The sequence below is a fragment of the Olea europaea genome, chromosome 6 (genome assembly GCF_002742605.1).
Source record: "Olea europaea var. sylvestris chromosome 6, O_europaea_v1, whole genome shotgun sequence".
Classification (NCBI taxonomy): Eukaryota; Viridiplantae; Streptophyta; class Magnoliopsida; order Lamiales; family Oleaceae; genus Olea; species Olea europaea.
Genome location: NC_036242.1, coordinates 23785470 through 23857558, shown reverse-complemented (window position 1 = coordinate 23857558; position 72089 = coordinate 23785470). Strand labels below are relative to the sequence as shown.

At 34.3% G+C, this 72089-nt stretch overlaps 3 protein-coding genes and 1 pseudogene across 3 annotated transcripts; all 4 read left to right on the top strand.

The window, feature by feature from the left end:
• Positions 1-17220: 17220 nt before the first annotated feature.
• Positions 17221-18206, top strand: LOC111396541 (annotated as a pseudogene).
• Positions 18207-28352: 10146 nt separating this feature from the next.
• Positions 28353-39767, top strand: LOC111396209 (F-box/kelch-repeat protein SKIP11-like). The gene is made up of 2 exons (XM_023022562.1): positions 28353-28656; positions 38059-39767. The coding sequence occupies exon 2, from the start codon at positions 38327-38329 to the stop codon at positions 39317-39319; it is 993 nt and encodes a 330-aa protein (XP_022878330.1). The 5' UTR covers positions 28353-28656; positions 38059-38326; the 3' UTR covers positions 39320-39767.
• Positions 39768-51962: 12195 nt separating this feature from the next.
• LOC111395291 lies at positions 51963-52857 on the top strand. Its single transcript, XM_023021273.1, has 2 exons — positions 51963-52077; positions 52283-52857. The coding sequence occupies exons 1-2, from the start codon at positions 51963-51965 to the stop codon at positions 52855-52857; spliced, it is 690 nt and encodes a 229-aa protein (XP_022877041.1).
• Positions 52858-55231: 2374 nt separating this feature from the next.
• On the top strand, positions 55232-55829 carry LOC111395290. Its single transcript, XM_023021272.1, has 2 exons — positions 55232-55292; positions 55384-55829. Exons 1-2 carry the CDS (start codon positions 55232-55234, stop codon positions 55827-55829), a joined length of 507 nt encoding a protein of 168 aa, XP_022877040.1.
• Positions 55830-72089: the final 16260 nt, after the last annotated feature.

Sequence of the window (72089 nt, the reverse complement as noted above, 5' to 3'; positions counted from 1 at the left end):
AAGGTGATTGTTTACACAAACCACTCGGCCCTCAAGTATTTTCTAGCAAAGAAAGATGCAAAGACTCGGTTCATTAGATGGGTTATTCTTCTACAAGAGTTTGACTTGGAAATCCATGATAAAAAGATGATTGAAAATGTTGTTGTCGATCATCTGTCTAGGCTTGAGCAAGCTAAGGAAATGGTAGATAATGGAGAGATAAATGAGGTATTCTCAGATGAACAACTATTGCAAATCATTCATCTTTTACAGGCCACTCATGCACCATGGTATGCGAACCATGTAAATTTTCTTGCTAGTGGCAACACTCACCTGAATATTTCTTACCAGTGAAGGAAGAGGCTCTTGGCTGACATCAAGCATTATTTTTGGGATGATCCCTTGTTGTTCAAACGGGCTCGGATCAAATTATTTTGAGATGTGTGCCCGAAGATGAAATGGAGCACATCCTTGAGCAATGTCATTTATCTTCCAATGGTAGTTATTTTGGTGCTGTAAAAACGCATCAAAGGTACTTCAATCTGATTTCTATTGATGCATATTATTCAAAGATGCTCATACTCTAGTCTCCAAGTGTGATAGATGTCAACGTAGTGGTAATATCTCCAATTGAAATGACGTCTTTGAATTCTATATTGAAGGTGGAGATTTTTAATGTGTGGGGCATTGATTTTATGGGACCTTTCCCTTCTTCATTCTCAAATCAATACATATTGGTGGTGGTTGATTATTTGTTAAAGTGGGTAGACGCGGTGGCTTTGCCCACTAATGATGCTCAGGTGGTAGTAAATTTTTTAAAGAAAAATATTTTCTCTCATTATGGCAACCCTGAGCTATCATTAGTGATGGAGGTAAACAGGGAGTGCCTCTAGAAAAGATTGATCCAAGAAATTGGATGATGCATTATAGGCTTACCGCACCATTTTCAAACCACCCATTGGTATCTCTCCCCATCACCTCTTGCTTGGGAAAGCTTGCCACCTCCGATAGAACTTGAGCATCGAGCTTATTAGGCAACAAAAGTTTTGAACTTTGATGTCAAATTTCCCAATGAAAAAAGATTACTTCAATTGAATGAATTTAATGAACTCTGCCTTGATTCTTATGAGAATACTGTAATTACCAACAAAAGACAAAGAAATGGCATGACAAACATATTGTAAACTGTGTGTTATTTATTGGGCGACAGTTCTTCTTTATAATTCTCGACTCCAATTGTTCCTCAGAAAGCTCCGCTCAAGATGGTCGGGTCCTTTCATTGTCGTTAAAATCTTTCCACATGGGATGGTCGATCTTCATCATGAAGAAAAGGGGAACTTTAAGGTTAACGAGCAACGATTGAAACTATAATTTGGGGGTGATTTTTCAAAAGAGAAGACCTCCATTTCTCTTGCCAATCTGGAGGGAACAAGCCCCATAGTCGAGGTAACAACTATAAACAAGCTCTTGTCGAAAGGCAACCCAACTTTCGTACCCTATACCTTTTTGAAGTTACTTGTGATTAATACTTTTGGCATTGCATTTTCGATTTAATACCATTCTTTTGTAGTTTACGATTTTTGAAATCCCAGCCAACCATGGATTTGAACAAGTTTCGGGGTGCATTATACTAAGCCATGACCCAAAAAGCCATCGTTAGCATCTTTCAACAAACATTTAATCGAGGAAGCGTCAATCCTCTTTCCTTATTTTATATTGTTCTTGTACACATTGAGGACAATGTCACTACAACAAAAATTGCTTTTCGCAAAGTTCAAAAACCTTTTGCAGTGTTTTACCGTATGCTGCAAACCTCGATATTGCCGCAAGTGAAGGATACGACAATGTTTTTTTCGTGTTGCGAAAAACTTTTTTGCAGCGTTTTTTTTTTTTTGCGTTGCTGAAAATCTTTTCGCAACATTTTTTTAGCGTTGCGAATAACCTTTTTGCAACGTTTTTTTTGAGTTACGAATAACTTTTTTGCAACATTTTTTTGTATTGTGAATAACCTTTTTGCAACGTTTTTTGAACGTTGCCAATAATCTTTTTGCAACGCTTTTTAACCGTTACTAATACTTATATCCATATTTTTTGCAACATTTTTTCACATTGCTATAGATCATTTTATATATTTTTTTCTCAATCTTTATTTTTTATTTGTACAGCAATTTACATAAGTCAACAACAAATTATGATAAAGATAACAATATCAAATAACTTTGATAATCATTATTAATTGAACTCCAAAATGTAACAGTAATCGTACAAAATTCAAATCCGAAATTCTAAAGTACCTAAAAATCTAATACATTTAAAAATAAAAAAACTACAAATTCAACAGTGAGTAAAACAGCCTCATCGGCCTTCATAATTTTCTTTTTAGCAATCTTCCACACGTGCTTAGCCTTAACAACCACCGGCTAATTTTTCGGCAGAACTCCATTATCTTAAACCTTAAAGTGCCTGAACTATATAACATCAATCACAAGCACTTTTTCCTCATTGACAGAACTGTTTTTAAGGCATCGAAGAAATTGAGCAATTAATCAAATGGCAAGCCTAAGAATGTAAAATATAAAATTATGCATCTACGAAGACCAAAGAAGCAAGTACATTAATTTTTTTTTAAACTATATTTCCTCTAAACAATGCAACTAATTAATTCCCCAAAAAGAAAAGAAAATGTTTTTAATTATTACTCTTCCATGGATCCAACTTTTAACTATAAGCAAATGAGATTTAGTACCTATTTTAGAAATATGATAAATAACACTTAAATGGACAAAACCTATTGAACAATGACTTAAATGTAACAAAAAAGTTCCCATTAATCATGTTAAAAACTCATATCGACGGAAAAGCATCTTATCAACATTAGCTCTAATAAGGCAAGAACATTTAGTTAGTAAATACACATTTGACAACTTGTTATGCCCATTCAACCACACTCTTTCTCAAGCAAATAAAAAACATTACCACTTGGGTATTTTATAACTTTAAGAGAGCACATCAACCCACTCTCCAAAAAATGCTTAAATAGACCGGAAAAGCCCAAAAGGTTCCAGTATGTGCACACGCTATCATCTTGTTTCTTTAACTCAGTGAAAACATGCAAAAGCAAAGTGAGAAGAATGATTCTACTGGCTTTCAGGGAAATACTTTTACTACATCTATACAGATTTTATTTCCCTCATCAATTTATAAAACATTTTGGGATTATTAAACCATATATACAATGAAAAATAAAACAGGGGATGTCATAATCAACTTTGCTCATTTTTTAAAACCATAATCAACTCTCGGTCACATTATTGCCCATTTTTTCAGATAAAGTATCAAAAAATTCTATTAGTTTCATTCTCACACGATAAACATATTACCTGTTATTTACCTCCAGAAACTGATTAAAAATATTAGGCACCAATTTTCCAGCATCAAGGAACACAGAAGTTCAAAATCTTACATGTACTTTCAGCAAAACTTTGTGAACTACAAATGAGTGAACATGTAAATTTTGTGGTTTTCATCTGTCAGTTTTAGCATAAAATATATTTTATTTCTTCTATATTTAAATTTCATGTTCTTTTTCATATGATTTTGGTAGCTACAATTGTTTATCGGGATTTTCAGAGAGCATCAGATTCAACAGAAGTTTCTTCCTGATTTCTTGGTCGTGAGTCACCTCCAGACGAAAAAATGCTTGTTCTTTAACACCCTTTACACCAAAGATTAAGGGCTAAGCGCTATAAGCAATGACCGGTTCAGCAATTGATCTGAATTCTAGAATTCCAACACAAGTTGACGCAAGCAAGGGCGTAAATACCATATGATTCCTCGATGATATGCACACAACATCATAAATCTTGGTGTCGAGCCCTTTGGGGAATCTAGATGCTGCTCATCCGCTACCTAGAACTACTACTCTAGGGTTTTCACTAGGCTTTGTGGCTTGTAGGATAGGATATTGTGGACTTTCTGTAAGTGTTATGCCCTAGATCCAATCGATTTAGGTTGTAAACGCTTTTAATATATTTAATGCATTTGATTTTGGCGAGATCTATTATTTATTTAAATTAATTTTGTAATAAATAATATTAAATAATAGAATCCGAAGATCCAATTTTAGGTAATCTGTTGATCACAAGGAGTTGTGATTGTGAGATACAAATTACATATAATTGGATCTTGAATAAACCATGGTCGTAAGTAATAACGAGATACGGATATCGTTAATACAGTTAGACCATCACGTGTGGCATTTCTTACTTGTGAAGTAAGTAGCTGATCTCACGAGCTAAAGTGTGGTGACACTTAAATGAACACGTGGATGTTTTGTTATAGAACAAAACATTGGAGACCCGCTAATCGATTCCACATGGATAACTATCTGAGTGTCAGTGGCTAATCTCTAACGTTCGGTAGTGGAATTGGTCCTTTGACTTGAGATCGTCATGATACCTTATATGAGGACAGTCGTACTTTGGCGGTATTGGATGTTGCTCTGAAAGGGGCCGCTAATACGACATCGTTCGGGTACGTCAAGAATCGTATGAAGGTTGTGATTGATCAATAAAGGATTCGTCACTCTTAGATAGTAGGAAATTATGATCTGCGTTTCATTCAATTAAGTCGATGATGAAATCCTTGGCCAATGTGTACTCATAAGTCGAAAAGGAGTTTTCGATTTATATTGACTTAATAGTGGAATGAAAGATATGATCAATGATCGAGATTGACACAATTCCATATCTCGTAATTGATCGGATCGTATTGACGAAGGGATAATAGTTCCACGGTAAACGAACGAATTTTGTTTTGTCATACCACGTGACATTTTCCGTCACATGTATTGCCCTGACACATTGCTAGATGTCAATCAGGGACGGCGAATGTGAATTGACGATAAATTAAAAAGGTGTATTAATTTATCAATTTTAATTAGATCAAAATAATATTTCACGACGTTAGGCATCGTGGTCGGGAACCTAATGGGTCGCACACAAAAGAGAATTGGAAGACTGCAAATTTTCAGTTGATTAATTTAACAATCGTTGGATAAATTAATTAATTGAATTTGTTATTTATAATCCCGAATTAATTAATTAGATTAATTAATTCACGGACCGGGTTTGATTAATTGGATTAATTAAATATTGGACCGGACCGGACAGGGCCGGGTCCGTTTGGGTTTATATATATACACAGCTAGGGTTTGAGGTCCATAAGGTATTCATTATTCTTGCTAGCACAAGAAATAAACCCTAGCAGTTGCAGTCTACTCTCTGTGTGGATTTCATTGGAGGCTGGACAATTGGACAGTTGTGGGAGGCAGATTCAAGCTGCTGGAAAGGAATAACGCGAAGGAGTTTGCAAATCACAAGTAAATGTATATTTCTTATCACAGTTTTTATCTAAATACAAAGCTGAATCCTGATTGGGATTGAAACTTGTTAAATTCCGCTGTGCATGTTTAAGTAAATTCCCAACACTTTCTTGCTCTGACTCAGATTCCTTCACAGCTACTTGTGCATGAGCAAAATTATGTTGTGGAGTCAACCCCATTCCCCTGCTTCCAGAACTGATATGATCTACCTTTTTAATGCTATATAGATTGCTGCAGATAGTAAGATTTTCACTGAAAGGTGAATAGCACTGATGTGTAGATTCTCTATGGCAAAGTTGATGCCTCTCCATCACATTAATGCCAACAGTTCGCAAGGATTGCCTGTTTCTATTAAACCATAATCAACTCTCGGTCGCATTACCGACCATTTTTTCTCTAATACCTAATCTTATTTCTAATCCCCAATTCATGGTATAGAATCTACAGAATTAAATAATTATTTTTACTCTTTGAACCTGGAAAGTACATAAATATTGGTATAGTTGAATACACATATAAAGAAACAATTTTGGAGTGAAAATATAATGATATAGTTGACACAAATTGCAATGATCCAATCAGAAACAAAAATAAAGTGTATTGATCCAATTGACAAAAATTAAAGTGCAGTGACACAACCACCCATCCATTTAGAATAATTCAGTTACATATAAAGATATATAAGTAATTGCTTCTTACTGATTTTCTCTAACTTTTTAGAGAAATTTTTTACTTGTTAAGGTTGGGTTGGGTTGGAAACGGGCCTTGTCAAGAAAAGTAAAGGAGAAAAAAAAAAGAATGTTGACGGGGGGGAAAAATTGAATCCACCCATAAAATGTTTCGCTTTTTGCAACATTTATTAAACGTTGTGAAAGATAAAGCCTTTTGCAACGTTGCAAAAGTTAGAATTTTCGTAAAACACTTATTAAAATGTTGCAATAGACCTATTTAGCAAACACTTAACTACCAAATGATGTCTTTTATGTGTTACAATTGACCATTTTTGGTGTAGTTTGTGTAATTTAAGTTTGGGGGTGTTGATGAGATATTGTGCTTATATACTTTGCTTATTGGTGTTGATATTGTCGTGTTGGATAGCCTTGTCGAATTTTGATGATTTGATGTGATGTTTAAAATTGTTATTAATTTATAAGTTATGACCACCATGCTATTTGTCTCAGTTTTAAAAATTTGCTTGTCCATGTGAGATCTTATATCACTTTGAGCACAACAGTCACGATTAGTTGTTGTCTAGATGTGGAAATGGTTGATTGATGGGGAAAAAAAATTTGAATTGGAAGAGCTAGTTTGTGAGTTAAACATAAACTTCTATTTTATTTTCTATCACTTCACCATTTTTTCATTTAAGTTTGAGGGTGGTCAAGCTAGTGAAGAGTATTATCTAGATGTTTATTAATTCCATGTATGTTGAAGATATTTGTGTGGAGTGTCTTTTGTCAAGTATAAGTTAGGTAATGACCATATGTTAGGGATCTAAACCTCATTTTTGTTGTGGTTAAAGAAAAGATATTACGCTTTTTAAATTTTGGACCTCACTTTGTAGCCGTTTTGACTCGAGTTATTAAATCCGTTGGAATATATCAAAACCTAGTGTCCTTTGGCCTAAACAACAGGGGAGTGATCAACCAAAAGCTCGCTACAAGGTTCAAGAAGAAAGCTTAAGGGAGTGAGGTAAAACATGAGATTTGACCAAAAAAAGTTGTTATGGTGCAAGTGTATTTAATATTTGAGTTTAGATAACTTGTGGATTTGAATTACATAGCATAATCTTGAATGTAGAAGCACTAATTAGTGGAGAATCATCACATGACTAGGTGTCAAGGACTGTAGCTTTACTTAGCTCCTTAACACTATTGCAGTCGCAGTTTGCCCAACTTCGGTCGCACATTGTAAATATTAGTTCAACTTTGAGTTGTAATTTTCTTTTCATTGTAATAGTTATTTCAATTGTAAAATAACTCTGATATTAGAAAACGTTTATTATGATTTCTCATCTTTTAAATGTCTACTCCTGCTACTTAGATTTTTTTTTCGAATGCTATTATAGGGGGTATTAGTCATTCAAAAATCTTTCAAGCTCACTACTGCTCACCCCCTGAGGGACTGTTGTTATGCTTCAACCTATGAGATAAGCTACGTGCTAGCCAACTAAGCAAGAAAAAAAGGAAAAGGCCACACAAGGTCAGATCTCTGCTTCAACATCGCCTCTATAACATATGCCCACCAAGACAATTAGGCCATGCTCTTAGAAGCCTAACATGGTATATTATGGTAATGTCTAAAACCTAGATAAGTTAAAAAAATAAATTTTAATTTCATTATGCTCTTTCTAGATGGAAGGAAATCAGTCAGAACTTCCTATAACCAGTTCTTAATAGAGTTTTGACTAGCACGTGTAGGATGTGTGGTGTTAAAGAAGTTTTTTTCTTAGTGCGGAAATAAAATAGCAAATCAATACTTGAACACCAGATATAACGTGATAAATCTCGAGAAATATCCCCGGGTCCCATACCACGGGTAAATCAATCTATTAAATTAAACAATAAAAAATACAACAGACTCAGTTTTGTAACAACTCTCTCGTTTTCTTCTTCTTTTGACTCGTATAAGTGGTATCAAATCCCCTGGTCTTGACTTTATGACTACTTATTCTACTTGGTCACAACCACCACTGGAATTATGAATCACAATTCTTAACTCACGTCAAACAACTTGATCTTTGAAGTAGATTGAATATTCACGCTCTAATTTGTTTCTTGAAGAACAACGTTTTGCTTTGAGATTATTCAACATCACATGTCGTAGGGTGAACTCCCTCGATTATGTCAGAAATTGTTGTAGCTAGTTCACAATGGGATCCTAGCTTCTTAAAACTCCACTTTGAATTAATCAATAAAGCATTGCGTCCTATGTGATTTCATGAATTTGGCATATCCACAGCTTGCAAAAGCAGGGTCAGAAAAATTATTCAAAACTTCACATTCCAATCTAAAGTAATTACCATATTTATAGGTAAAGCAATTATCAAAAAATAAAGATTACTTCTTATCTAAAATATAATTATCATAACAATTTTATCTTAGAAGATATTTATTATCACAAAAAATTATCTTATTATAAAAAATAAACAATTACCATAAAAGATTAAACTGATCATAAAAGATATCCTAGATCGATTTGTTAGAAGTCTAATATAAGGAAAAACATAAATTTAATTTAACAAATTCATATATTTTCCTTCTAAACAGATCTTATAATATCTAGAATGGAATAAAATTTATAACATATTAGTTGTATATTTATTACAAAAAAATTAGATCCTGCTATATAAGGAAAAATAGTAAAATTCACAACTCAAATATTCTCAGCGAATATGATTTTCCTTCTGTATCAGTCAGGATTGACTACTTGTTAAGACTTGTATTCTGTTTCACGTTTTTCACAATTTTTTTTTTTTAATGTGTGACAATTAAAAATCAACAAGTATATTAAGCAAGCCAATAAATAACATTTGTAAAAATATGACACATTTTTGCAATCATTTCCCCCTTTAACTTTCCTTAATTTCAAAAATTTATCTTAGGATTTTAATGTCTTGTATGTGTGATGACCATGATCAAACAATGCACAACTCCCTCTTAGTTGAATCTCGTAATGCTCCCTCTAACTCAAGCATCTTAATACTCATATTTTTGTTATAAATACTTCATCATCACGAAAAATTAAAATATATTACTCCCCCATTTTTGAAATTAACATCTCAATATCAATAAAAAAAAATATGGCAAAACCAACACTTTATATTTTTCCAAGATGAAGTTTCCACTTTTTTAAAAAAAATTTGCGCCCAATTTTCTTCTGTTAGCAGTGGATATTGAATTTTAGTTTGGATTGGTCTCATCAAGTCCATAAGTATCAATTTAAGACGGTGAGAGGTAGCAAGAAACTGATCTTGTTTATATATAGTTCTAGTTTATTTACATTTCTGGCATGATCTATACACACCTTCAAATTTTTGTTTTTTATTTTTTGTGAGCTTAGGAACTCCTCTTACTGTGTTGAGTTTAGTAAGTCTGACAATATCTCCATAGTCTAGGTAACCCAATAGTTTGTGCCATAGGTTTGTAAAGTCAGCTTATGAAACATGACATAGAGACTTCAGATTCAAGCAAATAACATTTATTGCTAGACCTACCACAATGTAGGACATAACTACCATCATTTTTCAATACTTTACATGTACTTCTAATAAACATTACCATGATTTCATCATCACAGAATTAACCTACACTAATCAAATAAGATTTTTAGTCAGCAACAAACAATACATCATTCAAAATATGTGACCTATCCAGAGCCGGTCCTGAGGCGAGGTGGATGAGGCCTACGCCTCAGACCAGAACTGGAAGGGGGCCTCAGTTCGCCCTTTTTTTTGGCAATTAAATGAAAAAACTGGAAGGAGAAATCATTTTCCTCTCCCCACAATCACAGACATACTGTGGCGGAGCCATAATTTATAGGTTGGGAGGGAGGACAGTGAATGTTCAATAGCCGTCGGGAGTTCCAGAATTGCAGTTGCAATTTGTAGAGATGGAAGAGGAAGAAACGGGGAAGACGACTGAAATTAGAACGACATTTTTGGCCCTTTTGTTTGGTGATGGGCCTCTTTTTTTTTTTAACGATATTTGGCCCAAATCAAAGTTTTTACACTTTAACGCTTCAATTATCTTTGATTGCTGGAGATTTCTGTTTAAGAACTCATATTTGGCTTTTATTGAACAAAAACTCATTCGTGAAAATTCCACAGCAATTTTAATTCGGTAAACTTCTCATCTTTCTTGATTCAATTGCAGTGATTTCTTATTTCGCCCCCTTTCGTTTATAATATTGGATTTTCCTGTTTCTTGATTTTTGTCGTTTATGAAATCAGAATAGTGTTTTTTTTTTTAATCTTGATGCATGCGTTTGTGTGTATTTATGTTTCTTATTGCTTTAATCAAGGAGATAATTACACATGCTATTATATATTTCCTGTAAAGATTAATGCGCACACAAGAAAGAGCTTTCCCAGAGTTCTTTTCTTTATATTTCTGTGAAATATTGGTAAAGTTGGTGTTTTAGGTGGCCCTTTTTATTTTATTTTTTTTATTCTTACCCGTTTTTCTTTATAGAACTAGATATTCACAAATTACCTTTGCCTCTATCCCTTGTTCTTTAAACGGATGGGGTGGGTGGGGTGGATTGGTGATCAGAGTCTTTTATGGTAAATACAGTTTTTCTTTATTCGGAAATAATTTTTCTATCCATGAGAAAGTGAAGATTACATGAATCATATTCTGATCTGTTTTAGCGGTAAAAGAGGAAAACTGTAAGTTTTGGGTTTCTAGGTTTTGCCGTTTTGGACTTAATGGAAATTATAGTTTTTAAGAGGAACTTATGGGAGTTTCTACTGATTTATATACTTAATTGCTTATTTTAACTGGACAGAGAGTGTAGACAGAAAAAAATTGCTAGTAGGATGAAGGGGTTGAACAGTTCTTGCCATTTTAAATGGGTTTTTAATGTGCTTGGATTTTAATCAGTATTTTGTTTGTTGTTTTATTGTTTAGTTTTAAGTTAACGATCGGTTGCATAATACACCTTTGAATTTTGTATTTACGTTGACTTTGAGGGGCATAATTTACAAAGTTCGCTTCAGGCCCCGAAAATAACAGTACCGGCTCTGGACCTATCTATTACAGTCGCACCAACACCTTCTATTTTACTTTAGACACCATCCCCAAAAGTAACAAGTCCATCTACATGACCTTAAAATTTGTCATTATAGAATGGTTACAAGTCATGTGTCTTGAACAATCATTGTTAAAATACCAAGAGTTGGGTGCAATAGATTTTTAAGCTATATTAACAATGTAGTAACTAAGATAATTTTTTCTCCAAACTTGCTTTATTTTAGCATTAGGATTTTGCTTTAAAGTGCCAGTTGGCAAGTTGACTCTTTTTATGTGATTTTTTTTTCGTGTGATAAACAATAAAGTGAATCATGTCCTTATCGACCACAAAAAATACATTCAAAAATTTATTGTGACTTGCCTATCAGATTGTAAGAGCAAAGCTTTTCCTGATGGCATGATTTGAATCAAGTACTTAGAGGTGGTTAGAACTTGAGGTGGAGAGTCAGCCATTGATATGGTCATTTTGTCAGCAGTTCTGTCGGGTACTTTAGCTGCAGTTTTAGGCGTCTGACCTACAGATTTATCATATTCAACTGCTTTGACAGACTTCAATTGGGTGGATTTTTTCTCTTTCCCTTTCCCTTCATGACTTATGCCTTCTTTGATGTATGAGGCTCCTTAATAGTTGAGAACTTTATTTTTAAGCGGGTCCAATGGTCAACTGTCAAATTCTCTCCTTGGTGTGTTCCAGCTCATCAAATCACTCCAAGATTTGACTTGATTTTATATTAGCATTTCAAATACGCCTCTTTTTCAAAGGTTAAACCCTAACCTTAAGGGTCCTCCACCACCCCTACCCTGGAGCATCGTGAGGGAGGTAAATCGTAGGTTATGCCTCCAATGGTACAGGATGGAAGGCTGCGTATACACTTGTACTTATCCAAGAGCCAAATCTATATTTCAGGATTCGAATCCTTGACGCAGCAGCCTCAAGCAAAGTTGGATTTCTCCACCCTCCTCTTTTACCACTTGGAGATGTGCCCTGGGGGCAAATACGCCTCTTTTTCGATTGCAATAACAGCCATCCCTTCTTCAGTGAACTCCATCATTGTCAGAAGTGTAACATTCTTTTCTTGTTTGGTTTCTAGGTTTATTTTCAATATTTTGCATTCTGAACATAGGTTGCTTGGTCTTGCTATGTCAATATTTAGTGAGTATGTCTTGTAGCCAACATTTTCAGCGAGTTAGCATTAGCGAAAGGTTGACAATGAATGAGGTTACCTAGTTATCGTCTATTTAGTCCTCTTTGACTTAGTCTGATTCTTTTTCTTTATCCCCGCCTCATACTATGTTCATAGCCTTTTTAGACAGGGAATTTTTTAATGTGTTTGCACATTTAGCAGCGCTATGTCCAAATCTTTCGCATTGATGGCATTGTATACAATTTTGATTTCTTTCCACGGATGCAGTTAGTTTTGGGCACTAATATAAACGTCTAATTAGATCGGGAAATTATTCAAATTACCTACGACATCGGGTTTTGAAGACCCATATTCTACCAAACTGAACTAAGAGCGCCACAAGTTGTTGAAGAACTTTTTCTTTAGTTGTCGTTGAGGTTGAGGTCTTAAACTTCTTCCTTTTTGATTACTCTTTAGGAAATTTTTAAATTTTTTGGTTAGCATAGCCATGTGTTCATCACTATCACTTTCTCTATCCTTTTTTGCCTCCTCAACATCTTTGACTTTAAAGGCAACTTTGGATCCTTTTTTCTTCTTACTTCTATGGAGATGTAACTATATATCATTAAGGAGCCAACCAACTCTTCCACTTTTACACTTTCGATGTTTTTACTCTCCTCAATGGTAGTCACTTTGGAATGGAGTCTATCAAGTAGTGATCTAAGATTTTTCTTCACTACTTTGCTTTCAAATTACTTTTTTCCAAAGCATATGCTGAGTTGATAATATCGCTTAGCTTTGCTTAAAAGTCCTTGAATCATTCATCATCTCTCATAATCAATTGTTAAATTCAAGGGGCAACATCAAGAGTTTTGAAGAGTTCAAAATGAAAGTTTATTCACGTGCTACTTGTAATATGTCTAATGCTTCCTTGCTACTCTGCATGTAGAAATTAAACGAAACAAAGAGAAAATTGCATTTTAAGGCTTTTGAATTCCAACTAGTATTATTAAAATCTACAGTAACCTACTCTTTTCGCCTTTTTCTCTCTTCTATTTCATTTTCAATCACAGTCGGTACTTTATATCCATAGACAATAGAGTGCCAAGCTTTTTCATCAAGGGATTGAACACAAACCTACATCCTAATTTTCAAGCATGAGTAATTAGTCCTGTACATGATAGGAGGTCTAAAGGATGCTCCGTTCATAACTAGGCTTTTCTCGATCTAACCTCTTAAAAGTGAACCCGCTTTGACACCATGTGTAAATATAAAAACCTAGATAAATTAAGAAATGAATCATAATTTCGATATTCTATTTTTGGATGGAAATTAGTTAGTCAGACTTCCTATAACCAGTTTTTAACATAATCGTGTGTGGTACATGTAGAATGAGCTGTACCCAAGTAGTTTTAACAAAAATAAAACAGCAAATAAGTACTTGACCATCAGATATAATTTAGTAAACCTCGAAGGGAAACATCCACAAGCCCATGCCATAGGTAAATCAGTCTACTATATTAAACAATAAAAAATACAACAGTCTCAATTATGTAATTTCACAAAATTAACAAAAATACAAACAAAAGAAATCTAAGAAAAACTTATTTTCTTCTTCTTTTGACTTGTTGTAGAAGTGAAGTCAAACCCTCCGATATTGACTTTATCACCACTTCATTGTTGTACTCGGCCTCAACCACCACTTTGATTAAGAATCACAATTCTTAACTCACACCAAGCAGCTTAATCTTTGAACTGGATTGAGCATTCAAGCTCTAGTTTGTTTTTTTTCAAATACAGTTGAAGAACAACATTTCGCTTTGAGATTATTCAATATCACGTCATCGGGTGAACTCACTAGATTATGTCGGAACTCATTGTTGCTAGATCGCAATGGGATTCTAGTTTTATAAGCTCTGCTTTGACTTAATCAAGAAAATGTTTAGTGTGATTTCTTGAATTTGGCAGAGTCGCGGCTTGTACGAGCAAGGATGAAAAAATTACTCAAAGTTTCACATTCTAATCTTGATTAATTACCTTATTTATGGGTAAAGCAATTATCAAAAAATAAGAATTAGTCCTTATCTAAAATTCTACAATAATTAGATAACGACCTTATCATAAAAGATTAATCTTAATGCAGAAGATATCTTAGATTTGTAAAATTTTAATCTTATCATGAAAGATACGCTAAAAGATATCTTAAATTTGTTAAAATCTAAAATAAGGAAAAGATAAATTTAATTTAACAAACTTATAGATTTTCCTTCTAAACAAAACTAAAAATATCTAGGATAGAATACAATCTATTATACACGAGCTATATATTTATAACAAGAAACCAGATTTGTTGTTTAAGAATAAATAATAAAATTTGCAGCTCAAATATTCTAGATGGATATGCTTTTCCTTCCCAGACAATTAGGATTGCCTGTCCGTTAAGATCTGTATCATGTTTCACGTTTTTGACAACATATTTTTCAATGTATGACAATTAAAAATCAACAAGTCTATTAAACAAGCCAATAAATAACATTTGTAAAAATATGACACATATTTTTCCAACAATAATTATTCGAGGTGAGGCATACATCTTTGCTGCAGCACAATTTCAAGTTGAATGTCATCTATTGTGTGTTTCTTGTAATGGCCTTGCCTTGGCCAAATCACATGATATACTGATTGATTGATGTGATAGTTTGACATAAGTGATGCTCAGTCTGATAACCTTTCAGACTATGTTAAGGCTATGGAGACCACATGTCTATAACGTATATGGATTGACATAATAGATAACTATGGATTGAAACAATTGAATTTGACCAGTGAATCATTAGGATGAGAGCACATCAATATCTAATGGACCTCAACTAATCTTTGTTGACTATAAATACTCGCAACTACTGACATACAAAGGTAATCTTAAATTGAACCTTGAATCCTAACCAAAGACCGTTAATTCTCTCTTCAACCTGACACCCACATTTTCATTCATTGTGTATCTCCCGTACCCAAATACCCTTTCAGTTTCTAACTTGAATGTTGGAGTGTCTGCGATTGCACCTTGTTGGAGCCATGGTCACATGTAATCTAGTGTCGTTGTTCAAGTGTACATATAACACACGCTTGGATAAGAAAAGGGTCAGGATCTGTTGGCTAATTAATCCCGCCGATAGGACATTTTGTTATCGACAATTTAAATTCTACACACACCAATTCATCTACTTGTGATAATAAATTTTAATTTAAATGATATATTTCACAATTTATTATTCAATAACCATGCAACTCAATTAAATTTGGACTTCTATCACTTATACTATGTTGTCCTGAGCTTCAACCTTCTTTAGTTTACCCCTGTTTGATGTCCATTATTTCATCAAAATGAGTTTTGTAAAGTGAAACATCGGAGAATCTATGATTAAAAGTAGGAAAAAGATTTAAATTTACTTACAAAATATTTTATTGTGAGAATATTTGATTAAAAATGAGTTTGAGAGATAATAAATTTTAAAATGATGGGAATGAAACAAGGACAATCACATAGATCTTTTAATAAGGTTTGAGTTATATTGATATACAATGATTTGGAGTTAGTTGAAATCGAAGAAAATTTTTTATACAAGATTTATTAAATAATTAAAGATACAATTGATCATTTTAGTAGATATGTACCTTATATACGAAGAAAACAAACAACATAGATAATTAATTCACTACATACTTTACCGTCATAAATTATTGTAGATAAGTAATATATTTGATGTCTGTATCTAGAAAAAAAATATTGTTGTTCTCTAACTTATGTGATGTTTTTCCGCTTCTATTATTATTATTATTATTTGATTGTGTATTTAGCTCGTATTTTACTTCAAATATGTTAATGATTTAGAATTATTTCTTAGATATATTTGCTTCATAGTTTATAACATAAAGTTATTTGATTTCTCGACGCATCTTGAGTAGTGCAATACTGTCCATAATTTTCTTGAGTGATTATATACACACGCAAACACCCCCATCTTAGGCTCTCAAGTCTAACTAGTATTTATGAATATTATCTTAATTACCGCTCATTTATGTATGATAGATTACACATGTATATAAACTATGCGTAGTCGAGGAATCTTGTCAACAATAATTCAGAGTTTGCTAGACACAACGTGTTTGATCTGGGCCAAAATATATATTTTTTGAGTTAATCGTACATATTCATGCTGATCATGCATGCAAACTGGTCAGCAATGGCATACATGTATAAATAAACTAGTCAACAATGACATAATTGTATGGTCTCTAGAATTCACTTAAATAAGTTTTAATCGAAAAACTAAATCTTCCTTAGCAGTTAAATTTATATAAATAAACACGTTTTGTTTCTATATAATTGTATCTCATTTGGATCTTCATGCTACCCTCATTAAAATTTTACATAGGTCACAACTTTGATGAAAATTTAAATCCAACTTTAAATATATATAGTCTGATAAAAAATAAAATTAAACCAATTAATTTATTCATTCAATCGACATGAGATAATAAGATAACATGGACTTGCGTGCTTAGACTCGCACAAAGAGGCCCCAAAGTTGGCTAATAAACAACCAAGTATCTCTTAGCCCACCTGAATCCCTAACCCCAGTTTGGCAGTTTGGGGAACATATAGAGAAGGACAGTGTACCCCTCTTTCTCTCTCTCTCTCACACACACAATTGTTGAACTACTTGGATTAAAACCTTAAGTTATTAAATATGAATACACAATTAATATCATTTAAATGTTATTTTCGACATGTCTTTTCACGAGACTGTACTTGTTTTTCCATTAAAGCTTTAGATGTGATCAATTTATTCAAATGGGCAGCGACAAGGTTTAAATTCGGAATTTTATTTCAGATTAAACTAAAAGTTTAAACTATTAGATAAAATCACACACTCTCTCTCTTCAAGAGTATATTTAAAAACAATAACCATAACCATGGCCTTGTGCTTTCTCCCATGCACTTGTCTTCATCACCTCCAACACTTGTTCATTAGTGTTGCATTTCATTTTACCTGTCCTCCATTCCTCCCTTATCTCTCTGTCCATAACTTGTCTTAAACAGTCACTTTTCTCTCCTAATTTAAATCCACTTTACCCCCTCCCTTCAGTTTTCTTTCACACGCAATCAAGATCACAAGTTCCCTGACAAATAATCTTAGTTTTCATCATCACTTTTACTTCCTAACAATGTCTAGCAGAAGATCCCGGATGAGGCAGCAGGAGTTTCCAGGATAAGTGAAGATCAGATTGCCGATCTTGTGTCCAAATTGCAACAACTTATTCCTGAGATCCGCAATAGGCGTTCAGACAAGGTTGCTTACAATTTCTTGTTCTTTCTTTATAATATACATCTGTGTGCACGTGAGCGCGCGTATACTACATACCAAACATATATTTAAATAAAATGCAATGGTGCGTATAGTTTTTTTTTCTATCCTCGTATCTTGTTCATTATAGTGCTAGTTCTACGTATTACTAAATCTCAAACATACACTAAACCTGAGTGTGAGAGCACATAAAATTTCTCTCGATCCTAATTATCTAACTAGTTTTGTTTAACAATGACAGGTTTCAGCCTCAAAGGTGTTGCAAGAGACTTGTAACTACATAAAGAATTTACATAGAGAGGTGGATGACCTAAGTGATAGATTATCACAGCTTTTGGAATCAATAGACAGTGACAGTGCTCAAGCAGCCATAATTAGGAGTTTATTAATGTGAACTTGGAGCTTAGATGCTAGCTACTTTCTGCTTTGTTACTGTCTAGGGACTTGGGAAGTTTGATTAATTAATTGAAGCTCCATTGTATCCCCTATGTATTAATATTCCATAGACTTGCCTTTGCTAAGTCAAATATATAAATATAATGAGCGATTGAAGATGTTATCTAGGATGTGTCAGTGTATATTCAGTTCCGAACTTGTGATATGCCAAATTTGGAATATTTTCTATTTGTATTGATTAAAGCGAATTAAAATCTGGATTTTATTATAGTCAAAATCAATAATTAATTCAACTATATATTTCATAAGATCCCATACTATTCAATCACATAGTTCATTAATTGCCTTTTATCAAAATCTGCTAAAAATCTTATGTTAATCCACACCAAACAAGAACTAAGCTGCACCTCTCCTTTCTCTCCCTAACCACCCACACTACTAATCGTATGTACACACTCATATATGCATATATTAACAAATGGGTTGTTTGTAAAAGTTTTAGCAGATTTTAATAAAAATTGATTAAATATGTGGTATAAAAGTTGTGTGTCACATGAAATATATGATTAAAATTGAATGAAATGAGAATATACAGAGAATTTAAGGACAAGTCTCGCTAGCTTTTTTGGTGTGGATTAACATAAGATTTTTAGCAAATTTTGATAAAAGACGAATTATGTGATTGAATAGTATGGGATCTTATGAAATATATAGTTGAATATACAGAGACTTTAAGGATAAGTCTTGCCACAATCTTTTTTAATAAAATAATTTAGCATTAAATTAGAACATATTCAAATTAGAAGTTCAAGATTCAGTACTACCTACATAAGCATATGAAGGTTATATTAATACATGCATGCACTCTTTAACATCCACTGTCCCATATCGTAATTATTTAATGCAAGAGAGCTCAAAATATGAAAGGATCTTACATCAAAGTTTACATAAGGGATTACATAATGTTCACATGTCATTCTATCATTTGTTAGTTTAAATCATAGTTAACTTTTTCATCCAATCTTTTCTCTTCACATTATTTTCGGTAACCGCTTATGTACCTTTTTTATGTACAAGTAGCAAAATTCAATAGGAAATGTACTACACAACATCAACATTTGACTCAATGCACTAACATGTGACTTGGCATCGAATTTATTTCCAAGTAAAAATTCGTATATGTAACTACTTACATCTTTTTAATTGTGTATGTTATGGTTTTAGCTATAATAGCCCGATATGTTTACCTTATCTGTCTCATCATAATAGCTCGAAAAGAACTATATAGATGACGTTTAATTATTAATTACTTTGCTTATCTAGCTTCTATGACACTTGAAGAGAATAGTTTTAAGTTTTTAATTGCTATGGAAAATTTAATAAAAAATTTAGCACTCAATGATAGGAAAATTGCGGTTAATAGGATATTTATATGATTCACAGCAGTATTTATGTGAATGCAACATGAGTTAAAATTGGGCAACTTGAAGCCTTGAACAAAGAAAAACTCCCAAAAATTCCTATTTATTTATTATTTAGTATTTATATTTGAAACTTATCTGTTTGTTGGAAACTTTTAAAAAATGTATATAGTTTCTATAAATCCGTTTTAAATGTTTGATAGGTATTATTTTTAATTATAAAATAATTATTTGATTGATTCAAAATTAAAATAATATTAAAATAAGAACACACATCTTTACGCTTTTTTTAAGCTAGCTCGCCTTGCCTATACACATTTGCCTTTTACAACATTGATAAAAAATTAATGCCTTTAATTAAGGCTTACAACCCTTATTTCAAGCAAAATAATAATGACTAATATCTAGATAATAATTAGATTCTAGATAATGATTAAAATTTAGAAAATGATAAATATTAAAAAAATCAAAATCCCATGTTCATCTTCATCATCTTCCTTAGATTGATGTAATCGAAGGTTGTATGATATTTTCATCCAATTTTTCATGACAAGGACAATCCATTTGATAAATTCAACCAAAGTAAGAACGGATAAAGAATCCCATCTCAATTTGTTGATTTATGACTTGAAATCTAGCATAAACACAATTGCTTAAGTCAAATTGCATATTAATTTTGAAGGAGCAAGTTTTCTTCTACATTTGGGCTAGTATTGTTGGACCACATTTTGGATATCTCAACATTGGGCACCTCATCGATTTCGATCGAAGGACCGTTTTAGCCATCATCATCCCAATTCAAAGGTTTTTCCATATTCAAATTAAAAAGGACAAAAAGAGTTTTGTCCCAAAACAGTGTTTTTGTCATTGAATTCTACGAACACCAACTCGTCTCTATCAAGAATGTGGTTGTGCAAGGATACCAATTGACGTAACATGAAATGTGAAATAAGTAATGGACAAAAGGAATGACCTAAAAACATGTTATTTCACAAAGAATACCTCAAATTTAGAAATCAAATATTCGTAGATTGTTCGTAAAGAATACCGAATTTTTGATCTTGATCGCAAAATCATTGATTATAATGAATATTTACGATTGACAAATTTGAAGAATCCAATAATAAGAAAAAATTTCTCACTGAACTTTAGTTCGTCAAGAGCTTAATACCTTTAATTAAGGTTTACAACTATTATTTAAAGAAAAATAAGGATAACAACTAAAATCTAAATAATAACTAAAATCTAGATAATGACAAAAATTAAAAAATTCTAATTGAATTTGAATACTGAATTTATTTCCTAAACAAATACTAACTAAACGGTTATTAAATTAAAAATCACATAAAATAAATTGAAACCAGTTACACATTCAATTTTCATCATTATTGACAACTAGCATTAGGCATGAAATAAGTGACAAACAAAAGATACGATCTAAAACCTCGTTCACTTGTAAAGAATATACCTAATTTAGGAATTAAATATTCGTCATTTTTTTGCAAAGAATACCAAATTCTTGACCTTGGCCGCAAAATCATTGATTCTAATAAATTTTTTTATTTAGGATCGACAAATTGAATGAAATTCAATACTGGGAAAAAATTTTCTCACCTAATTTTATTTCATCAAAATCTTATCTCTTTAGTTAAAACGTACAACCCTTATTTAAAGTAAAATAGTTATAATGACCAAATCTGGATATTTACAAAAAAATAAAAGTTTTAATCCAAACAAATACCAACTAAGAGATAATTATATATAAAAAAAAAATCCCCCTTACATGGAAATGAAATATAAAAAATAGATAAAATTGTATAAATTAAACTGAAATAAGTCACACATTTGACAGGTAGGATGGATTTTGACATGAAATCATCTACAAGAAAATGCCTTCCAAGGGTAAAAGGGTATAAAGGGTAGCAATTAGAAAATGGCAAAAAGAATTATTATGGAGGTTTGTCGATGGTGGTTCATTGTGGTGCGCAGTCCAAAGCAATTAGCAATAGTGGTAGAACCGTGAATACGGGAAAGGTGACGGGCAAATGGGTCCTTAAGAGAAAAAGGTCAGACACCTAATATCGGATAGCAATACTCGGGGCAGAAATTTTCGACAGAAATAGCCCCAATCCTCCGAAATAGTTTATTTTCTTAGGTTTATTTGTGTAACTTTCCTCATAATAATAGCTTGGTGGCCCGTTGGACCCAATCTCAATGGGTTTTGATCCAATATTGATTATATGGAACGATTCACAGTTACTCTTCATTTTTATTTTAATTATTTTACAATAAATTTTGTAACATGTTACATTTTGTAAATTGTGCTACCAACTTTTCATCACCCCTTGTAATAACATTATGTTACATATTTTGTTGCATAGTTCCATCGTTATTGCAACCACGCATTACCACCACCACTTATAACATGTTACACTATTCATCACTTGTAACATTAATATTTATACACTGTCCCATCACTTGTATATTTATTATTACACTACTATCACTATCAATCACTGTAATCACTACCAATACAACTAGATTCATACCCCGTCTCGATGTCTTCATTATAATCATCACAACCAATCAAATTTGTCGTTGTTGCCTTCCCTTCCGTTCCCTGACCACAACCTTCACCTTCACATTTTACTAATGAAGTTCACGCAACCCCCAACCACCATGGTTGGAATAGAGCCTCCAAATCATTGTCACCACCTCCAAAATCATAACTCACCACCACCACCACCACCACCAATATATCTACACTATCATTGCGCTACCGTTACATCATCGACCACGACCATGTAGATATTAAAATCATATCTCAACCAATGTACCTTCAACATTGTGCCACAACCCAATCTACGCACCATCATTTTACATATAGCGAACTCTTAATAGCCACAACACCTTTGTCCTGACCCATTTTCACATCTCTAGCTAAAATAATCATGAATTCATAACTGAAGAGGAAAAGGGGTGTAACCCAATAAGTGGATTTTGAAGCTTGAAACTCAAACTTTGATTTGGGTGTATTGGAACTGATGTGGTGATGATAAAATTGAAGACTAGAACTTCAAAGTACTCAAAATGAGAATTTTTTACTTTGCTAGGTTAGGGAGTTTGTGCAAGGCTTGGTTGGATTAAGGCCGATTTCAAAGTAAGCCTCTATTTGGTTTAGTTAAAAAATTGATAAAAATTTAAGTCAAAGTCAATGATTAATTTATTCACATATTTGTAGGGCTTAATATTTTTTTATTAATATTTCAATACACATTTCATCAACTTTGATAAAAATATACTAAAATTTGGATTTTTAACAAAATCAAACATTGGTTAAATGTGAAATTAAAAAGAATAAATAGCATTTGTGAATATAAAACTTATTGAGGTGTAGGGTGTAACTACCTCTTCATTATATTTTATCACTTTTGATTTCCTTTAGTTACTGCATTTTTACTAATGTTGTCCCTTAATATTTTTCATGCATCACAATACAAAAATAAAAAATATTAGGAAACGATCATATTTTCAATTAAAATATCAAAGTAATTAACTATAAAACATATATCAATGTTTGTTATATATTTAATTAATCAGACTAAACAAAATCAAAATAAAAGCTACGTAACAAAATATATCAATTGTCGAGCAATGGGTCCACTCTAACATGTGATACACAGACACTATTATTGAATTCTTAATCACAACACAGTATGACAGCGTTAAGCTACCATAGGTGTCTTATCAGCCTTGGACTCAATTATTTTTGTTTGGACACTCTAGCAGAGAGCTGCCCCGTTTGATAGCAAATTTTCATCAAAAAAATCAATTTTTTTTGCTCTATTTCAATCGTTATTTTGATTTTTTCACTCATAAATATGACCTGTTTTTTTTCTAACGATTAAAAAATCAATTCTCAAAATTACTATCAAATAGATAATTACAGTTTAAACACGTAATTACACTAATCGTCTTAGGACATTCATTTCTGGAATGATTCATGTATAAGCAAAGGTCATTTCAAGAGAAAGTTTTGGAAAGGTGATGCACCACAAAGAAATGTCTAGTGTTCATCATTCCACGTAGTGGAAGACTTCCATAATTTATGCAATTTTTAATAAAGTGATTCTTTCACTGCTTTTTCATATTCTTTAATTAATTGAGAACCGGATTCTGTAGGCATATTTTGATAATTATGGGTTGCCATGATATATGATTATCTTCCTTTGGAACTCTCCTTTATTCTTCGCTTGGGTTGGAGAATCAAGGAAAAAAAGAAAAAAAGAAAAAAAAAAGGAAACTGAAATAAAGAGTTAGGCCCCGTTTGGGAGCGATTTTGAAAATTGATTTTTTGACCGTTAGGAGAAAAGTGAGGGCCACCCGTGAGAGAAGAAGTCAAACTTTACGATTGTAATAGTAAAATAACTATAAAAATTCAAATTTTTGGGGGTAAAAAGTCACTCCCAAACAACCTCTTAATAAAGCCAATTCCAACATCTCATTCTGACAAGATGATGGTGGTCGAGCAGTGAGGGTTTGAATGGGACGGTAGTGTTTGGTTTTTAATTTGTTGTGTAGATCAACGAAGGTGCCAACAACGATGCATATTGGTAATGGTGGCAAGTAGTGGTCATTTGGAATTGGACACGGGGTTTAGTTCAAATTTTGAATCAAATATACAATTGGAAAGTAAGTGTATTTCAAATTTTCTCTATGCCACCAAGTAATTTTCTACGAAACTGAAATGTAATTATTCTACAAAAATGGTATCACGGCTCATATAATTCAAACAAGTTAATTCGATTAAGATTAAAAAATGAGCATATGAATTTTAAAATTGATATGCTAAAATGAGCCACCATCTTACAAAGGTATATCAAATGACAGATTTGACGTCGACTAATTATAAAATATAAATGAATATATAAAACTTTGGGCTAGTATTTCTAATAAAATTAATACTTCAAGATGAAACATCTAGTCTTAGTATCGAGAATTATTGTAAACATAATCCTGTAACGCAACGAATGATTTTTTGTCATCATCAAAAGAATACGACTCTTGTGTTTTATTTTCAGAGTTAATTGTATTAAACTTATATTCTGGTAATTAAGTAAGCCAAGTCATTCTTTAGCAAGTTGGTGTACATGACATTAAATTTAAACAAAAGTAAATTAAAAAGATTAATTCTTTTAATTTAGCCTAAAAGAGAAATAAAGCCGGCACAGGCGGACAATCTAACACCTGTAATCCCACTTAATTAACTTTGATTAAAAGAGGCAGCCTTTAATTAATTAATTAGTTAGAAAGAGATTAGATTATATGATTAATTATATTAAAGATAAAATTGCCACGCTTGTTTATGATGAAAGTGCAACATCACCCAGACGTGTGAACAGGTTAGAAATAGAAATGTAAGTACCAAAAAAATGAAAGGTATGAACGTTTTGCACAATAACATTGAAAAGTAAGAAAGTTATGTTTTAATTACCCTAAGTTTTAATAGAAATGAAATAATGAGTATTCGTGCTAATTTTATGCTAAATATCGGTGATATGACATATCAATTCATTAGTGGATAACAAATTTAATTCATATATTGAGGCTCACAATAAATTTATTTATCAATGAATTAATACACCATGTCATCCAAACCTAACATAAAATGAGTATCGATACTCGTTAGATCATATCTAAAACTTTAATACAAAATGAAATGGTAATTTTCAACTTCTTATCGCTCATCAATATTTTTCAATTTTCTTTTTATAGTAGGATATTTGTAAAAAAATTCATGTATAAATCCTACATCGATTATAGATGATATAAATTACCAACATATAATGTTTGTATTACACATCTTAATAAAGTCAACATTTGACATTGAAATTTAGAATTTTAATAAAACTATTGAATTTCGACATTTGTCTAATTGCAAACGAGATTCACTATTGATGAACAATGAATTTGATAATTTCAATTATCGATATCACTCCCCAATTCTATCTACCCGATAAAAGAGTGAGAAAAAATCTCAAATATTCTTACAATCTTTTTGTTAATTCTAAGTTAACATTTTTAAATAAAAGTAGAAATTGCTGAACAATTTTGAAAGTTAATAAGATTAGTCGTAATAATAAATAAAGTGAAATTATCTACACTTAGATATTAATTGGCTTATGATTCGTTTATTAAGGAAATAGCTAATAGATAAATAAATCAATCATAATTCTTTTTTTTTTCCCTCCATTTTCTATTTATCAATGATTTTTCATTCCCTTGCACTTCGCCGCATCTACTCGACCTTTCAACTAAAATGGCATTTCAAACTTCCTATTTATTGACTTCACGAGGATTTCACTTGTCGTTTAATTTTCAGTTAAACACACAGACACTTACCTTTTTCTTTTAAAATTAAATTCTTTTTAGTAATCATGAATTGTTTCTTTACGTAATTAATGTCGTACATCACAACTGCAATTGATTTCCTACTACTAATATGTTTTATTGTTTTTAGGAGTTTATTTTCTTTTTAGTTTTCTTGTAATAGGATTTTATATTTTATTTAATTAGGACTATGGTTTCTTTATTGAGTAGAATATGAGTTTTAATTATATTAGAATTTTATTAGTTTTCTAGTTTCCTTATTTCAATTTCCTAATACTATTAGAAGTAGGTGATAATTTGCCTATAAATATAGGAGGTATTGTACAATTTGCTTATCAACAATCATCATCATCATCATCATCATCATCAATCATTATTCAGTTAATACAAAATAAGTTATTCCTAGATATTTCTTATTCTAATTCTTATTATCACTTCCGCATCAAAATTGGTATCAGAGCAAGGACTTGCCTTAATTTGATGACCGATGACGGTTCGAGTGGCAAGCAAACCACCGACAATGAATGGAGGTTTTAAAAATTGAACGACGACTAGATGGGAAGAAGCTCTTTGCAATATCACGCAGATACTAACTGCGATGATTATTGAGAATCACTGTGAGTTCAGTGCAGAACAATTGGATAAGCGTGAGACTCTTTGCAAAATTACACAGATGCTGACTACGTTGACTATTGAGAAGAATCGAGAGCCCATGGAAGAACAACCCGATAGACAAGATGATTGGCTGAAAGAAGACAACCCATATTCTGGCGATGACGAAGGAGACACTAATTCAACGAGAGGAACCCCCAGGGTTGCAGCGGACATCAACACGCACACTAAATTAGGTCTAGACTTCGATCCAGGCTTGTAAGAGAGACTCTGGCTCGTTGTTGATCACCATCGATGACAATAGCTGGGACCAAGGCTTGATGGGCTAGGTGTGAGGTGTACGAATCACGACGTTTGCAAACTCGTGCCACTACGAATTTACGAGAGCGAATCGAAGGAAGAGAAATCGAATCATACTTCGTTAATTAAGGAAGGTTACGTAGGAACTATCTATGAAGAAAATAGGATGAGCATGGTAGAAGCAAAATTGTCTTCAAACAATGAAATTGAAGAAAATAACATTTATCGAGCACATCAAGAGATTGAAATTTCTTATCAGTATTGATAGAAATTTTTGAGTATTTTCCTCCAGATTGATAGATTTTCTTTTCCTTACAAAAGCAAAACTCGAGAACGAGTTTTCTCTAAGTGGAAGGGATTAATGTAGACATCACAACTATAGTTGATTTCCTGCTACTAATATGTTTTGTCTTTTTTACGAGTTTATTTTCTATTTAGTTTCTTGTAATAGGATTTTTATATTTTATTTAATTAAGACTATAGTTTCTTTATTGAGTAGAATATGAGTTTTAATTATAATAGAATTTTATTAGTTTCCTAATTTCCTAATTTCAATTTCCTAATATCGTTAGAAGTAGGGGATAATTTGCCTATAAATATAGGAGGTATTGTATAATTCTCATATCAGCAATCATTATTATTATTATCAATCATTACTCAATTAATACAAAGAAAGTTATTTCTAAATATTTTTTATTCCAATTCTCATTACAAGAATTTAATTATCGCTTTCGCACCAGGAACCAATATAAATGTCACTCGCTCAACCCGTGGACTATTTCTTTTTCCGTATTCATGAAATATTTCATTTTCATTTTTTGAACTGCCTCTCCACATATCCTTCAATGATTGCGGTAATTATTTTGTGTGGCATCTTGTTATTTGATGCATTAATTTCAAGTAATTATGTGAGCTTTAATAATAAACTAATATCTAAAATAATAAGCTATCATATAATTATGCCTACTGTAATCACTGACTATAAATATTATTACTCAATCACAATAGCTTACTTGGTAAGGTGCACATGATTAACAATATGAGAAAGAAAAATAAGTGAAAATCATATATTTAGCCCATGTTTGGTTTTTATTCTTTCTTCATTAAAATGAAAAATATGACCGTTATTCATTACATCAAGCCACAAAATTTGAATTTCTATCTCTTGTGTGGAACCGTAACGGTTATATTTTTCATTCTCATTCTTCCAAAAATGAGAAACAAACGGGGACTTAATGTTATCAAGTGCTATGAATTACACTTCATTGTACAATCATAAATATAATTAAAGAAAATCTGTCATAATCTTATTTCTCAATGTATAACAAACATGGCACAAAATAAGTTATTTATCATGTTAATTTCATTTATCACGATAAACTATGTATCCAAAATGAGAAAAGCAAAGTAATGAACATTTCGAAAACTGTAAGGCAATGTAAAATAGAGCATATGCTACCAGAAATATTTATATTAGCAGAAAAATAACCATATACAAATAAAAAAATAATTTTGAATAATTTTTTTGGGCAAATAATTCTTTATGATTATATAGAGGTCGAGTCGGGGCGGAGGGGTGTGTTTGGGGTGTGTGGTTTGGCTTCGATAAAAGGGGTCCAAGATTATGCCCCAAAGCCTAAGCCGAAACCAAAAACCCAAAGCCTTTGCTTTGATTTGCAGAGAGAATCCAAAACATTTGTCTTAACAAAAATAAGAACTCAAACTGCAGATTCTCTCTTTCCCTCACAAGACAAACATATACATACATAAACACGGGTAAAAACATACAAACAAAAGCATTTACATACATGTATACATACATATAGAGAGAGAGAGAGAGAGAGAGAGAGAGGCGGGGGAAGGATAGTTCTATAACTCTATTCCAGTAATTTCAATCAGGTCCTACTCTTCTTGCTTCTTATCCAATATGTAAGTCCCCTCTATTGCTAAATTTTATTGTTATTTATTATTTCTCCGTTTCATATTTCGTTTAAATTAGTTGATCTGCTTTAATACTGCTTTTTTTGACGCTTTGATGTGATGAAGTTTGTCCTTAAACAGGATTAATAGGTTCAATCTCAATTCTTAATTAATGTTATTGGAAAAACAATGCAAGATTTCATTTTTCACTGTAATTTATTGCATATAAAAGAATTTATAGCAACATAGTGGGGGTATGGTAACACTCCGTATTCTAGCCCACAACAAGCCCTTTGGGCAACAATATAGCGCCTGACTTTCGGTATTACCAAACCTCTATATGGGATCATATAATCAGTAATACCAAATTTTCTGATGCAGAGGATCCTCAAAGAGGCAACTGCAGAGCATACTTTTGATATTACTTAGATCTTGCTCTTACTTATTCATTCTGAAATTTTCATAGTTGTCAAAACTATGGAAGAACAAAGAAAGGATTTTAGAAGAACATTGTTAAGAGGAACAAACTTTTTATTAAGAAGAGTTGAGTTCGAGATGATCCTCAATGAAAGATAAGAGCTCCTTATATAAAGGAGGAGCCTCATCATACAACCGACACAAAACTAATAATACTATCAATGACTCATTACTTTTAGTAAAATACTTATTACATAAGGACATGACTCACAACTTAAAAGGACATGACTCATCACTTTACTAGCATGACTCACTACTTTTAGTACAATAATTTTACAACCATCTTTTAAAAAGTAAAGAATCTACTTTTTAAAAGGGATTTTATTGCAAACGACAAAATGATTATTTCACACGAGTTGCTGAGTCATCAAGGTGTTCCAAGATTTGCTTCTCGTCCAGGTTCATTTGAATCATCTGAATTAGAGGAGAGTTCATGTTGCTTCCACCAAGGCTAAGTTCTAGTATCAAATTTTTCTTCAAAAAATTTTTCTTCCAATTTTTCAAGATTGTATGGGTCTGTTGGATCAAAATCATACGACTGTATTCCATAATCATATGGATCTTGAAAGTTTTGAAAAACACTGTCATTATAATTTATTTCCGTGTCCAAATATCTTGAGTTTTGTTTATTTGGATTGCTTGATCCTGGTTTGTCCACATCCATTTTATTAATTTTCATTTTTTCTTGAAATTCATTCCAGAGATTGTTACGCAGTTGTTGTCCTTCTGGTGTGGTTTCTGGATATTTAAATGTTTCTCCAAGGCATTGATGTGGCCTTCCCAACTAAAGCTGGTTCCAATGGGTTTTGTCACTTTCCCAAGTAGCAGATGGATAGTGTCCAAATACTTGTCCAAAAATTTGGCATTGTCCTTCTCTGTGTTTCTGAATGTGTTGCTGAATCTTAGTTGCATAGTCTAGAGGTAGAATTTCCCATGGAGCATCATCTTCTATGTCGGCCAAATTTGTGGAGGAATTGTCTGGTTGATTTCAGCCATTTTTCTTTAAAATTCTCGAAACTCCTTTGGATACCTTTCCCAATCTTGATGGAGATTGAAAGGTTGGACTGCATACTCCTTAACATAAGAGAAGTGTTCATAAGAACCTGTTTCTATAAAATATCCTTGCCGTTGGAACATCAGAATTACAAAAACATTGTTTTGGGAAGTTCTCAAATCTTTAAATTTTAAAGAAAATGCTTCAAACATTTTTATCCAATGAAAAATAGGATAAAACCATTCGAAAAATTTCTTTGCCTCAAAATGTGCTTCTTGAAATGGATCATTTTTGTTAAAACTTCGAAAAGTGATTTCTTTGAACCATTCAAGAGATTCACAAACATTAAAAGAAACTCCAATTTGGAAAAGTTCCAATAAGTACCACAGAAAATAAAGTAATTCCTTTAAAAATTTTGAAACTGTTTGGTGTGGGATTATATGGAATAAATTAAAAAATTGATAATCTGGATGAAATCTAAGACCGCCAAGAGTTTCAATTCCTGTTTGCCTGATAACAATGGACTGGTATTTTAACATGAACTCTTTGGCTCGGGAATGGAGGGTTTTGTCTCTGATGAGAGTATTAAGTTCTGGGGGAATTTGTTCATTTTGAGAAAGCAAATGAAAGGGAAGGTTTATCATACAGATTACAGGGATAGGTTGGGAGTGAAAAGCTTTTGGTCTGGTGAGTAGGTCTGGAAGGAGGTTGGTTTTTCCCTTTATATGTTTGACATCAAAGTCAAAGTTTGAAAACCATTCTGCCCATCTGAGTAGTTGAGAATTTGAAATTTGTTTTTGTTTGAATGAAAGCATTTTAGGGAATGCTGATATGTCTATTTCAATAAGAAATTTGTGTCCAATGAGATGAAATTGAAATTTCTCAATACCACGTTTTACCGCCAAGATTTCTTTGAAAGTGGAATGATAATGTTTTTCTGCTTCTGAGAATGCTCCACTTTTGTATTCACAAATGTTTCTTTTTCCATTTTTCTCCTCCAATAGAACTGCTGCCCAATATAGATCGCTTGCATCAGTTTGTAAGATCCTTTCCCTGTTAGTAGGGATAGATAGAGCTGGAAGTTCTTGCAACTTTTGTTTGATTTTTCGGACTGCTTTTGTTTGTTTTGAAGACCACGGTGGTGCATTTTTTTCCGCATGTTCTGCAATGGTCTGATAATAGGAGTTAAATGATCAACAAAATCGGCTATGTAATTTACAATCCCAAGGAACTGTTGGACTTCTCGTTTAGAAAGATCTGTGTCTGCAAACTTTAACAATTCCTGATCAACATATGATTGTAAAGAATATTGACCATCTTTAATATGCATGCCCAAGAAATTAATTTCAGAGACTCCAATAACCATCTTTTTCTGAGAAAGCATTACTCCAACTTGTTTTATCAGATCAGCGAATTGAGACAACAGTTGAGAATGAGAATCAGTATCTTTTGAGAACAAGAGAATATCATCAATATAGATTAATGCGGACTCTAATATTGGATGATAAATTCTTGTGATAGCCTTTTGGAACAATGAGGGGGCCGTTTTAAGACCGAATGGCATAACCGTCCACCGATAGTGGTAGTTTGGGATATAGAAACCTGTCTTATGCCTTTCATCTTTCTTAATTCCCAATTGCCAAAATCCCGCTTTTAGATCAAACTTTGAAAATATCTGCGCTTTGGACAGACTGGCAAATAAAGTTCTTTTGTTTGGAAGAGGGAACTTGTCATCAGCAAGGAAGTGATTCAATGGTTTATAATCAATCACAAGTCTCATTTTTCCACGAACTTGTTCACTTTTTTTGTTGACATAAAATGCTTGGCATGCCCATTGAGAAGTAGTAGGTTCAATGAGACCATCATCTTGCAATTGGCTTAACTCTTTGGTTACTAACTGGAGGTGTTCAGGGCTCATTCCAATATGGCTGGCTTTAGTAGGGTTAACGTCTTCATTTCTTTTGAAAGGTAGGGCTATGAAAAAATCTGGATTTTTCCATAGAGGGAGAGTGCATTTTGTGAGAAAATCTGTGTGAGAATCTGCACAACATTCTCGGATTAATAAGCTTGTTATATCATCAAGGCTGGTTATGGAAAAATATGTGGTTGGCTGTATGTATGGCAAAAAGTAGGACTTGTATCTAAGGCCATTTGGAAGAGGAATAACACGTTTTGCCCACAATTGTCGAATGATATCAAAACCAATTACAATATTCTTCCCTGGTAAAGATGATCAAAGTAACTTGTGTGAGACATTACATTCAGGAAAGAACTGAATTGTCACTGGCTTATTTATCAACTCTGTTGAAAAATACTCATTATTGGCTGCCTGGAATATTTGTTGATGTGTTTTCCACATGTTTTTGGGGAGAATGGCTGGATTTAAGATTGAACAAGCTGCTCCAGTGTCAAACAGACCTGCAACTGTGATTGGTCTTTCATATTTTCCTGGAAATATTTTGACTTCAATCATCGGAACTGGAAGACTAAGATTGATTACTTGCATTCCATAGCATTTCTCTATACTGTCATAGCCATTAGTGCTCTCATCATCGGAGTCAAATTCCAATGCGAGGATAGTTTCAGGGGACTGCTCATCTTCTTCAGAGAATACCGATTCATGGTCCGCTTCTTCTTCCACTTTTGTTGCTGCATAGATTTGGTGTAAAATTTTCTCCTTCTTTTTGTTGGTACAATTTTTTGCAAAATGGCCCTTCTTTCCACAGATAAAATACCTGTCTCCCTTTTTCTTTGTGAATTTTCTTTTAAAATATCTTCTTCTTCGAGGAAAAGATTTGGAAAATCTTTTATTCCGAAATCTGAACCTCCTTCTGTGGAATTTCTTCTTTCCTGGACAATCACAACTCTTGTTATCATGTCGGCACTAATCTTCAAATCTGGCTGATCACACGCCTTTTCAAGCTTCTGTCCTGTTGTACTAATATTCTTTAAAAACTCTCTTTGATTGCAGAGTTTTTTCAAGGTTCTTTTGACCTAGTTGTGAAGCTCTCCAAATGAAGTGGTTCCCAATGATTGTCCTTTTATTTCAATCATTCTGAGTGTCTCTTGACAAGAGGCTGTGGGATGGACTCTAAGTAAGCCTGCTTTATATTTGTATCGTCCATTCCACCAATGAGGTAGTATCGCCTGGCAGCATTGTGGAAATGTTTATCTAGATCTTTAGGATTGTAAGAACAACATTTCAATTTGAAGAATTCTTCTCTTGCAATATCCTTCAAATGATCCGTCTTTCCACAGAATTCCCAATAAATGATTCTATGAAAGCATCTATTGTTGGGGAATTAGAATATTGGATCTAGCGATATTCTCCAAGAGCATCATACCAATCTTTTAAGAACCCAGTGATTCTTGCCAGAAAAGATTTTATGACTGCAGAATGAGTCATATTTGGCCTTTGTAATTCTGCTAAACACCATGCTTTCATTTCTTGAAATCTTGCTTTCCACAAAGCTGGAGGAATATCATCAACAGTGAATTTGGTTGCTGAAGTACTATTTTGTGAATAATAATTGTTCACAACATGAGGATCAGCAATTTCTTCATCAATTATTTCTGGCTCATCAACAACAGGAATTCCTTGTTGAGTTTGACTTGATTGTGTTCTGTCAGCCATATAAAAATGAGGATGATCTTCTAGAAATTCATCTGAGGACTCTTCAAGTTCAGAACTAGTTTCATTTGGGATGGTTAAAATAGGAGTTATAGAGGAACGGTTTTGAGTTTTTTGTAGGAAAGTGGTTACGGAGTTTTTTTATCATCATTTGTGGTTTTTTTCTGGGTTGGTGGAGGTAAAGTTTGTAGATTTTGTGAGGCTAATGATTTGGTTTTCTTTATATCGGGATAAGAAAGAGGTGTCAATTTCTTTTCCCATTCTTCAAGAGTGAAGAGTGAAGAGTGAAGATGTGGATTCATAAGCTCCTGTTGAATACATGGGTCCTGAAGTTTGTGATATATGGGTATATGAGATAGGGTGATATGGAGTAGAAGGTAGGATCATGGAATTGTTTTCAAGAGAAATGAGTTCTTTTTTGAGATTTCTTATTTCTCTTTCTTGATCTGTTATGGGTAAACGGTTTTGTAAAAGGGTCATGATTTCAGCATGGAGGGTTTTAATCTTTTGTTTACAGGCTTGAAGAGGGGTTAATAGTGTTTGTGCTTGCTGTTGTAGAGTCCTTTCAATTCTTTGTTGACTTTGGTCAATTTTTCTCAACAGGGAATTTTGTTGGACTGCATTTTCTGACTGCCAGTTTAAAACTTCTTTTGCTGCTGAAAGCTGGTCAATCGAACCATCCGATTTTCTGGATGTGGGATTCCTGATCTTCCAGGCATGAGTTGACTGCTTTTGTTAAAAGAGGACAATGGAGGAAACTCTTCTTGTTGAGGAGGGAGGAACATAGCTATAGGCATAGCTATTTGAGGAGATGGAGGTGGACTATTATTCCAGTCCCATTTTTTATGTAGTTGGTCGCAATCCCATGGATCATCATTATCATCATCCCAACCAGTAGGAATAATGGATTCATTACTTGTAGGAGGTGGAGTGTACTTGACATAGTAGTTAAATTTTCCAGAGGGTTCTCCTAACAAATCAACTCCTGCAGATTTGTTTTTATATGCTTCATGCAACTTTTGTTGGCTATTCTTCTTTTTCTTCCTGGAAGGACGATCGTTAAATAGATCTTCTTCATCTTCTATGCATTTTGCACGGAAACATACATCCCAATAAATATGTCCTGAGTTATCAGATTTGCAATAAATTGGCCTGTCATTTGCATCAAATCCATAAATGGGAATTTCTCCATTGGAACAAGCAAACTATGTTGGAAAACAGGGAGGCTTTTTATTTGCAGGTTCTTTTTGAAACATGATCTCAACTTCGCCATTTGACTTTCTCCTGAAATGATGAGTTGCTGATTGTATAGGCAGAGAGTCTTTTGACGCCTGGTGATGTTGCTCATAACTAGTAACCCAGGTTTGAGGGACCAATTTAATGAGCTCGGATCTAGGAATCTGTCTAGGGACATATGTACAGCTTGGCTGATCTGTTCCCATCTGAATTAATAAAGCATCATCCGTCCCATTAGGAGTGCCAAAATCAAGAGAGTGATTTTGAATTTTGTAAGCCATCTGGTAATAAAGTGTTGCTCCATATGTGACTGCTGTTGGAACTGCTCCAACAATTTGGACCTGAATTTTTAAAGATGATAACAATAATGGATCTGCAATTGGCATATTAAAATTTGGAAACATAGTAACAAGTACTATTCCTGCATTGAGTGTAGTTTCCACAGTGCCAATACATGCATGTTGATAATCAGCAAATCGTGTATCTAGAAGAGCAATTCTAGAAATAGCCGGGAGACCTTTTCTTCCATGGAGGGTAAGTGCAATTCTTTACAGCTTCAAAATGAAGATGGGTAAAACCTTCAGATAACTATACTTTTGGAAGATGGGATGGTAAATCTAAGGTAACAAACTGCTCCTTTTCAGTAGCAGGTAGAAGATGCTGATCAAACTTTGATGCCTGAACATATTCTTTGATTTGGGATTTTGATGGTGAAATGATACTTTTAACAGTTTTGGTGAAGGAATTTCGGGGTTTGTTATATGGAAGATAAGGATTGACAAGAGGTAGATCTGTAGCTGGGATTTTTTCAGATTCAGGTAGGTAAGATATTTCATAAAGTGAGTCGATTTTAGAAGCATTAGATTTTCGAAAGGAGGTGGAGGGTGCTAATATAGATGAACTAGAAGATTCAGACATAATTTTTAATGTGTTCTTCCTAGTTTCTTTCAAACTGGATAATTCCAATCAGAATAGTAAGATCAAGATAACAACATGGCTCTGATACCAACATAGTGGGGGTGTGATAACACTCTGTATTCTAGCCCACAACAAGCCCTTTGGGCAACAACATAGGGTCTGACTTTCGGTATTACCAAACCTCCATATGGGATCATATAATCAGTAATACCAAATTTTCTGATGCAGAGGATCAAATGAACCTGGACGAGAAGCTAATCTTGGAACACCTTGATGACTCAGCAGCTCGTGTGAAATAATCATTTTGTCGTTTGCAATAAAATCCCTTTTAAAAAGTAGATTCTTTACTTTTTAAAAGATGGTTGTAAAATTATTGTACTAAAAGTAGTGAGTCATGCTAGTAAAGTGATGAGTCATGTCCTTTTAAGTTGTGAGTCATGTCCTTATGTAATAAGTATTGTACTAAAAGTAATGAGTCATTGGTAGTATTATTAGTTTTGTGTCGGTTGTATGATGAGGCTCCTCTTCTATATAAGGAGCTCTTATCTTTCATTGAGGATCATCTCGAGCTCAACTCTTCTTAATAAAAAGTTTGTTCCTCTTAACAATGTTCTTCTAAAATCCTTTCTTTGTTCTTCCATAGTCTTGACAACTGTGAAAATTTCAGAATGAATAAGTAAGAGCAAGATCTAAGTAGTATCAAAAGTATGCTCTGCAGTTGCCTCTTTGAGGATCCTCTGCATCAGAAAATTTGGTATTACTGATTATATGATCCCATATGGAGGTTTGGTAATACCGAAAGTCAGGCCCTATGTTGTTGCCCAAAGGGCTTGTTGTGGGCTAGAATACAGAGTGAATTTTTGAGATCTTGGTTTCTTTGTGGAGTTTTTATGATTCATTTGTTTGCATCAACCCAAAGCTACAAAAAGGTTTTATGAGATTTTATAAGATAAAAAGGTTCATTGAGCGCCTCATGGCTATGTCATAATAGATCCAAACACTTGCCCTGGATCGACTTCTAGATCCATTCCTCTAGTCACTGGCGGATTCAGCATCCGACGAGTCCCCGGCCGCGCGTGTTGGATCCGCCGGGAGCCAATTTTTTTTTGGCTGAGAATAGACAAATATATAGGATATATTACTGGTAAGTCATTTTTCTTTCAGCCATCCCTTCTAGCCAAGTTGGTTAGCGCTTGTATGTGTTTCTTTGATGTCCCAGGTTCGAATCTGTCCACCAATTTATTGTATAATTTTTTAGTTATACAATTTTTACCAAAAACCATTGAAATAAGGAAAGGGCCAGTGGGGAATCGAACCAGTGAGCTATTCTAAGTTATAATGAACGCTTGACCATTATGACATTTGATGAATTGCGATACAAAGTTTAACAAAATAATATATGTAAGATTTTAGTGGGTTTAATGCAATTGTAAAATTTCTAAAACCGTGCTCTTCCTTTGAATTATACAAAGCAATAATGTTATTTGGTGAGTACGATTTATTCTTATAACAAATTATATATGTTCAACTTCAACAAAATAATTATTTTATTTAAATTTTAAGCCTTGTTTGATTCTCATTTAGTTCAGAATTCATTTTTCTTTCCCTTATTTTCGATCAAATATTCTTTAATAAAGTAATATTATACGTAAATTTGAAATTTTTTATTATTTTTAACTACATATTCTCCATCAAATCACTATTTCAAAATGCATTTTTTTTGCAAAAATAATGATATCAAACGAGCCCTTAATATTTTATTACGGCCGCCCGTGCTGGCTCAACATCCTGAATTCGCCCCTGACTTTAGTGATGAATCTGGGCTGCTGTCTCTATTAATGAATTATGTACTTTGAGAATTTTTGACCTGTTGAGTTGTAGAATATATTGAAAGATTGTGTTTTTAATTGTTAAACGGCCTGGTTTTGCCTGTTGTTATTAAATTCGGATCTGTGAGTGTTATTGATATAACGTTCGTTTTTTCTACAAATACGGATTATGGGAACTTGTTTTATTGATTTATCGGCCTTTTTGATTGAAAAATTACTTTGAGCATGAAGACATTGAATCTGGATAGACTTTTTTCCCTTTTTTTCAGTTTGATCAATTGAATTGCTATTTTCTCTCTTTTAACGTTTTGTTCCCATGTTTCCAGGCAAATGGTTACCTATTTTTAGCGGTAAATTGTGGCCGGTTGAAGAAGAAAGTGGGATATAGATTGGTTTTATTCGAAAAAAGAGGTGCTTCCTTTGGGGCCATACAGAACATGTTGGAAAATATAACTTGTTTGGTTTCTAGGGACTACCAAAGGACCTGCGAGCAAGGAAGCAAGTGGCCTTTCACGAAGTACCTGCTGCAAAAAAATTGAATTACAACAAGGTAAGTGACCATTAGAAACAAACGGAGAAGTTCTCGTCCAAAAGATGTCTAAGCAATCAGTGTGTGTATTGGATATTACCTCATCAATGAGTGGAATTCTAATGCCCCCTTGTGACCATTCCAATAATCAGCAACATTCAGGGGATAATTCTGACTCAAGTTCCCTGATTGCTGCTATTGGTTATGGTAACTCTATTAGTTGTCTCATTCGATGCTCCAGAGCTGATTATGGCGCTATTGCATCTTTAAACCGGAGTTTTCGCTCACTTATTAGAGATGGTGAGCTCTACAAATTGAGGCGGAAAAATGGTGTGGTTGAGCATTGGGTATACTTTTCGCGCCATTTGCTCGAATGGGAAGCCTTTGACCCTAGTCGTCGTCGTTGGATGCATTTACCTCGAATGAATGCTAATGATTGTTTTGTCTTTTCTGATAAAGAATCTTTGGCAGTTGGCACTGAGCTTCTTGTTTTTGGATGGGATCTTATGTCTCATGTGATATGTAAATACAGTTTGTTGACAAACACATGGTCGTCGGGAATGAGTATGGATGCACCTAGGTGTTTGTTTGGATCTGCCAGTCTCGGGGAGATTGCAATATTAGCCGGTGGCTGTGACTCAAATGGTAATATCCTCAGTTCTGCAGAGCTCTACAATTCCGATGAAGGAACTTGGAAAACAGTCCAAAGCATGAACAAACCAAGGAAGATGTGTTCTGCAGTGTTCATGGATGGAAATTTTTATGTAATTGGAGGAATCGGAGGAACTGATTCAGTGCTTCTCACATGTGGAGAGGAATATAATTTGGAAACAGAGACCTGGACGGAAATCCCTAACATGTCCCCGGTGCGGACTGGTGAAGCAAGGGAAAATGACATGCCGGCAACATCTATAGCGCCACCTTCGATTGCTGTCGTAAATAATGAATTATATGCTGCTGATTATGCAAACATGGAGGTGAGAAAATACAACAAGAATAGTAGAGCGTGGGTTACTGTAGGAAGATTACCGGAACGAGTCGATTCTATGAATGGTTGAGGTTTGGCATTTAGGGCATGTGGCGATAGGCTTATTGTAATTGGGGGTCCTAGAACTGTTGGTGAAGGATTAATTGAAGTCAATTCATGGGTTCCAAGTGAAGGTCCACCACAGTGGGATTTACTCGGACGAAAGCGATCTGGCAGTTTTGTTTATAATTCTACTGTGATGGGATGCTGAAGATTTTCATGTTGGTGCATCAAGCGTTTTTCCTTATGCCGATAAATACAAAATTGGTTCCGAGATCCACTATGTTCTTACTCTTTACAAAAGGGTAATTTGTCCCAATGTTTGTGTGTTAATATAGACATTGATTGTTCTATAAATGTATCTGTACCTGTTTATATGTGCTTATTGGGTTGAAGGTGTTGCTTTATCTAAAATGAGTGGTTGCTATGGCTTCTTTTGGACGCTAGAAGAAGGATGATTGAAACCTGAATTTACGATGTTTGATGTGCTCGTTTTCCTTTATTTCTAGATCGAGCTATTTATATGTCTCGAGCGCTAGTGTTATATTAGTATCTTCCTTGGACGACATTGTCGACTTGATAAAAGCACATTTGGATTTTTGTGTGAGATTATTTTTCTTGTTTGTATATTCAATATTCATAAATGTGTTTACACTTATAGAAACCTTTAAGTGGCCAACAGTTGCTATGGTATATGTTCTGGACTTGGGAATAAGATTTGGATTGCAACATACCAATGTTATGAAGACCGCATTGTTTGGTCAATATGACTGAAAAAACCGGTCAAGATATACCAAGGAGTTTCAACAATTATAGCTTAAAGGCCTTGAGTTGGTCTACAAGATGCTAATTCGGCCAAGATGTCAAAATGTGTCCAGCTGTCAATGACCGTGCTTTCGTGTAGCTTTGGCACTAGCCGAGCATGGTATTGGGCTCTAGACCTTCAGGCAATTAAGCCTTTTACATTTATTATTATTTTTTTCCTTTTGAAAAGAATTATATACATAATTGAATAGGCTAAACATTGGGCTATGCAACCTAGGAACCCAGACCTGACTCTGCAATTGCGTAATCCAAGCTCCAAAAAAATAAATTTGGTTATATATTTCTTCTTTAAAAAAAGGAACAAAAAGAAAAGGAAATTGAGGAAAATTTGATAACTACCAATAACTAAAGTTATGTTTTCAAAAATAAGAAATCTTAGATAGGATTGCAAAAATCAGGTCATTTCAAAATTAATAAAGAATAATTTTAAAGGATTGTGATGTGCAACCGATTTAGCACGTGACCAAAATTATTAGATTCATATTTGGTATATCTACAAGATATTTTCTCTCATTATAATATTACCCTTACAATTTTACAAATTAGTTATTTTCTCTCACCATAACCAAACATTGAGATCGGAGATAGACGACAGATGAAAATGCAACTTATCAGCTATAATACACACGAAGCCGCATGTCATTAACAAAGGTCACAATCCCAATAATCGAATTCTTGGTGAAGAAATCCCAAAATTATGGGATACTTAATTGATTATGCTGACGTAAAAAATTGCTAAGTACGATTTTGGGACAATGTTAAGAAAAAGGGCACTTTATTTATTTATTTATTTTTTATTTTAATTGATAATGAGGGTTACGAGCACCTATTTTAAGAAAATAAATTGTTTTTTTTTTCTTTCTTTTATTTTTCCCCCTTGGAGGGGACCGTTATTTCTATTTGTTGGGGGGAGGGGGAGATTAGGTCTAATTTTCTTGGAATCATGTCTTGTCAATTAGATCAAACATAGTGCCGAGCTTGATTTGTGTGCCGCCGATTTATTTCTTGATTGGCTAACGAGGTCGGTTCCCATCAAATCATAATAATAACACTCTCTTTTATCAATAAATCATGACCTGCTCTGGGATAAGTAGTTGTGGCAACTGATTGGTGGGTATGGACGGTGTTGACATCACTTCTTTCAAGTGTGTCTGACTGATTGGGTGATTTCACAAGTTGTAAGGAATTTGCAATTATTATGTCTCTCGTCATTAGACGATCACAATACCGAGCTAAATGTATAAACCCACCCTAACATGTATACAAGATAGGTACTGACAACATGTTTCGTAAATCAGTTTGGAGATCGGTGGTCAACAGATACCCCGTAATTGTGCTTTCCAAGGGATGGACTGACCTATGAACTTGATTGGCTCATCTCCTCATGATTCATTACTATTATGACTGAAGGGTATGCCAAGTGTCGTGTTTTCATTTAGTGAGCTGTCCTACAATTTCAATTGATTCCTTTGGAAGTTTTTGGTGTCAAAACTACATAGTTTTGATTTGATAAATTCGGGCCCTTCATTTTTCCTCTATTTCTCTATTCAACGATTTAGGTTGAGTCCCATGACTTTTCCTTTAATTTTAATTCCTTTTCTGTTGCCATTTTACCATTTTACTTCTGCACTCTCTCCTTTTTCAAGCAAAGCAAAGATTTTCCTTCCTCTCTCATTCTTCTCTTTTGTCTTGAGTGAGGTCGTCACTTCCCAGGTGCTCTCTTTACAAAAAAAGGCCTTCCTTTTTCTCACTAATTACATGAGTTCAAATGAGTCTAGAGTTCATTCCTGGGGTAACCAGCATGAAGAGTTAGTACCTTTTATCCCCACCTATTCTTCGAGTTTACATTGTCAAGGAATTCTGACCCTGGTGCCAATTTCTGTAGTTAACCCAAGGGATTTAGGTCATTTGAGGAATACGGACCCAAGCTCGAGAGATAATGAGGACGAAGAAATGGATCCCGAGTTAGCAGTGAGGGAAATAGCTGGGTGAATGGGGAACAGACTCATATAGGTCAATCATGACGGAAGATATGCTAGCTAGCTGGAGGGCTAAGTATAGTATTCCCATTTCGGTGGAGATGGTAGTACTTGACCCTATAGACCGAGCTAGTGCATCCCCAGTAGGATGTGTGGCTTTAGATTCGACCATTTTAAATTCCAACCTTAGGCTCTCCTTCCCTAGGGTTATTTTTAAGTTCTTATCTTTCTGGAAAACAGCTCCTACTTAATTATGCTCCAATAGATAGTGGACGTTAGTTGCCACTCTTATTTTATGTCATAAACTAGGAAACCTTAAGTTTACCATAGAACTGTTTAACTCCATGTTCACATTTAATGAGGATGGGTGGAACTTGGGCTAATGGTATGCTAGCGTTAGACCTAGGATTGGAGGTTCCTTAGTGGTCGACACTCCTTCAATCAAAACATGGAAAGAGAAATTTTTCTATGTGTTGAGAGACTGGTAGTTTCATCTTGCTGGGGTGAATAGGGATGACATAGTCCTTACCTTTATCATACATTGTGTAAGTGGAGGTCCTTTTTTTAACTGGCACGTAACATTCCTTTAACCCTTTCACTTTTGTTTTTGTAGTTTATAATAAGGCGACCTTGACCCTTGCAACTCAAAGATGGGCTGAGGCAATTAGGACTTTCCCTAAGAGGCAGAGATCCTACAAGTTCGTCATTTTTTACTCCAACTTATTTCAGGCGGGGTTATTCTAGTCGGTCCTTCCGACCTCCTCGACACTCGAAGCATCTTCTTCTCTCCCAACTACTTCCAGTAAAGATTGATCCCTCTTGAGAACTCTTTACTTGCTATTTAGATGCTGAAAATATTTTTCTACTTATCGTGTAGATTGTGATTCAGACATGCTGAGCTATAAGGCAGCTAAGGCAACGACTGCCAACAAAGGAAAAAAGAGGGCTGCTCTAGTTGAGATCACGAGTCGGCCTACTAAGTTTGAGGTCAATCAAGAGGTCACCCCACTAAAGCGAAGTTGTCTTAAGGTTCCTCTTGCCAAGACTCCTACTGTAGTCTTATCTTCGGAGAGTTCATCCCTAGTGGTGCCCAAGCAGAGGTTGGCACCTCCATCATTTTCCTTCCCTACTGCTAGTGTGACTAGCTCTTTGAGGTTGTAAAAGCGATGCCTTGATTTGCGACCCAGTGCAAATGCCTTGGTGGGTTCCTGTCTTTACATCTTCGGGTACCATCCCCTTCATGGGATACCATCGCTGAATTGTCTCCTCCACTTCGTGACTCCGCGCATTTCATCTTTAGGAGTTGGAATGATAGGGAGCAACACTTCTTGGCTGAGATGCCAGTTGTTGAGGCCATCATCTCAGCTTAGCTTCATAGCCATAGATCAATCTTATATAGTCGTCTGTGGCAGATAAGGTAACTTTTCTCAAACTTGCATGCTTGATAATATTTTGAGCTTTTTTCAGTGCATAACTTCAGGTTTTATTTGTGTTGTCCTAGGCAAAGGCCAAGCTGGATAAGATGCTTGAGGTTGGGAACTAAACCTTGAGCCTTTATGAGAGCATGGATGCTGAGAGGGCCAAGTTTGCAGAGAAGGAGGGGAGTATGAATATCGGCATAATAAAATAGGCATTGAGTCGGAGTCGAAGTCAGCCTCAGAGCTGAGTTTAATGGACGATAATAAGGCATTGGAACTATGGGGGAGAAAGCCTATCAATGAAGATGAATGAGCCCGAGTTAATGAGGAGTGGGCTCGTGCTGACTAGTCTGAGAAGAGGGCAGAAGAGGCTGAGGCAAAAGTGATCAAAGTTGTAGACCTTTAGGAGGGCCTCCCTTGAGTTTGTTGCTCAGGTATAGGATGCTTAGTTGTAGCAATGGAAAAACTAGTAAAGCATATCGACAGGGAGAGCCTAGATTTTGATACCGCTTTCCTAATGGAGTTTTTGGAGGAACATAAAAAAGTGCTACGGCTTTCAGAGGCGACAGGAGTTCATATCTCCCCTGCTAATAAAGATCTTGAGGACTATGTCCCTGCTCCAAAAGACCATCCTACCCTTTAGTTTTTTTTAAGTGTTTTTGCTATTTTCGAACCAATTGTGATTTAGATTTGTGACTTACCTATTGATAAATGTGTTTTTACACATTTATTAAGTACTTTAATGAGCTAATTATTGATGAAATTGAGCGAATTCCTATTCATAATTGTGTATTTATGGTGTTTGTAGGCCACAATTCCCATTTGGAAGAGAAAAGAGCTAAAGGAAGGAAAAGAGGACAAAAAATGCACAAAAACATGACTTTGAGGACCAAAGTGTACAAGTGCCGAAAGTTTAGTTAGAGGGCGTGATTGAAAGGAAAGCCAAAATTCCTGGACTAAAATGCACAAGATGAGAGTTAAAGGATTGGATTCTCAATTATTCGGAGGACTGGAGTTGCAAAAAGAGAAAATGGCAAGTGGAGCTACAGCGGCCCCACGACGTGATGGTGAAGGCTCAACTATAGAGCCGTGGCGTTGCAACGCCACTTACCGACATCGCGACTATTGCACAAGGTCCCATTTGACCGTGTTTTTAAGTAGGGGACCATTTGTGCAATTAAACAACACGATTTTTGGCCCTTTTTAAAGGCAAAATTTAACCTTTTTTCCAGCATTCTTTATCTTGGAAAACCCCTAGCCTTGAGGAGAAAAAGAAGAAAGAAGAAAAAGGAAAAGATTTAAAGCAAGATTTTGGAGTTCAAAGGAAGATTCAAGATTTTAATCCTACTTTTCTTCAAGAATACATTTAAGGGAAGGTTTTCTTCTATTATTTTGTATCTTCTCATTAGCTCCTTCATTTTGTAATGGATTTCATCACATTTTCCATACCCTATCCTTACTTGATAATGGGCTAAGACTTTATAGTTGGGATTTATGATGTAGCTTGACTTAAGTTTCATTATTATCAATGTATTTACCATTTAATACTAAGGTGCCATTGTTCTTGTACATTTTTTTTTATTATGTTTACATTTTCATCATTTGTTTGGAAAATCGGGTCTAACATTGTAATTTGGTAATTTACATTTTTGATTTATTGAGATATTAATGAAACGACGGTCAAGTGAAATCGTAAATCCCAACCCATCTAAAATCTAGAACCTTTACACTTTCATAACTGTTAATTTAATTTAAGCCTATAAGTATTTTTTAATTTCTAATTCAAAGAATTTAATTGTGTGTGTTTTTATCATTAATTTGAATCAACTCTCGTATAATTAGAAGAAACACTCATTGAGGGATTGACTCGGACTCAAAAACTCCATTTTATTACTTGTACGTGACCTGTGCACTTGCGGTTTGCATTTTTAGAGAACAAGTTTTTCCCACCATTGCCGGGGAGTGTTTAAATTCAATACAATCTTTTGTTGATTCTAATTTTTACAATTTAAATTTTGTTCTTTTGTATAGTTTTTATATCTTCCACCAGGTTTTGTTAACCAAGTGGGTAGGGCTCAAGGGCTTGTTGTGAATGAGGAAGACATGTTATTTGGAGACTTTGTGAACCCGCCCATGGTAGAGAATGAGTCTAGTATTGTCTATCCTTCTTAAGGACATCTAAACTTTTAGCTTCGGCCGGATGTCATCAGTTTGTTATCCAATACCATTCTATTCTATGGGAGAATTGACCTCACTCATGTGTCTCACCAAACTTGGAGAATGTTGGAAATTTTAAATATGAAGGCATGAGTGTGGAAGCGATTTGGAAGAGGTTATATGTTTATACTTTGAAGGATAAAGCAATGAAATAGCTTGAAATTTTGCCGCTCAGAAGCATAAATGGTTGGGTAGGGTTTGTTCAAAATTTTAAAAAAAAATTCTTTCCGCCCGCGTGAGTTGCCAAACTCAAGCATGACATAACCACCTTCCAACAATATGAATTAGAGAGCTTTCATGAAGCTTGGGAGAGCTTCAAATATATGCTTCGAAAATGTCCAAATCATGGAATCACAATGGGACAACAAGTGAAATATTTTTATGTCAGGTTGACTCCTTGTCTTTCATATATGGATTCATCCTCTAATGGTTCAACGAAGAAGAAGAGTATTCGAGAAGCATATGATCTATTTGAGGCTATGAGTAAGCAAAGTGCTATGTGGCCGGATAGGGGTGCACAAAGAGGAGTTGGTGGAGTTCGAGATGGTGAAGACTTTTCAATGGTTCTAGCAAAGATTTACTCACTATCGAGGAAGATAGAAGGACTTTCTACATCTACCTCTGGCTCTCATTTTGCCCATATGGTAATCTCCACCTATTTGTGATATTTGTGGGACAAATTACCCAAGTCTGAGTTGCCCATTGATAGGAAGTGGTTTGATGTCTACTGAACAAGTGGCATATGCACAAAATTTCCAACTTCAAGGTTACAATCCTTACTCTCAAACTTATAACCCCGATTAGTGAAATCATCCGAACTTCTTTTATGGGAACAATCAAAATGTGTTCAACTGGAAGCCACAAGAGACAAAAGAAGGTTGGGAAGTGGCCATTGCTAAGTTGTCAAACCATCAATTGCAATACCAAGAACGCAACGAGGACTCTTCGAAAAATTTGGAACGTCAAGTGGGTCAAATTGCCAATCTTTTTTCCAAAAGGCAACAAGGAGCATTGCCTAGCAATATTGAGACAAATCCAAGAGACAATGTGCAAGCTATTACTACTAAAAGCGGGGTGCAATTGCCCAAAATCACAGTGGTACACCCAAAGGCTCAAACCAATAAGGCACCCATTGAAAAAGATGGGGCTGTGCAAAATCCGAATGCGAAGGATGAAGCAACCAAGAAAGATGAACGAAAGTCGTCAACATCAAGGCTCCAACACTGGTCAAGGCCTATGTGGCTCTTATTTCCTTCCCACAAAGGTTCCAAATGCATAAATTGGATTCTCAATTAGGAAAATTTTTGGAGGTGTTCAAGAAGCTACATATAAACATTCCATTTGCCGATACGTTAGCTCAAATGTCGAGTTATGCCAAATTTATGAAGTACATCCATTCAAACAAAAGAAAACTCGAGAACATGAGGCAGTGATCCTAACGAAGGAGTGTAGTGCCATTCTTAAAAAAAAAAAGCTACCACCAAAAATCAAGGATCTGAGGAGTTTTGCTATTCCATACACTATTGGTGATTATATTTTAGTAAAGCTTTGTATGATTTTGGAGCTAACATTAATTTGATGTCCTTGTCTATTTTCAGGAAGTTGGGATTGAGAGAAGCCAATGCCACCACCATATCATTAAAATTGGCTAATCGATCAATTAAATATCCTAGGGTGTCATTGAGGATGTGTTGGTTAGAGTGGACAAATTTATCTTTCCGGCCGATTATATAATTCTTGACATGGAGCTCTAATTGATGTGCAAGAAGGGCAACTTATTTTAAGAATCCAAGATGAATAAGTTATATTCAATATTTTGAAGGCCATCAAATACCCATCAAACTCCAATTTATGTCTTCGAGTGAATATTGTTGATCATGTGGCTGCCAATTCTCTTTACAGGCTTTCTAAGCATCCTCTTAAAACATGCAGTATACGTTCTTCAAATATCAAGGATGGGGACTATGAAATTGAGCAATGATACATTATTTGGAGGTTATACCTTCTTGTTCTTACAAGAAGGCTTGAAGACTTGAAAAAGAACTCTTCATCACCACTACCATCTCTTCAACAATCACCTATACTTCAAGTAAAGCCTCTTCATCTCACTTGAGCTATGCCTATTTGGGAGATTTATCTACACTTTTGGTTATCATTGCTACTTATTTAAGTAAATGGGAGGAAGAGAAGTTACTTCAGGTGTTGAGAGAACACAGTGAGGCTATTGGTTTAACTATTGTATATATTCGGGAGGTTAGCCATTTACTATGTATGCAAAAAATGTTTTATAGAGGATGATTTTAAACCATCAGTGGAGCATCAAAGATGGTTGGAGCTGATGTGGTAAAGTGGCTTGATGTGTGTATTATTTATATGATTTCAGATATTGCATGGATGACCCCATACAAGTGATGCCATAAAAAGGAGGTGTCATGGTTGTGGAGAATAAGGATAATGAACTTATACTACTAGATTTGTGACCGGTTGGAGAGCATGAATTTATTACTGCAAGCTTAATAAGGCTAATAGAAAGGTCACTATCTTCTTTCCTTCATTGATCAAATACTTGAGCAGTTGGCGGTGTATTCTCATTATTGCTTTTTGGATGGGTATTTGGGCTATAATCAAATTCCTATAGCCCCAAAGGATCAATAAAATACTACCTTCACTGCCCATATGGTACATCTGCATATAGAAGGATGCCTTTGGTCTTTGCAACACACCCGCACTTTAGAAATGTGCATAATATTTATCTTCTTCGACATGGTAGAGAAATGTATTGAGATCATTATGGATGATTTCTTGATATTTGGGGCTTCATTTGATGGATGCTTGAGAAATTTGGAGATGGCGTTAAAAGATATGGGGAGACCAACCTAGTACTTAATTGAAAAAAATGCCACTTCATGGTCTAGGAAGGCATAGTTTTCAGCCATCGAATTTCACGTAAAGGGATCAAGGTTGACAAGGCAAAAATCTAAATCGTTGAGAAATTACCTCCACCAACCTCAATAAAGGGAAAAATGAGTTTTTTTGAGACATGTCGGATTCTACAGGAGATTTATCAAGGATCTCTTAAAGATGACAAGGCTGCTTGCTCTTTACTTGAGAATAATGTTACTTTTGATTTCTCCTAAGAGTGTTTCCGTGCTTTCAACACTCTTAAAGAGAAAATCATCACGGTTCCTATCATTGTAGCTCTAGATTGGAATATTCCATTTGAGCTTATGTGTGATGCAAGTGATTATGCTGTTGGACGGGTTTTGGGATAAAAGAGAGATAAAATCTTGCGTGTTATCTACTATGCCAGCTGGACTTTGATCGATGCTCAGTTGAACTATGCTATTACTGAAAAAAATGCTCACGGTGGTATTTGCAATTGATAAATTTCGATCTAACCTCATTGGGTCAAAGGTGATTGTTTACACAAACCACTCAGCCCTCAAGTATTTTCTAGAAAAGAAAGATGCAAAGCCTCGGTTGATTAGATGGGTTATTCTTCTACAAGAGTTTAACTTGGAAATCCATGATAAAAAGATGATTGAAAATGTTGTTGTCGATCATCTGTCTAGGCTTGAGCAAGCTAAGGAAGTGGTAGATAATGGGGGAGATAAATGAGGTATTCTCAGATGAACAACTATTGCAAATCATTCGTCTTTTACAGGCCACTCATGCACATGGTATGAGGACCATGTGAATTTTCTTGCTAGTGACAACACTCCCCCGAATATTTCTTACCAACGAAAGAAGAGGCTCTTGGCTGATATCAAGCATTATCTTTGGGATGATCCCTTGTTATCCAAATGGGCCAGGATCAAATTATTTTGAGATTTGTGCCCGAAGATGAAATGGAGCACATCCTTGAGCAATGTCATTTATCTTCCTATGGCAGTCATTTTGGTGTTGTAAAATTGCATCAAAGGTACTTCAATCCGATTTCTATTGGCCCTCATTATTCAAAGATTCTCGTACTCTTGTCTCCAAGTGTGATAGATGCCAACATAATGGTAATAGCTCCAATTGAAATGACATGTCTTTGAATTCTATATTGAAGGTGGAGATTTTTTATGTGTGGGGCATTGATTTTATGGAACCTTTCCCTTCTTCATTCACAAATCAATACATATTGGTGGTGGTTGATTATGTGTTAAAGTGTGTAGACGCGGTGGCTTTGCCCATTAATGATGCTCAAGTGGTAGTAAATTTTTTAAAGAAAAATATTTTCTCTTGCTATGGCAACCCTGAGCTATCATTAGTGATGGAGGTAAACATTTTTGCAATCGGCTCTTCCATTCTGTATCATTCTCAAACTAGTGGCCAAGTTGAGACTTCAAATAAGGAGTTGAAGAGGATTCTTGAATTAACGGGGAGTGCCTCTAGAAAAGATTAGTCCTAGAAATTGGATGATGCATTATAGGCTTACCGCACCGCTTTCAAACAACCCATTGGTATCTCTCCCCATCACCTCTTGTTCGGGAAAGCTTGCCACCTCCGATAGAACTTGAGCATCGAGCTTATTGGGCAATAAAAGTTTTGAACTTTGATGTCAAATTTCCCAGTGAAAAAAATACTTCAATTGAATGAAATTGATGAACTCCGCCTTGATTCTTATGATAATGCTCGAATTACAAAGAAAAGACAAAGAAATGGCATGACAAACATATTGTAAACTATGAGTTATTCATTGGGCGACAAGTTCTTCTCCATAATTCTCGACTCCAATTGTTCCCCGGAAAGCTCCGCTCAAGATGGTTGGGTCCTTTCACCGTCCTTAAAATCATTCCACATGGGATGGTCGAACTTCATCATGAAGAAAAGGGGAACTTCAAGGTTAACGAGCAACGATTCGTGCACTTGCGATTTCAACCAACAAGTTTTTGGTGCCGTTGCCGGGAATTTAGATAAAATTATTGATAATATCAATACTAGTTAAATTTGATCTAATTTGATTTTATTTTTATTTTTTATTTCCAGGTTTTGCTTAGTGCATGAGAAGCAAAAAGAGCTTGGAACTATTGCCTTATGATCCAGAAATTGAAAAAATAGCCAAAAGACCGAGGAAAAAGAAGCGAGAAGCTCGAAAAAATTCAAACACTATGGCAGACAACGAGAATCCAAGATGTGACACACGAGCTCTAAGGGATTTTGCTCTACCACAGGTCACAGGAATCAATTTAGTCATTAGGAAACCTAGTATCGCAGCCAACAACTTTTAGATTAAGCCAGCTATCCTACAAATGATCCAAACATCAATTCAATTCCATGGATTTCTGAGTGATGATCCCAATACCCATATAGCAAGTTTTCTGGAAGTTTGTGACACCTTCAAGCAAAATGGTGTTACTGATGATGCCATTTGCCTCAGGCTATTTCCTTTCTCTCTTCGAGATAGAGCAAAAAGTTGGCTAAATTCATTACCTCAGATTCAATCACTAGTTGGGAAGATTTAGCTAAGAAGTTTCTCGCTAAATTTTTTCCACCAGCCAAGACAGCAAAGATGCGCAATGAAATTTCAAAATTTTCTCAATTCGAGGGTGAAACACTTTACGAGGCTTGGGAACGATATAAAGACCTACTTAGGTGATGCCCTCAACATGGATTGTCGAAGTGGATGCAAGTTCAGAACTTCTATAATGGACTTGCTGCCTCTACAAGAACTCTAATAGATGCCGCTTCAGGAGGAGCGTTTATGGGCAAATCCCTAGACGATGCATATGATCTGTTGGAGGAGATGGTGATGAACAACTATCAATGGCCAAATGAGAGAATTTTACCAAAGAAAGCGGTAGGAGTGCATGAGGTTGAAGCCATCACTACCTTGACAGCTCAAGTCCATAATCTTACTCAACAATTGGAGGCCAACCAACTGACAGCAAATGCCATTCACTTGACACCACCAGCTTGTGATTTAGTGAAGAATGTCAATTGGGAAATCCCTTCTTTCAATCCCAAGTGGAGCAAGCACACTTTGTTGCAAATTACAATCGGCAAAACAATCCATCTAGTGCAACATACAACCCTGGATCAAAAAATCACCCTAATTTTTCATGGAATAATCAGAATGCATTGAAACCTCTACCTGGTCCGTCATCTAGTGATCCACCGAAAGAGAAGTCAGCACTTGAAGAAGCAATGGCACAATTAGTAACTAACACCAACAGAGACTAAGACCAATTTTTAGAATCAAGCGGCTTTGATACGGAATTTAGAAGTCCAGGTCGGCCAATTGGCTAATATGCTAACTGGGAGACAACAAGGAAACTTGCCTAGCACGACTGAAGTGAATCCAAAGGAACAGTGCAAGGCGATCACTTTGAGAAATGGAAAAGAGTTAGAAGCTCCAATTACTGGTGAAAAGTTTGGAAAAAAGATCAAGAGATGCAACTCCACTCACCAACGCTTAGCGAGGAGATTTCTGACAATCAACCAATTCCACCACGGATCTAGCACCAAAAGTTCCATTCCCTCAACGACTCGAAAAGAATAAGCTTGATAAGCAATTTTCTAAATTTTTAGATGTGTTTAAAAAATTGCATATTAACATTCCTTTTACAGAAGCTCTCGAACAAATGCCAAGCTATGTGAAATTGATGAAGGACATCTTCTCAAATAAGAAGAGATTGGAAGAATATGAGACAGTAGCCCTTACTGAAGAGTGCAGTGCAATTCTACAAAAGAAATTGCCTCCAAAGCTCAAGGATCCAGGGAGTTTTACTATCCCTTGTTCAATTGGAAATTCTATGTTTGAAAGAGTTTTATGTGACTTAGGTGCAAGTATTAATCTTATGCCTTTGTCTGTTTTTAGGAAACTTGGACTAGGTGAGGCGAGACCTACTGCAATATCATTGCAATTAGCGGATCGCTCAATAAAACATCCAAGGGAAATTATTGAGGATGTGCTTGTTAAGGTGGACAAGTTTATTCTTCCAGCCGACTTCCTCATTCTAGACATGGAGGAGGATAGAGAAATTCCTATTATTCTTGGCAGACCATTCTTAGCTACTGGCCGAGCTCTAATTGATGTCGAAAGGGGAGAATTGCGGTTGAGAGTACAAGAGGAAGAGGTAACCTTTAATGTTTTTGATGCCATCAAGTATCCGGATACAAGTGAGAGTTGTTTCAGCATCTGAGAAATCGACTCCTTGGTCACTGAAGTATTTAACCAACAAAAGGAGTCGTTGGAAGTTTGTTTGGTTAATCCCAATCCAACTATGGTGGAGGATCCGGAAGTGTTAGAATATGCTTTGTGGATGGATTTTTTTAGTCTTAACTGCAGAAAATACTTTGAAGATTTCGGACATGGAACATCAGGGCCCCTTCCATCTATTGAGAAACCACCTGCATTGGAGCTTAAGCCCTTACCTGAACATCTTCAATATGCGTATCTTGGTGAATCATCTACTTTTTTGATAATTATTTCATCCAAGCTTTCGATTGAAGAAGAGGAAAAGTTGTTAAGAGTGCTTAGAGAACATAAGGCAGCTATTGGATGGACACTTGCAGATATCAAGAGAATTAGCCCTTCTATTTGTATGCATCGAATTTTGGTGGAGGAAGATTGCAAGCCAACGGTGGAGCATCAAAGAAGACTCAATTCGACAATGAAGGAAGTGGTGCGTAAATAGGTCTTAAAATAGTTAAATGTCGGAGTGACTTACCCAATTTTTGATAGCTCATAGACCAGTCTTGTGCAAGTAGTACCAAAAAATTGAGGAATGACAGTGGTGAAGAATGCTAACAATGAGTTGATCCCTACAAGAATAGTTAATGGGTGGAGAATTTGCATGGATTATCGAAAATTGAACAAAGCCACTTGGAAGGACCACTTCCCCTTGCCATTCATTGATCAAATGTTAGACAGGCTAGCCGAGCATGAGTACTATTGCTTCCTAGATGGCTATTCAAGGTATAATCAAATAACCATATCACCGGATGACCAATAAAAGACCACCTTCACATGCCCTTACAGCACCTTCGCCTTCCGTCGAATGCCATTTGGACTTTGCAATGTGCCAGCCACCTTCCAAAGGTGTATGATGTCAATCTTTTCAGATATGGTAGAGCGGATTATTGAAATTTTCATGGATGAACTTTCTGTATTAGGATCGTCTTTTGATGATTGTCTTGGGAATTTGGCGTTATTTTTGAAGAGATGTGAAGAAACTAACCTTGTACTTAATTGGGAAAAGTGTCACTTCATGGTAAAAGAGGGAATTGTCTTGGGTCATCGAATCTCTTCAAAGGGGATTGAAGTGGATAGAACAAAAACTGAGACAATCGAGAAGCTTCCACCACCAACAAGAATAAAAGGAGTACGGAGCTTTCTTGGACATGTCGGATTTTATAGAAGATTTATTAAAGACTTTTCCAAGATCTCCAATCCCCTTTGTAGCTTGCTTGTGAAAGAAACACCTTTTGTGTTTGATGAAGAATGTGAAAAGGCGTTCTTACTGCTAAAAGAGAAGCTTGTGTCGGCTCCGATTGTTATAGCTCCGGATTGGGATCTATCGTTTGAATTGATGTACAATGCAAGTGACTATGCGGTTGGTGCGGTATTGGGGCAGCGAAGGAACAAACGGTTTCATACCATTTATTATGCTAGTAGAACCCTTAATGATGCCCAACTCAACTATGCCACAACTGAGAAGGAACTTCTTGCTATAGTCTTCGCTTTTGACAAGTTTCGACCATATCTCATTGGGAATAAGGTGATAGTCTACACTGATCATTCCGCAATTAAATACCTTATCATAAAGAAGGAAGCCAAGCCAAGACTCATCCGTTGTGTTCTCTTGCTACAAAAATTTCATATTGAGATTAAAGACAAGAAGGGAACTGAAAATATGGTGGTAGATCATCTCTCACGGCTAGAGTCACAAGAGCAACTTGAGTCCAACAATTGCCCATAGAGGATAAATTCTCGGATGAGAAACTTTTATCTTCTAACAATCCTTTACCATGGTATGCAGATTATGTCAATTTTCTTGCAGGAAAAATCATTCTCTCTGACTTTTCTTATCTACAAAAGAAGAAATTTCTGTCGGAAGTAAAGCATTACTATTGGGAAGAACCAATACTCTACAGGCATTATGTGGACCAAATAATCAGGCGATGTGTTCCGGAAGAGGAGATGACAGATATTTTGATGCATTGCCATACACTAGAATGTGGAGGACATTTCGGACCTCATCGAACAGCAGCTAAAGTTCTCCAATCTGAATTTTATTGGCCAACATTGTTTAAGGATTCTCATACTTTTATTGCCTCTTGTGATAGATGCTAACGCTCCGGGAACATATCTAAAAGAAATGAAATGCCTTTGCAGAATATTCTAGAGGTGGAGTTGTTTGATGTTTGGGGTATTGACTTCATGGGACCCTTTCCTTCATTCTACAACAACAAATACATTCTTCTAGCAGTGGATTATGTATCTAAGTGGGTAGAGGCAATCGCAACTCCTACTAACAGTTAACAATTCTCGAAAAGACTGGGCTAAAAAGCTAGATGATACGCTGTGGGCTTATTGGACAGCATACAAAACTCCTTTGGGAATGTCTCCTTATCGGTTAGTCTATGGGAAAGCATGCCACCTTTGGGAATGTCTCCTTATCGGACATCATTCAAAACACCTTAAGGAATGTCTCCTTATTGATTAGTCTATGGAAAAGCACGCTATCTTCCTCTAGAGCTCAAGCATAAAGCTTATTGGGCTATGAAGCAACTAAACATGGATCATCAAAGAGCTGGTGAAAAGCGTTGTTTGCAAATTAATGAGATGGACGAGTTTCGTAATGAAGCTTATGAGAATGCAAAGATTTATGAGGAACGGACCAAGGCTTGGCATGATAAGCACATCTTAAAGAAAGAGTTTCTACCTGGGCAACAAGTTTTACTTTACAATTCAAGGCTTCATCTTTTTCCAGGAAAGCTCAAATCTCGATGGTCAGGCCCATTCACAGTTGTTAAAGTTTTTCCCCATGGAGCAGCGAAAATCACTCATGATGAGAAGGGGACATTTAAAGTGAATGGACAACGGTTGAAACCTTATTTAAGTGGAGAATTTGACAACAAGAAGACCACCATTCTTCTTAATCCGGCCTAGAAGAAGAGCAACAGTCAAGCTATTGACTATAACTAAGCGCTTATTGGGAGGCAACCTAAGCATTCAAACCTCTGTTTTGCTTTTTTTTTTTTATTTCCTTACAATTCATTTAGTTTTCTATATTCTTCTTTTTGTTAATTACTTTGTGTGTTTTCTGATTTCAATTTATTTATTTATTTTGGGTGTGGCAGTGACGCAGTTCTCCACCTTCTTTGTCCAGTACTTGAATGTATTGATATGGATGCCAAGAGAGATGAAGCTTGATCCTTCTCTACCAATGAACAGGGAAGTTTCTTCTTATCATTTTTTCCCTTTCTTTCTTCCACATTGAGGACAATGTTAGGTTTTAGTTGGGAGGGGGGGTGCTCAGCATGAATATATGCATTCCTGTTTGCATGCATTTAGATTTGGTATCATGAATGTATTTCAATTTACATGAATTTAGCTTTGGTATTTTGGCTTGATTACAATGTATTTTTTCTTGAGTCAATAGTGCTATCTGAGTAAGATATTGAAACACCTCAGAAATTTTTTCTTTTCATACACGTAAACTAAGCTCATGTGGTTTGATGGATGTGAAACTCATACAATTAGAGAACACTCAAATTAAAGTTGCAACCTTTTACACTTGTGAGCAATTGGGCCATTCTCATTTTTTTGAGAGATGTTATCATATTCTTAATATTACCTTCAGCATTGTCTCGTTACATGATCTCATTATTCCCCAAATTTGGTTGACTAATGGGAATGCCATTACACGGTTTGTGGTATGTTGGTTTGATTATACTCAGGAAATGATGAAGGTCAATTTAGGATGTAGTTTAAGCCTTTCAAGCCGACCAATGTCTCATTGAATAGAAGTCACTTTGAGCTAAAATCTCATCAATCTTTGTTAAGCCATTTATTTCCTCACCCACTCCACATTGGAGGTTGAGCCTAAGTTGAACATGGGGGGGGGGCTCAGCATGAATATATGCATTCCTGTTTGCATGCATTTAGATTTGATATCATGAATGTATTTCAATTTACATGAATTTAGCTTTGGTATTTTGGCTTGATTACAATGTATTTTTTCTTGAGTCAATAGTGCTATCTGAATATGATATTGAAACACCTCAGAAATTTTGAATTCCTATTTGCATGAATTTAGATTTGGTATCATGAATGCATTCCAATTTACATGAATTCATCTTTGGCATTTTGGCTTGATTACAATGTATTTTTGCTTGAGTCAATAGTGCTATCTGAGTAAGATATTAAAACACCTCAGAAATTTTTTCTTTTCATACACGTAAACTAAGCTCATGTGGTTTGATGGATGTGGAACTCATACAATTAGAGAACACTCAAATTAAAGTTGCAACCTTTTACACTTGTGAGAAATTGGGCCATTCTCATTTTTCTGAGAGATGTTATCATATTCTTAATATTACCTTCAACATTGTCTCGTTACATGATCTCATTATTCCCCAAATTTGGTTGACTAATGGGAATGCCATTACACGGTTTGTGGTATGTCAGTTTGATTATACTCAGGAAATGATGAAGGTCAATTTAGGATGTAGTTTAAGCCTTTCAAACCGACCAATGTCTCATTGAATAGAAGTCACTTTGAGCTAAAATCTCATCAGTCTTTGTTAAGCCATTTATTTCCTCACCCACTCCACATTGTAGGTTGAGCCTAAGTTGAACATCTCCTTTGCCTTCAAATATCAAGTATGTAGTATAGATTATGGAATATGCTGTTGAAAAAAAAAATTTCAGAAATGAATGAAGAAAGGGTATGAAAAATATTTTAAAGCAAGGTGTGTTGTTGCAAAAATTTCAAAAAATTTCAAAAAATAAAAAAATAAAAAAATCTATTTTTTTACCATTGGACACAATTGCAGTCGCATACTTTGACCAAATGTCTCACATGTGGGGCCCCCCTTGGTGGAAAAATGGGCACCAGACAGCCCTTAAGTCTACAAATTGATGAAGATCTTCAATATATACTTGAGAATTAATATTTTTCTTCAATCTTCTTATCCTTCCTTTCAATTTGACCCCATTCATATTACAACACTTTATTGACCTTTTGATCCTAAGTGGGTTAGTGGTTAGAATGGTTGAGTTCTCATTAGTTGGCATCCTCTCACGAGATTAATTTTGTTCTTTCACTCTTTCGCTCCTATTTCACTCATTTGCCCATAGACAATTATTCCTTCCATATATTTGAGTGACAATTTTTTTCAACCTTCATTACCTCTGTTGACAATAGTTTTTTTTTTTTTTTTAATTTTTATGGTTGAATATTACACTTAATATTTGCAAAAATAACTTTTGTCTGGGATGTTCTCGACATTGTATGAGTTTTGGTTTGATGGAAAGATGGTGTAGAGCTTAACATACACACACACGAGTTCTAGAAGTGTGCTTTGATAGACAAACTTTGATAGCATTCTTGATCTCTGGTGAATGCTTTGTTTGATGTGCCTGAATATTTTTGCTTAATTCGTGTAAAAGGATTTTCACTTGGGATATGTAGCAATACTCTTTCTTCGCTTGAATTGCTAGGGACTAGCAACACGATAGTTAGGGGGTGTGATAGAGTGAATAAGATTGCATTTTTAATGCTGACTGCTCATGATTATTTGCTAATATACAAGTATATTTGGGATTAATAATGATATTTATATATAGTTGAATAAAGGTCAAACCTAATTGTGGTGTTTACAATTTTATTGTAGAAATGGAGCCCAAAAATAACAAAGTTTAAGGCCCATAAGAGAGGACTCAATTCAGGTGGACTTAACCCAGCCCAATCAAAATAAATTAGATTGGAAAGATTAATGAAGGGAGCAAAATCTGTGGAAGACATCTCTTGCTGTGAAGAAGTCCCAAATTTGAAACACATTTGTACTGCCCTTCGTATTTTCACCAAATCTCCATCATCCAATGTCGTATTGAGCTGATTCAAGAGGCCTTGGAAAACTAATTTAACGTGATACAATTTCTCCTGAAATAGAGATTTTGAAATTCTCACGTTTTCTAAGTAAAAATGGCCCACAATCCAAGGCTAAAAATCTGCCGAATTGAAGAGGTGAATTTGGGATTGATTCTTTCTTTTCCTGGTGAAGATGGCTTCAAAAAAAAAAAAAATGGAGTAGTGGAAGAGGAACAGAGGACGACCAAGAAGGCTGGGACTAAGGTGGATCGATTCTTTTTCTTCCCTTTTGGCCATCAAAAGAGGGAAGCCACACCAAGAAAACGGGAGACCAGATTCAATGAGTTTTTCCTTCTTCCCATCTCTTTCAATTTCTTGATGTTAACTCTTTATTTAAACTTTTCTTCAATTTTAGCATGAATTAATTTCTATCTTCTAGAGTTCGAGATGTAGCCTAACTACGATTATGTGAATCTTCCTTTACTTGAATTAATTGGTATTTGTTCCAATTGTTGAGTATTTCATTCTGGACTTAATGCTTGTGAATTGACTGATCACCATTCACTTGAGTTGGGATTCAATTTGAGATAGAGAAGTAATAATTGGTTTAGCCAATTTTTGAGATACCAAAGGAAGTCTGTAGGATAGAGATATCTATGGACTTGTGTAATCTTTATGGGTTTATTTTTGTTCTTAATGAATCTTGACAAGCTTAGAATTTTCACAGAGATGTAGAAAATTTTCTTGTTGAGATATTTTGCTAATGCTTGAGAAAGATTAATGAATAAATTAGAAAGACTTGATTATCAACAATTAGGAACACGTACAATTAATTCAATTAGGATATTCACATATGAGTAGTTATGGTGAATCGAAAACTCTAGAGTATTGTTTTCTTGATCTTAATTTGCTTGTTCAATTCATCTTAGTTTAAACTTTATGGTTTAATAATTCATTTACATTCGAATTGTCAAATAGATCATCATTTAATAAATTTTGATAATTATTCGTAATTTTTCATTCCTCGTGGGACGATATTCTTACTTATTCACTTTATTACTTGTTAGGACTCGTGCAGTTGCGATTTCAACCAACAGGAACAAGCCCTATAGTCGAGCTAAAAACTATAAACAAGCTCTTGTTGGAAGGCAATCCAACTTTCTTACCCTATACCTTTTTGAAGTTACTTGTGATTAATAATTTTGGTATTGCATTTTCGATTTAATACCATTCTTTTGTAGTTTACGATTTTTGAAATCCCAGCCAACCATGGATTTGAACAAGTTTGGGGGTGCATTGTATACTAAGCCGTGACCCAAAAAGCCATCGTTAGCATCTTTCAACGAACACTTAATCGAGGAAGCATCAATCCTCTTTCCTTATTTTATATTGTTCTTGTACACATTGAGGACAATGTCACTACTACAAAAATTGCTTTTCGCAAAGTTCAAAGACCTTTTGCAACATTTTACCATATGCTGCAAACCTCGTTATTGCCTCAAGTGAACGATACGCAACGTTTTTTGCGCGTTGCAAAAAACCTTTTTGCTTTTTTTTTTTTGCGTTGCGAAAAATCTTTTTCGCAATATTTTTTTGGCGTTGCGAACAACCTTTTTGCTACTTTTTTTCAAGTTGTGAATAACTTTTTTTTGCAAAGTTTTGTTGCATTGCGAATAACCTTTTTGCAACATTTTTTGAACGTTGCCAATAATTTTTTTGCAACGTTTTTTAACCGTTGCTAATACTTGTATCCATATTTTTTGCAACATTTTTTGACCGTTGCTATAGATCATTTTATATATTTTTTTCTCAATTTTTATTTTTTATTTGTACAGCAATTTACATAAATCAACAACAAATTATGATAAAGATAACAATATCAAATAAATTTGATAATCATTATTAATTGAACTCCAAAATGTAACAGTATCCGTACAAAATTCAAATTTGAAATTCTAAAGTACTTAAAAATCTAATACGTTTAAAAAAAAAAAAACTACAAATTCAACAGTGAGTAAAACAGCCTCATCGGCCTCCATAATTTTCTTTTCAACAATATTCCACACTAACTTAGCCTTAACAACCACCGGCTAATTTTTCAGCAAAACTCCATTATCTTAAACCTTAAAGTGCTTGAACTATATAACATCAATCACAAGCACTTTTTCCTCATTGGCAGAATTATTTTTAAGGCATTGAAGAAATTGAGCAATTAATCAAATGGCAAGCCTGAGAATGTAAAATATAAAATTATGCATCTATGAAGACCAAAGAAGCAAGTACAATAATTTTTCCTTTTTTTTTTTTTTTAAATTGTATTTCCTCTGAACAATGCAACTAATTAATTCCACAAAAAGTAAAGAAAATGTTTTTAATTATTACTCATCCATGGATCCCACTTTTAACTCTAAGCAAATGAGATTTAGTACCTATTTTAGAAATATAATAAATAACACTTAAATGGACAAAACCTATTGAACAACGACTTATATGTAACAAAAAAGTTCCCATTATTCATGTAAAAAACTCATATCGACGGAAAAGCATCTTATCAACATCAGCTCTAATAAGGCAAGAACATTTAGTTAGTAAATACACATTTGACAACTTGTTATGCCCATTCAACCACACTCTTTCTCAAGCAAATCAAAAACATTACCACTTGGGTAATCCACCAGGTGGTTATTTTATAACTTTAAGAGAGCACATCAACCCACGCTCCAAAAAATGCTTAAATAGATCAGAAAAGCCCAAAAGGTTCCAGTATGCGCACGCGCTATCATCTTGTTTCTTTAACTCAGTGAAAGCATGGAAAAGCAAAGTGAGAAGAATGATTCTACTGGCTTTCAGGAGAATACTTTTACTACATCTATATAGATTTTATTTCCCTCATCAATTTATAAAACATTCTGGGATTATTAAACCATATATACAATGAAAAATAAAACAGGGAATGTCATAATCAACTTTGCCCATTTTTTAAAACCATAATCAACTCTCGGTCACATTATTGCCCATTTTTTCAGATAAAGTATCAAAAAATTATATTAGTTTCATTCTCACACGATAAACAGATTACTTGTTATTTATCTCCAAAAATTGATTAAAAATATCGGGCGCCAATTTTCCAGCATCAAGGAACATAGAAGTTCAAAATCTTACATGTACTTTCAGCAAAACTTTGTGAACTACAAATGAGTGAACATGTAAATTTTGTAGTTTTCATCTGTCAGTATTAGCATAAAATATATTTTATTTCTTCTATATTTAAATTTCATGTTCTTTTTCATATGATTTTGGTGGCTAGGATTGTTTATCGGGATTTTCAGAGAGCATCAGATTCAACAGAAGTTTCTTCCTGATTTCTTGGTCATGAGTCACCTCCAGAAGGAAAAATGCTTGTTCTTTAATACCCTTTATACCAAAGGTAAGGGCTCAGCTCTATAACCAATGACCGGTTCAGCAATTGATCTGAATTCTAGAGTTCCAACACAAGTTGAGGCAAGCAAGGGTGTAAATACCATATGATTCCTCGATGATATGAACACAACATCATAAATCTTGGTGTCGAGCCCTTTGGGGAATCTAGATACTGCCCATCCACTACCTAGAACTACTACTCTAGGCTTTCACCAGGCTTTGTGGTTTCTAGGATAGGATATTGTGGACTTTCTTGCTCTGACTATGATTCCTCCATAGCTACTTGTGCATGAACAAAATTATGTTGTGGAGTCAACCCCATTCCCCTGCTTCCAGAACTGATATGATCAGCGTTTTTAATGCTATATAGATTGCACCAGATAGTAAGATTTTCACTGAAAGGTGAATAGCACTTACGTGCAGATTCTCTATGGCAAAGTTGATGCCTCTCAATCGCATTATTGCCAACAGTTCGCAAGGATCACTTGTTTCTATTAAACCATAATCAACTCTCGGTCGCATTACGGACCATTTTTTCTCTAATACCTAATCTTGTTTCTAATCCCCAATTCATGGTATAGAATCTACAGAATTAAATAATTATTTTTACTCTTTGAACCTGGAAAGTATATAAATATTAGTATAGTTGAATACACATATAAAGAAATAATTTTGGAGTGAAAATATAATGATCTAGTTGACACAAATTGCAATGACCCAGTCAGAAACAAAAATAAAGTGTAATGATCCAATTGACAAAAATTAAAGTGCAATGACACAACTACCCGTCCATTTAGAATGATTCAGTTACATATAAAGAAATATAAGTAATTGCTTCTTACTGATTTTCTCTAACTTTTTAGAGAAATATTTTACTTGTTAAGGTTGGGTTGGGTTGAAAATGGGCCTTGTCAAGAAAAGTAAAGGAAAAAAAAAGAGGATGTTGACGGGGGAAAAAATTGAATCCACCTATAAAATATTTCGCTTTTTGCAACATTTATTAAACGTTGTGAAAGATAAAGCCTTTACAACGTTGCAAAAGTTAGACTTTTCGCAAAACACTTATTAAAATGTTGCAATAGACCTAGTTAACAAACACTTAACTACCGAATGTTGCCTTTTATGTGTTACAAAATACCATTTTTGGTTTAGTGAGTGTAATTTAAGTTTGGGGGTGTTGATGAGATATTGTGCTTATATACTGTGCTTATTGGTGTTGATATTGTCGTGTTGGATAGCCTTGTTGAATTTTGATGATTTGATGTGATGTTTAAAATTGTTATTAATTTAAAAGTTATGACCAACCATGCTATTTGTCTCAATTTTAAAAATTTGCTTGTCCATGTGAGATCTTATACCACTTTGAGCACAATAGTCACGATTGGTTGTTGTCTAGATGTGGAAATGGTTGATTGATGGAAAAAAATTTGAATTGGAAGAACTAGTTTGTGAGTTAAACATAAACTTCTATTCTATTTTCTATCACTTCACCATTTTTTCATTTAAGTTTGAGGGTGGTCAAGCTAGTGAAGAGTATTATCTAGAAGTTTATTAATTCCATGTATGTTGAAAATATTTGTGTGGAGTGTCTTTTGTCAAGTATAAGCTAGGTAATGACTATATGTTAGGGATCTAAACTTCATTTCTGTTGTGGTTAAAAAAATGATATTACGCTTTTTAAATCTTAGAAAATTTCCAATTGGAGGAGAAAAGAGCTAGATGAAGGAAAAAAGGACCAAAAGTGCACAAAAAATGACTTTAGAGACCAAAATGTATAAGTGCCGAAAGTTGAGGTGGCAATTTTTGGAGGGTGTGATTGAAAGGAAAATCAAAATTTGAAGACTGAAATGTACAAGATGAAAGTCGAGGGACTGGACGCGTAATTACCCGAAAGACTGGAGCTGCAAAAAGAGGAAATGGGAAGTGGCATCACGACGTTACGCTGCAGGCTCAATTATAGAGCTATGGCGCTATAGCGCTACTCACGAGTGCCTCGACACCATGGCTACTGCACAAGGGCCTGTTTGGCTGTGTTTTTAAGTGGGGGACCATTTGTGCAATTAAACAACATGATTTTTGGCCCCCTTTTAAAGGCAAAATTGAACATTTTTTCAGCATTTTTCATCTTGAAAAAAGTCTAGCCTTGGGGAGAAAAAAAAAGAAAAAGAAAGGAGATAAAAGAGAAGATTCAAAGCAAAGTTTTAGAGTTCAAAGGAAGATTCAAGATTTCAACGATATTTTTCTTCAAAAATATATTTAAGGGAAGGGTTTCTTATATTATTTTGTATCTTCTCATTAGCTCCTTAATTTTGTAATGGATTTCATCACATTCTCCGCGTCCTATCCTTACTTGATAATGGGATAAGTATTTATAGTTGAGATTTATGACGTAGCTTGACCTAAGTTTCATTAATATCAATATATTTACCATTTAATGCTAAGGTGCCATTGTTTTTGTACATTTTTTTTTTTATTCTGTTTACATTTCCATCATTTGTTTGGCCAATGATGATTTTGTTAGGTGGTTTGTACAATCATTGAGAGATGGTTGTGCTTTCTAGACCAAAGTAATTAATGCCCTAGGTTGTATTAGGAGATAGAGATATACTCCTAACCTCAGGTGATCCATTGAGCTATTTTTACTACAACTTAATGCGGTTGATTGCGTTTTATCAACATAGGGATATAGTGGATAAAGCAAATCAACTAGGGTTATTTTCACTCGAGCGAGGTAACTAACTAAAATTGAAAAAATTGGGTCTAACATTGTAATCTGATAATTTACATTTTTGGTTTATTGAGATATTAATGAAAGGACGGTCAGGTGAAATCGTAAATCTCAACCCGTCTAAAATCTAGAACATTTTCACTTTCATAATTGTTAATTTAATTTAAGCTTGGAAGTTTTTTTATTTATTATTTCTAATTTCAAAGAATTTAATTGTGTGTGTCTTTATCATTAATTTGAATAAACTCTCGTGTAATTGGAGGAAACACTTCTCGAGGGATCGACTCGGACTCAAAAAGTCCATTTTATTACTCGTACGCGACCCGTGCACTTGTGGTTTGCATTTTTAGCGATCACCTATCAGATTGTAAGAGCGAAGCTTTACGTGATTGCGTGATGGCATGATTTAAATCAAGTATCTAGAGGTAGTCAGAACTTGTAGTAGAGAGTCAACCATTGATACTATCCTTTTGTTAGAGGTTCTGTCTTGTACTTTGGCTGCAGTTTTAGGTGTCTGACCAAGCGGTTTATCAATTCAACTGCTTTGACAAACTTCAATTGGGTGGATTTTTTTCTTTTTTCCTTTCTCTTCATGACTTAGGCTTTCTTTGATGTTTGAGGTTTCTCCATAGCTGAGAACATTATTTAGGTGGGTGGATTTGGTGGTCAACTATTTAACTCTCTCCTTGATGTGGTCTTGTTCATCTAATAGCTCTAGGATTTGATTTGATTTTTCATACAACGTTTCAGAAACCGCCTCTTTTTTGGTTGCAACAGTAGTCATCCCTTCTTCAACGAACTCTATCATTGCTGGGAGTGTAGCATCATTTTCTTGTTCAGTTTTTAGGTTTATTTTCAATATTTTGCATTTTGAACATGGGTTGCTCCCTTCTACCGTGTCATTATTTAGTGAGTTTGTACCTATAGGCAACATTTTAGTAGGGGTAAGCATAGTCCGGTTTGGTTCGATTTTAACAAGAATCGAATCATACATAAAATTTTCTAGTATTAGTAAGTTGAACCGTCAGGTCCAAATTTAATTATGGAACGGTTCGAGTTCGGTTCCATTCGATTCCCAAGTTCTGTGCTATAATTAATTTTTTTTAATATTTACAAAGCTACATTAATTTAATTAATGACATCCCCAATCTTAGCTCTAAAGAAATAACATAGTCCAATTGCGTCTCTCTTTTAAAATCACAGGAAAATGACGATAGTGAGCTTATAATAATTAAGAGAGGAGCTGTCGAGCTTCGATTCGATTTCCTAGAACGTTTGAAACAACATTACGGTAGAATAAAAAATTTGGGTAAAATTTGGGTCAATTTGATTAAATTGAGTTCGGACTAAAAATTAGAAATAGAAAAATCATGTTTTTGAGTTTGAGCTAAATTAACTAGTTAGCAAATTTATTTAGAAAAAAAAATAATTTGTCTTATTTAAAATAAAGAAATTAAAAAATTAGGGAGATTTGATTTTTACTCGGTTCTTTGGTTCTTGATTTAGAACCAAGAACCAAATCGAACCCGTCGATTTTCAATTCAGATACCTGTTTAGGTATTTAACTTAAGAATAACCGCTTGGTTCGAGAGTTTTGTCAAGCCCTAATTTTCAGCGAGTTAGCATTAGTGGAAGGTTAACGGTGAATGAAGTTACCAGGTTATTGTCTATTCAATCCCCCTTGATTGAGTTTGATTATCTCTCATCATCCCATTTCCATGTTATGTTCATAGCCTTTTTAGAAAGAGAATTCTTTAATGTGTTTGCACATTCGATAGCATTATGTCCAAATCTTTCGCATTCAGGCATTGCATATGATTTTGAGTTTTCTCCACTGGTGAAGTTAGATTTTGCCATGAGTTGTTGAAGAACTCTTTTTTAAGTTGTGGTTGATGTTTAGGTCTTAAATTTCTTCCTTCTTGATTACTCTTTAGGTATTTTTTGGTTAGCAAGGCCATTTGTTCATCACCATTAATTTCTCTATCCTTTTCCACCTCCTTAACATCTTTGACTTTAAATGCAACTTTGGATCCTTTTTTCTTCTTCCTCTTATGGAGATGTAACTCATATATCATTACCAACTCTTCCATTTTTACACTTTCGATGTTTTTACTCTCCTCATGGTAGTCACTTCGGAATGGAATCTATCAAATAGTGATCTAAGAATTTTCTTTAACTACTTTGCTTTCAAAGTACTTCTTTCCCCAGCGTACACTGAGTTGGTAATATCACTTAGCTTTATATAGAAGTCCTTGAATTGTTTATCATCTCTCATAATCAATTGTTAACTTCAAGGGTGAGCATCTAGAATTCTGAATAGTTCAAAATGAAAGTTTATTCATGTGCCAACTTGTAGTATGTCTCATGCTTCCTTTCTACTTTGCATGTAGAAATTAAATGAAATGAAGAGAAAATTGTATTTAAGGATTTTGAATTCTAACTAATATTAATTTATAGTAACCTACTATTCTACCTTTTTCTCTCTTTTTATTTCATTTTCAATCATAGTAGGTACTTTATATTCATAGACAATAGAGCGCCAAACTTTTTTTTATCAAGGGATTGAAAATAAACCTACATCCTAATTTTGAAGTATTAGTAATTAGTCTCCTATATGACACGAGGTCTAAATGGAGCTCCGTTCATTTCCAGGCTTTTTTTCGATCTAACCTCTTAAAAGTGAACCCGCTCTGATACCATGTGTAAATTCTAAAACCTAGATAAATGAAAAAATAAATCTTAATTTCAATATTCTATTTCTGGATCGAAGGTAGTTAGTCAGAACATCCTATAACCAGTTTCTAAATAGTCATGAGTGGTAACTGTAGAATGTGCTACCGAAGCAGTTTTTACTTAGTACAGAAATAAAATGGCAAATCAATACTTGAACATCGGATATAATATAGAAACCTCGAAGGAAAACATCCACAAGCCCCATGCCATAGGTAAATCAATCCACTATATCAAACGATAAAAAATACAATAGTCTCAATTATGTAATTTCACAAAATTAACAAAAATACAATAAAAAGAAATCTAAGAACAACTTTCCCATGTTCTTCTTCTTTTGACTTGTTGTAAAAGTGAAGTCAAACCCTCTGATTTTGATTTTATCACCATTTTATTGTTGTACTCGGCCTCAATCACCATTTGGATTAAGAATTACAATTCTTAAATCATGCAAAGCAGCTTGATCTTTGAACTGGATTGAACATTCAAGCTTTAGTTTGTTTTCTTCAGACACGGTTGAAGAACAACGTTTTGCTTTGAGATTATTCAATATCACATGTCATCGGGTGAACTTGCTAGATTATGTCGGAACTCGTTGTTGCTAGTTCGCAATGGGATTCTAGTTTCTCAAAGCTCTACTTTGAATTAATCAATTAAATGTTCTATGTGATTTCTTGAATTTGGCAGAGCTGCAGCTTGTAAGAGCAAGGTCGAAAAAATTATTCAAAGCTTCATATTCTAATCTTGATTAATTACCTTATTTATAGGTAAAGCAATTATCAAAAGATAAGAATTATTCCTTATCTAAAATTCTACAATAATTATGATAACAAACTTATCATAAAAGATATGTATTATCACAAAAAATAATCTTAACATAAAAGAGATATTAGATTTGTAGAATTTCAATTTCATCATGAAAGATATGCCAAAATATATCTTAAATTTGTTAAGGAATAGTATGACAAAAGATAAAATTAATTTAACAAATTTATACATTTTCCTTCTAAAAGACTATCTAGGATGGAATAAAATCTATTATACACGAGCTGTATATTTATAACAAGAAATCATATTCTTTTATTTAAGAAAAAATAATAAAATTTGCAGTTGAAATATTCTAAGCAGATCTGCTTTTCCTTTCCAATCAAGATCTGTATCATGTTTCACGTTTTTAATAATTTATTTTTCAATGCGTGACAATTAAAAATCAACAAGTATATTAAACAAGCCAATAAATAACATTTGTAAATATATGACACATAATTTTTCCAACAATAATTATTGGAGGTGAGGCGTACTATTTTGCTGTAGAACAGTTTCAAGTTGAATGTCATCTTCTATGATGTGCTTCTTGCATAGGCCTTACCTCGGCCAAATCTCATGGTATACTGATTGACTGATGTGATAGCTTAATAGAAGTGACGTTCAGTCACATAACTTTCCAGACAATGTTTAGGCTATGGAGACCACATGTCTATAACATGTATGGATTGGCATAATAGATAACTATGGATTGAAACAATTGAGTTTGACCAGTGAGTCATTAGAATGGGAGCAAGTGTCAATATCCAAAGGACCTCAACTCATCTTTGTTGACTATAAATACTTACAACTAATAACAGACAAAGGTAATCTTAAATTGAACTTTGAATCTAATCAAAGACAGTTAATTCTCTATTCATTAGTTAATTCTCTATTCAACCGGATATCTACATTTTCATTCATTGTGTATCATAACTTTCGACTTTCTAACTTGAATGTGGAGCGTCCGTGATCGTCACACGCTGTCGGAGCTATAGTCACATGCAATCTGGTATCATTGTCCAAGTGTACAGATAACATACACTTGGATAGGAAAAGAGTTGGGATCTGTTGACAAATTAATCTCGTTCATAGGACATTTTGTTATCGGCAATTAAATCCTGTACACGCGAATTCATCTACCAATGATAAAAAAAAATTAATTTAAAAGATATATTTAACAATTTATTATTCAATTTCAATTTTGCACACGCTAATTCATCAAAATGAGTTTTGAAAAGTGAATTTTTGGAGAATCTATGTTTAAAAATAGGAAAAAGATTTATGTACAAAATATTTTATTGTGAGAAGGTGTGATTGAAAATGAGTTTGAAAAATAATGAGTTCTATAATGATGGGAATGAAACAAGGACAATCACATAGATCTTTTAATAAGGTTTGAGTTATATTGATATACAATGACTTGGAGTTAGTTGAAATCAAAGAAAAAAATTTATACAAGATTTATTAAATAATTAAAGATACAATTAATCATTTTAGTAGATATGTACCTTAAGCACGAAGAAAACAAACAACATGGATAAATTAATTTACTACGTACTTTACCATCATAAATTATTGAAGATAAGTAATATATTTGATGTCTGTATCTAGAAAAAAAGTGGAGTTAACAATTTATTTTATTAATAATTTTTCAACCATATATTTCGTTAACTTTTATTAAAATCTGCTAAAAATTTGATTTTAATCTATAACAAACAATGGCTTAATTAACAAATTTTCCTTTTTGAATAATCCGTATTTACTTCAAATATAATATTAACGATTTAGTATCATTTCCAAAATATATATTACTTGTTTAGTCTCTATAGTGTACTTAAAATAAGTTTAATCTTCCTTAGTGGTAAATTTATAGAAACAAACACGTTTTGTTTCTATATAATTGTATCTCATTTGGATCTTCATGCCACGCTAATTAAAATTTTATGTAGGTCACAACTTTGATATATATATATATATATATATATATTTAAACCAATTAATTTATTCCTTCAATCTGATAATATATATTTATATATTATATATTTATTTATTTCCTTATTTTAGGTTTCCTCATAGTATAAAAACTATTTTTTATTTTCATTGTAAATTTTAGTTTGTTGTTGATTAATAGATTGTGGATTTCTCTTCTCATTCTTCTTCTTCTTCTTCTTCTTCTTCTTCTTCTTCTTCTTCTTCTTCTTCTATTTTCTTTTCTTCTTCTTGAATTGATTCAATACATTGGTTTGAGATAGTTCATATTATTATTATGGTATCAAAGCAGATAATTGAGTGAAATTTGTGAAATCTTTTATTGGGATGTGTTGGAAATTGAGGTAGAAATCAGACAAAGAAAATTTGTGCCAAAAACCTAATCGTCTGCAACTAAAAATCACGATTCTGACCAAACCATAGACCGGTTGAAAAAATTGAGGCTAGATCCTTGTTCAGCAGGGTGAGACGAAGCTTCTGGTCAGGCGCGTGTAGGCGAACGGCTAGTGGGTGACATGCGCAACAACAGTGAAGGCACTTGAGTGATTTTTTCTCGGTGATTCCAAAAGACAGTTTGTTCCTTGATAAATTTCTGATCTTTTGGTGATATTAGTTTGGTTATACGTATATTGTACAGTATATTTCAATTGTAGTTTGTGGTGTTACGTTAGTTTCCTTAAAAATTGGGTGATTTCATTGATTCATAGTTGATCATTTATTGACTTTATGATGGCAACTGAAAGAGATGACTCACTTCAATCCATTAGCATTAGATTAAATCGTAAAATTTACTCATATTGGAGTACAGTGATGAGAAATTTTCTATAGGGAAAAAGATTGTAGGGTTATGTCAGTGGAATTGTTGTGAAACCCGAGAACACTGCTCAGAATTATGTAATAGAGTTCGATAATTGAGAGTCAAAAAATGCGAAAAATTCTCATTTGAATTCATAATTCTGTTGAGCAATCCATTGATACACAGTCAGCAAAGTTTGAAACAGCAAAGGAAGTTTGGGAGCACTTTCAAAAGTTATACAATAAGTCTAACTTTGCAAAATAGTATCAATTAAAAATTGATATATAGGCTTTACATCATAAGGATATGACTATTCTTGAGTTTTACGCGTTATGAATTTAATTTGGGATGAGTTGGTTCTTATGGAATCAGTAGGACTGAAAGCATGTGAGGAATATATTACTTTCAGAGAGGATCAACGATTGGTTCAGTTTTTTATGGCACTTCGCAGTGATTTTGAAGGACTTAGAGGCTTTATCTTGCATCGCACCCCACTTCCTTCAATTGATTCAGTTGTTAGTGAACTTGTAGCTGATGAAATACATTTGACATCTCTTGCGGGAGAAGTATTTCTTCCTCCATCTAGCACCTCAGTGTTAGTTGTACCCTCTCGACTGTCCACACAAAATCAGAATAAAAGTTATGTACGAGTTGCTAGTGATGAGTGTAACTTTTGTAAGCAAAAAGGACATTGGAAGTTTCAATGTTCTAAGCTATTGAAGAAACAACAACCTCAATCACTGAAGTGATCTTATTGTCCCAATGCTAACATAGCTGCCACCATGCTACCTTGTGATTCATCCATACTTAGAGTACCACCTTTCTCTAATCCCATGTTGACGGACTTAGCAGAGCAGTTTCAAA

What these genes read in the sequence shown, in the direction of transcription:
- LOC111396209 (XM_023022562.1), top strand. Translation starts at nt 38,327, where the DNA reads ATGTCTAAGCAATCAGTGTGTGTATTGGATATTACCTCATCAATGAGT.
- LOC111395291 (XM_023021273.1), top strand. Translation starts at nt 51,963, where the DNA reads ATGCTAACTGGGAGACAACAAGGAAACTTGCCTAGCACGACTGAAGTG. An exon ending in GTTAGAAGCTCCAATTACTG is followed by an intron (nt 52,078 to 52,282) that starts GTGAAAAGTTTG and finishes TTCCTTTTACAG; the next exon opens with AAGCTCTCGAACAAATGCCA.
- LOC111395290 (XM_023021272.1), top strand. Translation starts at nt 55,232, where the DNA reads ATGATACGCTGTGGGCTTATTGGACAGCATACAAAACTCCTTTGGGAA. An exon ending in TTGGGAATGTCTCCTTATCG is followed by an intron (nt 55,293 to 55,383) that starts GTTAGTCTATGG and finishes CTTATTGATTAG; the next exon opens with TCTATGGAAAAGCACGCTAT.